General features: G+C 36.5%; 1 long non-coding RNA gene and 1 pseudogene across 27 annotated transcripts; one reads left to right on the forward strand and one right to left on the reverse strand.

Moving 5' to 3' along the window:
* Positions 1 to 7,082: 7,082 nt before the first annotated feature.
* LOC145588801 (trans-resveratrol di-O-methyltransferase pseudogene) lies at positions 7,083 to 28,226 on the reverse strand (annotated as a pseudogene).
* On the forward strand, positions 9,516 to 22,892 carry LOC145589559 (uncharacterized). 27 transcript variants are annotated; one of them, XR_014101750.1, is made up of 13 exons: positions 9,517 to 9,770; positions 9,961 to 10,156; positions 10,353 to 10,717; positions 11,653 to 11,750; positions 11,895 to 11,942; positions 14,061 to 14,193; positions 14,617 to 14,746; positions 16,571 to 16,693; positions 16,766 to 16,867; positions 17,116 to 17,307; positions 21,207 to 21,478; positions 21,593 to 21,694; positions 22,491 to 22,892. It is a non-coding gene; the product is annotated as an uncharacterized LOC145589559 (long non-coding RNA). The 27 variants fall into 27 exon arrangements; XR_014101751.1 differs by having other exon boundaries at positions 22,553 to 22,892; XR_014101739.1 differs by having other exon boundaries at positions 10,353 to 10,468; positions 10,579 to 10,717; positions 21,207 to 21,694; positions 22,481 to 22,892.
* Positions 28,227 to 72,089: the final 43,863 nt, after the last annotated feature.

Here is a 72,089-nt window from a genome sequence, read left to right on the forward strand (position 1 = left end):
ATCCCTTGGTCTCCCAGCCAAGTCTTGAGTTGAGGCGTCTCAAATTGAGGACCATTGTCAAAAACCATAGACATGGGCACCCCGAAATGAGTGATTATGTTTCTCCAGATGAAGGAAATAACATCTTTTGTCTTAATGTTTTTGATTGCCTCCGCCTCTACCCACTTAGTAAAGTAATCCACAGCCACCAATATGTAGCGCTTGCCGCCTGGTGTGGCTGTATATGGCCCTAGAATGTCCATGCCCCATTTGGCAAAGGGTATTGGGCTGTGGATGGCCGACAGGTCTGTAGCCGGACGATGAATGAGCTTGCCAAATTTTTGACATTTGTCACATTTTTTCACCAACTCCATTGCATCCGACTCCAGTGTAGGCCAGAAGTAAAGCCGCCTGGCTTTGGCAGCAAGGGATCTGCCCCCTATATGGGAGGCGCAGAATCCCGCATGCAACTCTTCGAGGACTTCCTTACCCTTCTCAGGGGTAACACATTTCAACAGAGGCTTCAGAAAACCAGCCCTGAAGAGTTCTCCTTGTCGCAACTCGAAGTTAGCCGCTCGTTTTTTCAAAACAGCCGCCTCCTGTGGTGAGTCAGGGAGCTTGCCGTCTGTAAGGTAAGTCCGGATGCTGTCCATCCAGGTTGAGCTTCGGTCAAGAACTCCAATGGGGTTTTCTTCAGAGATACTCCTTTTTTCCATGACCTCCCAGAAGACTGACCGAGGCGTTTCACAAGAGGCGGATGATGCTAGCTTGGACAGGGCATCCGCTTGATGGTTAGAAGACCTGGGCACTTGACTTAGTGTAAATTCTTCAAGTGTCCCAACTTCAGCCTTGACCGCCTGCAGATATTTTATCATGGCCGGATGAGTGGCCTCGTACGTTCCATTGACTTGGAGTATGACCAATTGAGAGTCTGAGCAGGCGTCAATTTTCTTTGCCCCTGCTGCCTTACAGTACCGAATGCCAGCAAGCAGGGCTTCATATTCGGCCTCATTATTAGAGACCTGGAACTTGAACCGTAGTGCATATTCAAATTTGTCCCCCTCAGGAGACTGACAGATAATCCCTGCACCATAGCCGTTCGCAGTGGAGCTCCCGTCCACATACACTTTCCAAACCTGACTAGTATCATCCGGAGCAGCCGGCCTTGTCATTTCCACAATAAAATCGGCGAATGCTTGCCCCTTTATTGCTTTCCTAGGTTCGTAAGTGATTTCCAATCCTTGCATTTCAATCGCCCATTGAGCATTCGTCCAGAAGACTCCAAGGTTGTCAGTGGCCGCTTGATCGGCTGGTCAGTATAGACCACTACCGCATGTGCCAAGAAGTAAGGTTTCAATTTCTTGATGGCCATGTAGAGAGCGAGACCAAACTTTTCAACCAGGGGGTACCGAAGCTCAGCGTTCCTGAGAACATGGCTGATGAAATAGACTGGGAGCTGAGTGCCGTCTCTTTCAGCTAAGAGAACAGCGCTGAGGGCATGATCGGAGACGGCCAGGTACATGAAGAGCGTCTCTTTGGGCAAGGGGCTAACAAGCCTCGGCAAAGAGTGCAAATGAGCTTTTAACTTTTGAAAAGCCGCCTCTGCATCACCACCCCATTCAAAATTAGTCTTCTTCCTGATTGCTTGGAAAAAGTAAAGACACTTATCGCCTGACCGACTGAGGAATCTCCCCAGGGCCGCCAGACAACCTGTAAGCTTTTGAACCTCTTTCACAGTACGGGGCGACTGCATGTCGATGACCGCCTGTATTTTCTCAAGATTGGCCTCTATTCCCCTTTGATCAATCAGGAATCCGAGAAACTTCCCAGACTCAACACCAAAGACACACTTTTTTGGATTTAGCATGACCTTGTGCCGCCTGAGTGTGGCGAATGTTTCTCGGAGATCAGCAAGGTGATCCGCTTGTAGTTTGGATTTGACTATCATGTCATCAATGTATGCTTCTACATTCCTCCCAATCTGATTAATGAAGACCGTATTAATCATTCTTTGGAAAATTGCAGGCGCATTCTTCAAACCAAACGGCATCACAGTATAACAGAACAACCCCTGATCAGTGACGAATGCCGTCTTTTCTTGATCTTTTTTCCACAGGGAAATCTGGTGGAAGCCTGAATAGGCGTCCATAAAACTCATCAAGGCATGTCCGGCTGTTGAATCGACCAGACTGTCGATCTTTGGCAATGGATAACTATCCTTCGGACATGCCTTGTTCAGGTCGGTGTAGTCAACACACATCCGCCAAGTACCATTCGGCTTTTTCACTAACACAACGTTAGCTACCCAATCAGGGAAGTTGCATGGCCGAATGAACTTGACGTCCAGTAGCTTTTTAACTTCAGCTGCTGCCGCCTGACTTCTTTCTTTGCCGTGATTTCTTTTCTTTTGCCGAATGGGCTTCTTTTTAGGATCTACGGCTAGTTTGTGGACAGCGAGATCCGGGCTTATGCCAGACATCTCTTCTACTTCAAAGGCAAAGGTGTCTTTGAATCCTTTCAGAAGCTGGTGCAAACTGTCACCTAGCTTAGCAAATGCAACCGTCCCTACCTTAATAGTCCGCTCTGGCCGAGCGTCATCCAGAGGGATATCAATGTGTTCACCAGTCGGCTGGGGACGGAGATCATCCGACCGTTCCCCGGTCAGTGATTGCTATTTTTTCTCTTTTTTGACCGCTACCAGTTGATCAATTTTTCTCTTTTTCTCAGCTGGTGGGGCCGCTTGGTCTTTGTAATCATCAAGGTCGACTGTTTGTTTGCCTCGGACTGCTGCTGCGGCAGCGGGCTTGACATCCGAGAGATAGCACTCCCGAGCTGTCTTCTGGTCCCCATTAAGGGAGCCGACTGTGCCATCATCCCTTTCATACTTAACGAGCATGAGGGCAGGAATGATGACAGCCTTGCACTCGTTAAGAGTGGGTCGACCAAAGATGAGGTTGTAGGCAGTAAGCTCTTCAACCACGAGGAAACGGATGGTCATATGCCGGTCGTTTCCCTTTTGCCCCAGCCGGATGGGCAAATCTATCCGTCCGACTAGGTGCACGAGTCCTCCCCCAAACCCTACAAGGGTGTGAGAAACCTCCATCATGCTGTTTGGCTTGTACTTGAGATTGGACAAGCATTTGAGGCTGATGAGGTCAGAGGAACTGCCTGTGTCGATCAAGATTCGACCAACCAGTTGGTTGGCCACTTTACATTCAATGACCACAGGGTCATCATGCGGCCGACGGACTTTGCCTCTGTCCTGTTCGGTGATGATGACCTCGAGGAAGGCGGATGTGCCTGCCGCCTCTCCCTCTTCAACAGAATGGATCATCCTTTTTAGATGATCCTCGGTGCCTCGAATGGTCGGGCCACCCCCGGCGAATCCGCCTGCTATGGTATATACCGGATCTTCATCGGTGTCGGTACTAACAGTTGGCTGGGGAGCCTTCTTTTTGGACTGCCCCTGATTCGCCTTTGAAGTCACTTTAGACTTCACATAGGACTTTAGCTGTCCTTTGTCGGCCAGACGGTCAAGCTCTCGCTTGAGGCTGAAACAGTTATATATCCCTCTATTTTGTAATAATTGTCACATTTTCCTTTTAGATCCGTCTTATACAATTTTAACATGTCCTTATCTATATCTATACTTATATATTAAAAAGCGTTCCTAAAACAGAATATGTTCCACGTGTCACCTTTTTCAAGTTCGACATTTCAGTAATATGCACCACATGTCATTATAAATATGGCATGTCACTTTCACATGTATTAGGTTTGCATCTAAAAAATGCTTATAACAAGACTTGAACTCAAGACCAACAAGTCTTAAGTTAAGAGTCTCGCCATCTTAGCCACTTATTAATTGTAATTTTTTATCCAACAAAATTATAGTTAACTTAGATAAGTTAATTTGTATCTTATTATACTATTTGTTTCCATTATGTAATGATTGAGTTTGACAACTAAAAAATGTTTATAGCAAGACTTAAACTCGAAACCAAGTCGTCTTATTATCTAAACAATCGAATTTGATTAGCAAATTAAACAAATACAAACTAGCAATCCGGGGCATCGCCTGGGCCACACACTAGTTATTTTATTATTTCTCTCTTCCACTAACCTCACAACCCTACCTACACAAGTAATTTTAGTATCTTTCACTATTACCAACCCTATTTACACATAATGACTTTCATTTGATTCAATAGCTTTGTTGAATGTGTTTGACTTTCATTTGATTCAATTAAATTTGCATGAATGTGTTTGATTTTCATTTGATTCAGTAAGCTTTCTTGTATACATTTGACTTTCATTTGACTCAATTTGCTCTATTGAATGCATTATTTGACTTTCATTTGACTAAATAAGCTTTGTCTTGATGTGTTTGATCGATTTCCATTTGATTCAATAAGCTTTGTTCAATGCATTTGCATTCATTAATTGATTCATTTACCTTTGTTTGATCATGTTTGATTTTCATTTAATATTTAAAAAGCAATGTTGAATGCATCTTAACTTTCAATTGATTGAATTTGTTTGTTTGAATGTGTTTGACTTTCATTTGATTCAACAAACTTTGTTGAATGCGTTTGACTTTCATTTGATTTAATTAACTTTGTTAATTTGCTGACCCCGGTCTCACTCACTTATTAGAAAGTGGTAGCTACAACAACTATTCCTTTCTTTAAGTATATAATCTTGAGGATATAAGCTGATGCTTGATTTGCTTCTTTAGCTTGAATAAGTTTCCTCGGTTTTAGGTTGGATTAGTTTTAGAAAACAGCATTACCCCTCCGACCGAAGGTTCTTACAGTTTACTTGGTCTCTAAAGTGATGCTACAACTAACAAAATTCCGGTCTCATACTTCATTTTCTAGTACGGGGATGAAGGCTTTCATTTGATTCAATTATAGCTTTGTTTAAATGTGTTTGACTTTCATTTAATTCAATAAATTTTTTTAAATACATTTGACTTCAATTGATTGAATTAGCTTTATATGAATGTGTTTGACTTTAATTTGATTTATTCAACTTTGTTAAATGCGACTTTCATTTAAAACAATTTGTTTTGTTTGAATGTGTTTGACTTCATTTGATTTAATAAGCTAGATTTGTTGAATGCATTAGACTTTAATTAATTCAATTAGCATTTTCTTTAATGTATTTGACTTTAATTTGATTCAATTAGTTTTGTTTGAATGTATTTGACTTTCATTTAAGTCAATAACTTGAACGATGATTTTGTTGAATGCATTTGACTTTTTTTTTCAATAAGCTTTGATAGAATGTGTTTGAATTTTATTTGATTCAATAAGATTTGTTGAATGCATTTGACTTTAATTTGATTCAATTAGATTTGTTTGAATGTGTTTGACTTTTATTTGATTTAATTATCTTTGTTTGAATGCATTTGACTTTCATTTCATTTAATTGTCTTTGTTTGAATTTGTTTGACTTTTATTTGATTCAATTAGTTTTGTTGAATGTATCAGACTTTCATTTGATATAATAAGCTTTAATTGTTTAAAGTATTTGATTTTCATTTGATTCATTTGTTTGAATGTGTTTGACTTTTATTTGATTTAATAAGTTTTGTCGAATGCATTTTGTTTCGGGGTTTTTTGAGTCCCTTGGGAGAGTTACAACACTAAGACTGGATGCTCGCTTGGATGCCTGTACCTGCAAAACAACGGAGCACCGAATGGTCGGTGGTCCGCCTCCGAAGCTTAAGTTAGTCTAAGTCCGAAGAATAAGGTGCGGAATGTAAAGGGTTATCTGCTCGGATTCCGAGCTTGGGTGTACTGTTCTCTTGAGAGTGACAGTTCTAACAATAATTAGTAATCACTGAGTATATCTCGTAAAGAGTGTCAAAAGAAACGTATCTCGTATTGAATGTCAAGATGTCTCACGTAGCCGCAAATGAGGAGGTCATCTCCTATTTATAGGCTTCTCGAAAAACGTGCACCCCCTAGGGTTTCGTGCCCTAGGGAATACTCACGCAGCTTTTGCAGACCTCGGGATTTGGGCCTGAAAGCCGCCAATCCCAGGTCCTTTTATCCGTCTGCCACGTGTCGTTCCCTGAGAGGTCCAAGGTGGCGCCCCTTTCAGTGACACGTGGCGGACTCTGATTGGGCCAACTGGCCTAGGGTATTTTTACCCAAATCACATTTGACTTTCATCAGCAAACTATTGCAAAACTGAAATTATTTTTACACTGATATTATTTTTCCAGAACTGAAATTATATTATCTGAATGAAATTAAATTACTGAACTTAAATTAATTTTACAAATCTTCTATCATCTTTCTTCTTTAAATTTAGGCCTTTAAAAATAAAACCAATTTAGTAAAAATAATTTCAATTGAGTAAAAATAATTTCAATTCAATAAAAATCAGTAACTTTAATGATGAATTTTAATAAAGAATTTGTATAAATAATTTCTTTTTAGCCAATACAATTTCAAGTTAGTAAAATTAATTTGATCAGTTCATGTGGGATGTTATTTTTGTCTCGACGTATAGTTTTAAATACTAACCTTAGCTTCTGTAAATTTCTACAACGATGCAACAAAGAGTCAAATATAACCATCAAATAAAAATAGATGGAAGGAGTATACAATTTTATGTGGCTTTTTTTTGCCAATTATAATTATATGTGGCTTTAACGTATTCGTCTCAATGTATAAATTCCAAATATTAATTAAAAAAATATTTTGCTTTATTAAATGCTTAAAAGATAACTAGCTAAGTAACTTTCAGTACAAAGCAAACTATTGAAAGCTGTAAGAAAAGAATACATCTACAATTTCCGTTTCTTATTACTTGTAACAAAAAAATATTTTTATATTTCACATATAGTAGCTGTTTATTATTATAAATAAGAAAAATAGAGGTAGTATTTAAAATCATAGAATAAGACAATCTTATGTCGTATTATGACATACATACACTCAAATAAGACAATCTTATGTCCTTTTATTAGAGTTTCATTTCTCTTTATTATGTAAGTAATAAATATTAAAAATAAGAGTCTAATAAAAGGACGAAGAGAGTATACATTTCCCATGAGTCCGTGCTAGACAGGATTCATCACCAACAACTCATATAGGATAAAGAACAATAACGGACCTCAAACCAAGTATAGGAAGGATCTTATAAACACTAAAACCAGCTTTAACAAATAGTTTTTTCCATTCTTCTTCAGTTCGTTCTTTTCCCTCTCCAAAAAGTGACATAATATGAACGTTAAATAATATTTTGGCATTTGAATGCTCTGAATTCTTAATTTGGGCTCCACCACAATATCAATGATAATCACCTTGACTTTTGCTAGGAATTGCCTCTTTGCATTGTTTTAGTATCTTAATGCAATTATTGTCACTCCAATTATGTAAAATCCACTGCATATAGTTGGTTAGTACAAACATTAGGCTCACGTTATTCGTGTTATTGATAATTTATTATATACTTCTATATATGGACAACAAAAGTGGATGTAATACGATCTACAAATGGCAAGGGGAAAGTGGGTTCTAATTTAAGGAACCTTAAAATATCTATATCTATCTATACTTTATCATATATTAAAAAGCGTTTTTAAAACGGAATATGTGCTACGTAACACCCTTCACACATTAGATATATGCTACATCACCTTTTACAAGATTATATGCCATATCAATAAAAATGCTTATTACAAGATTTGAACACACACTACTACAAAAAGGGGAATACACATTGCCTAAAATAGGGTATAGAGGCGCTCCTCTGAGGAGGTGCCCTATGTAAAGTCTACAGAACGCCTGTTTGAGGCAATCTACATCTAATAGAATATAGAGCGCCTATCTAAGATAACAACTCTCTATTCTAAGATAATAGCTCTGTATTCTATGTATAAAATAAAAAATAAATAAGATAACAGCTCTCTATTCTATGTAAAAAAAAAAAAAAAAAAAACTTTTATCAATAAACATAAATACTCCGTAACTTTTATTCATATTAGGGTAACTTTTTCTAATTTTAGGGGTAACTTTATAACGGATGTACAATATTTATTGTACATCCGATATATTTAAAAGTTTGTCGACTAAACAAATCCGTAAAAGAAAAATGAGTTGTTTGAGTTTCAATAATAAAATATAATGCTTTGTATACCGTGACAATATCTTTGGTCACAAATCGTTACCTTTATCATCATCTAACAATGTATTTTCACATAAGTTAAATTAAGTTCTTTTTAAAATGGTCATATAAATTTAATTAAGTTTAGATAAGATAATTTTAAACAAAATTAGAAGAACCAAACCATGTAATAAAAAATTGAAAGATTTGAATGATGCACAATATTTTAGAAAACCTACACCTAAAATGAAATTAACATAATCTACTATTATAAGACGGGGGAATATAAGAATGCAATTTTCAATTGAAAGGAATAGCAAATAAATAATAGGAAAAATTAGAAAAAATAATTCCAACTTTCATCAATTTTGGTAGAATAATCCCAACTTTCAATTATTTTGGAATAATCCGAACTTTAGGGGGGGTCTTCTTTTTCTTCAATCCCAAATACCGGTTACCAGTTGAATGGTTTTTTTTTTCTTTTTTATAATAAAAGTGACACGTGTCACGCGTTAATTGCTAAAAAAATACAAAAACAAAAAAAATTAAAAAAAACAAACAAAATTAAAAAAAAAACAGACAAACCCCAAATTCGGCCACCCACAGCCTTATCTCCAGCGGCTGCTGCTACACCCCCTCCCCTACACCGGTTTCCCCCCTCCCCCAACGCCGGTGATGCGACCCACCTTCCTTCTCTCCTTTTCAGCTGCCACCATTCGAAACTCCTTTTCCAGCCACCACCACCACTCGAAACACCCTTTAAAACTCTTCCTAACTCCCGAAAACCCCTAAACACCCTTCCCCCACCATCGAAAACCCAAGCCGCTAGGGTTTTCGACGATGAGGAAGTGGTTGTTGGGGGTTTTCGGGAGTGAGGGAAGGGTTTCGAATGGAAAATGAGGGGATTGGGGTGGAAGTGGGTCGAAACACCGGCACAGAGGGTTTGGGGGGAAACCGGCGCGCTGTTTGGGCAGGGGAAGGGAGGGGTTGGCGCGGCTGGCAGTGGAAGGTGGTGGGGGTTACGGTGGTCAGATAGGGGAATAAGGGTTTTCTGGGTTTTTTTAATTATTTTTTTTCTTTTTTTTTGGACCAATTGCAGCTTGACACGTGGCATATAACCTATTACAATAGGTCATTGACTTTTGTTGACCGGTTTGGGATTGAAAAAAAAGACGACCCCCCCCCCCCCCCCAAAGTTCGGATTATTCAAAAATAATCCAAAGTTAGGTTATTCTACCAAAATTGACGAAAGTTGGGATTATTTATTCTAATTTTCCTACTAATAATTATGTTATATTGAATCTACACTCTTTAAAAAGAGAGAAGTTTGGCGGAACTGTTCCTTATGAATAGTAGGCCAGTGCACGGACAAAATTACCCTCAGTTTGGGGTTTATTCTACGTTTGTGCCATTTTTGCTTTACCCTCATTTCCTTTCCACCTCAACTTCATTTTCTCTCTCCTCTAATGTAGCGTGTACTCAATACTCTATCATCTCTCACTTTCATTGAAGCGCTTTCACTTTCTCTCTACTCGTGTACTCTGAGATTTCTCACTTCCATTGAAGCGTGCTGTGAGTTTTTTCAGTTTATTGAAGCTAAGGTTTGATTCCATCTTTTGATACTGCAATTAGAGTGGGATTATTTTTCAATTGGAGCTTAATCGAAGGTATTCTCTCTTACCCTTCAATTTTTTCAAAAAACTTCATATATTTTGTAGAGATTATAGATAAGGTGTTACCTATTCTGATTAGGGTTCCACGATTTCAGAGCTTTGTTTGTGGGGTGGTTGGTAGATCTAGGGTTTTTACTAACAGATTTCATTTTTCATATTCATTTTCAATTGTGTTTGATTTTAGGGGTTTTAGGATATAGGGGTTTCCAATACGTTTTGTTAGTTGTCGGTCTGCAGCAAGAAGATGAGGAGTTGTGAAGATTGAGGCTGTAGCTCTGGTAATTTGATCAATCTCGATATTGAGGGTTTGATCAATCTCAATTACATACCGCAACGTGATTTTGGTAATGGCGGTTAGGTGGTCGATTTTCAGAGAAAAGGTACGTTGTAGCGATTTCAGTTGATGAATTAGGTTAGGTTTACAATTTTGTTAACGAAGTGGTGTGTCATTTGATTACCTCATTTGGTTAGTGATATTAGTATTTAAATTAATTAATTTATGAGAGTTTGGTTACTGCATTTTTTGGGTTTATATATGTAGATTAATGGTTTTGTGTCGTTTGACTATGTTTACAGGTGTTTCTATTTTCGGCATGCGGCAGTTAGCGGGCATTCAAGTTTCCAGTCGCAATTGCTAATTGTGCTTTTCTGGTTGTTTTGATTTTTTTTTTTTTTTTTTTTTAGGAATAACAGTAAGTGGGTTTTAAGTGCTTCATTTGGTTAATTGCTTTTTAGCCTTTTGAACTTATGCTAAACTATTATTTTAGAGCTTGATGACTGCACCATTTGATTATGTTTACAGGTTGTACTTAAGTTTTGACATTGACTGTGCACCATTTGACATTGAAGTTTATAGCTTTTCTTTTGTATGGACCACGTAGAATAGGAAAATCATACTAAGCCAAGGTTGTTGAAATTGAAGCTGACTCAACATTTTATAGGTATATATTGTGCTTGCACTTATGTGATTTATCTCATTAAGATCTATGTTTTAGTTGTTTTATGTTCTTTGGAGAACTTGACTACTTTTTGGTAGAGTCTAGCATTTTTAGCTTTTTGTTTACTTAGTATGACTTTCACATTTGTCAATGTGCAACTTTAGACAATTAATATCATTGTATCAATAAGTAAAAATTATGATAAGTTGATATTTTCCTAATTCAAATCACAAATGATGGCCAATGGGTGTGTCTTGTTAATATGGTCAAAATGAAGAGGTTATAATGAATTAAGTCATAGTTCATCAAGTGTTGACTGGTTTCTGAATTAATGTACTAGCTCCTATATGGTAAACATGCACATAAGAAATAACCCTCTTAAATAGTCTTTAACTACTAGGATAAGTTCTTTCCTCAACCTTGCTATTTGGGATTAATAATGGGTGATTTTTATTATTATTGTTCTAACTCCTTCTATTGAAAACAAATATAGTGTTTTTTTTTTAAAAAAAAAAAAAAAATTTTACAAGTAATGGTTCTCCCTCTATAATTAAAATGGCATATATATAGTCTCTCCAGGTGCAATTTAAGAGCTAATGAACCTTGCATCTTGTATCTTCGGCTCACTAGAATACAAAGTAAAAGACAGGAAGGATCTTAGTTTTTTCTGCTCATTTATTGCATATGATCTATTTCCTATTTTCTTGTTCTCGTCGTTAATGTTTACCTCTGGCTTAATGTTCGTCTTTGTGCCACTATTTAATTTTAATTGCTTTCCGTTTGCTTTTTGGCTACAACTGCATCATCCAACATGTGTTGAGTTATGCGGTATCAACTAGAATCTAGCAACACGTTAGTTCTACTCAAGTGTGTATTTGATTTTAGGGATTTTAGGATAAAGGGGAATCTAATGTGTTTTGTTAGCTGTTGGTATGCAGCAAGAAGACAAAGAGACGGGAAGATGGAGGCTGTAGCTTTGGTGGTTTGATCAATTTCAATATTGAGGGTTTTGGTTGGGATGGACTTATTAAATAAGGTATGGAGCAAATTAAAGGTTAGAGTTTCAATTATGAATGACATTTACCCTCATTTCCTTTGTTCATCATCAGCCGTACTCTTCAATCTAACTCTTTCCTGTTTTTGCTTTCTTGTTTTTTCTTCAATTTTGCGCGATTTTTAGTCAGAGATTAGAGAAACGGATAGATAATTTTATCTCTTCTTCTCTAAGGTATGATCATCTTTAATTTTAATTTTGAATATTAATGTTTTAGCTTGATTTAGGGTTTTTTTTATGTTTTTTTTATTATTATTTTTTTTTTTATGAATTATATATGTTGGATCTTTAAGATCTGAGTTAATCTGATAAATTGTTTAGGTTTTTTTAGATTTTAAGGGAATGGCGTTGAAGAGGGGTTTTTTTTTTTAACAAACTCAAGGATCTACAAAAAGATCCTCTGACTTACTGCAGTGCCGTTGTGTCGGTATATATATATATATTGTAATGCACTGGCTTTTTTGGGATTATAATCTGATTTAATAATGTAAGTAATTGAAGATTAAAGCTTGGATTTGATTGATAATATGGTTGAAAGGTTACAAAAGATAGGATAATAGCTTAAGGCTATCAATCTTCAAAAGTGAGTTTAGCTCACAACTCTCCAAAAGTGACTTGAGGTCACAACTCTCAACAAGTTTCATCCAATTTTTTGCCTGCCTACCTTCTTACCCTTACCTCTCTATTTATACTAAAGACTACTAACCCTAATAAGCTAAAATTACTAAAATTCCCATACTATCCCTCTAGGTTAGTCTATTACATATATATATATATTTTTTTTTTTTTTTTTTTTGTGCTTCAATTTTTAAACATAAACATGCTTTTCATCCTCTTAATAATGGAGTCACTTTAGTATACTCTAAATTACAATCAAAATTCTGGATTGGTCGATTAACTGACCACCCCTCCATTAGACACAAATCATGTTTTTTTGATTTCATAAATTCTATTAATTTAGCGAACATTTATGAAATCAGAAATGGCCCTTCTGATTGATTTATGAGATTCTGATTTTATAAATGGGAATTCTGATTTGATAAACTCTATTAAATTTTGTTATTTGCTCTTATTTTTGGTTGAGCTAATATGATCGTTTAGTAATTATGATTTTTTTGTTTTCGTTCTTACTTTTGGTTGAGCTACTCTTTACTAATTACAAATTTGCTGAGTTATCCTTCGATCATTTACTTTTAGGGTTTTATTAAAGAAATTTATAATTCAGAAATTGGGTTGATTGTTGTATAGTTGTACCTTGTGCAGTGTTGCGTCTTGCCCGTGTTGATGCTGATTAATCCAATTTAGATTATTAAAATCCATGACGTTGAAAACATACTCAATTAAAGTTAGTTTATTATGAATGAGACTATGGCAGAATTATGAACTGTACTTTAATTCAATTTCGTATTCAAATTGAATGACAGAATAAGGAAAACTTCATCACACACACACATTAAAATCTAAATTAAATATATTAGATCCCATGTCTTTGTTAGAGTTTGATTGAACACTTTCATTTAAATTTTTTTTGAGGTTTGGAGCTCAATTGATTTGAACAAATAAATTCCAGGTTGGCCTTTCTTTCGTTTCACTTGTCGTATCTATTTAAATTTGTGTAAGGTCAGTGTGCTGCCGGTTTTACCCTCGGCTTGAGATGTTGTTTGCGATTCTGCCATTGAACAGTTTTTCCCATTTTCTTTCACCCTCATCTTCGTCTGTCCTTGCATTCCCGAAACCCCTCTCCATCACTCATCCATTTCCGTTCTCTCTTCCTACTCTCTTTCTCTTTCCTCTTCTATTTTCCTTCCACTTTCAGTCTTCCATTGAAGCTTACTCCGAGTTTTCCATTGAAGCGTGCTTTGAGCTTTCTATCCTCCATTGAAGCCAAGGTAAGATTGATTAAGTGTGAATTTTTATAGTAACGGAAATTCTGATTTTTTTATGAATTCGGTAAAGGGGGTTTTAATTTTTGTTAAAAATTTGGGAAATGGGGTTTTGAATGTTGTTGAATTTGGGTGTTATTTTTTGTTGTTTTCTTTGATTCTTTGATGATACGAGCTTTGTCGGTGCTAAATTATGGTTTTAAATGTGATTTCTAGGTTGGATTTTTGTGTTGAGTTTGGGATATGTGCTTTTCATTTTGTTGAATTTGGGAATTAGGGTTTTGATTTTAGTTCGCAATGAGAATTGGGGATTTGTGGGTGTTAGTTTTGGGTGATTGTTTGAGCTTTGTCGGTGCTAGATTATGATTCTTGATATGATTTCTGGGATGGGATTTTGGTTTATGTGCAGATTTTTGGATGTGAGTATTTAACACGGCCGTTAGGTTGGGTCTTTGTGAGCTTTGTTGTTCTCTCTGTATCAAACCCAGTGAAGAGCAGTTTTTTTCACAATGATATTTATTTTCTGGGATTTATGCGAACAGGTAGTAAGCTTAAAGCTTTTTACTTTGTTTTGTTTGATGGGGCTGCTTTAATTTTTGTTAAGTAATCTGTATTCGTCAATCTCACTACTTTCATGTTTTTTCAAGCTCAGACAAGTAAAATTAACCATACCTGCCAAGAAAATTCATTTAATTTTCCATAGGAATATATGTTAGGTTATGGCTCTTTCATATCTTTCTAAATATTTCACATGTGAATCCGTGAGAAAAATCACTCCCATCTGTGCTCAATTTATCTTGTGTTTTTTCTTTTATCAAAGGTGCTTCTTGGGGTCTCTTTGATTTTGATATGAAAGTTAGGAAGTCAAAAAATGAATTAACAAATATGTTGATTTCTACTACCCTTGATTTGGTAATTTCAGTGTTTCATCACAACGCTCTAATTATGTTGGTTATTTTGCTTAGTTATCTAAATCTGTTAGTAGGTGAAAACAAATCAATTTATGCTCAGGAGTCCTTAGATGTCTGCAAATATTTTTGCCAGCTTCCAATACTCAAACAAAGTCAGTGACAACATTTGCCCCCATTAACCCTGGTTCGTATTCTCTTCTTGTATTCCTTTCTCTCCATATCTCTCTTTCATTCTCTGTCTTTCTCTTACACAGAGGCACACACATTTGGACTCAATCTTTCAGTAATCGAATACTAAACAAAAGTATTCTGTGTTGAAACTGTTTCAAGTTGGATTTGGACCTGTTATTCTGTGAAAGTATAATTCCCTCTGTCCAATTAGCACCTATGTGAAAGTTAAAAGTCAACTGTTGTTCCTTGCATTATTATATTTGACTACTTTTGCTGTAGTACATTTGTATGTGAAGGTCACAATTTTTGTGAGAAAATGAGAGGTTCCTGGTATCTTAACTTTTGAATTAGTTACCTCAAAGCTAGATTATCGAATTATTGGTTTTAATAACTAAGGTTTCCCCAATAATCTTGTTAAATTAATTGTCAGTTTAGTTTATTTAGGGTTCTTCTAAGCTGGCTTATCGAACTGTTGGTTTTAATGGTTGAAGCTATGAAAAATTATAATGAGCAATTTGATGGTAAGATTTTATAATGTTATTATAGCAAGAATAATAACATTATAAAATCTTACCATCAAATTGCTACGACTTTCTTGAAACAATAAAAATATAGGTTTGAAATCTTTAATACTTTTTTCTATAATAATATTTTTTATCCGGGGAAAAGCTATATCTTACATAGGTACAAAATAGTATTTTTTATCCAAGAATTTAACATTTTGGCATATCTTATAATAGTTTTTTTCCCCTCTGCTTGTACGAAGTATTTTTATCCAATGTAAAATATCTTGTTATAAGATATTAGTATAGTAGCTTTTGCATTATACTACATTATAATTTGTAAGATATTGGTATTGCTTATCCAAAAATTGATATTGCTGAGAAAAATCTACACTATCTTCCATCTTTATCCAAGCAAAAGCTTTCTATATGGAAAATTCTTGTAACAAATGCTAGCTTGAAGTGAGTAAAATGCCTTATAAGTCTTAATTGTATTTGAATGGACGGATGGAGTACTAAAGAGAGTTGAGCTTTTATGGTCTTTGTCTTCTTTCCTATATTGAGTTGGGCTGAAAATTGTGATCAGGATGCTACTTCTTTCCAATACAGAATGTTAAGATGTAGCCTGTGACATGGGGGTTTACAAAGGTGGAGTTAGTAATTCATTACAAAATTTCTTAATTTGAATCTTTATGCTGAGTGAGGCAATCTAAATCATTGTGCATATATTTTAAGTCCAATACGAATGGAAATATAGTTAGATTATACTACGTACATAGGAATAACACACAACTCAGACAATCAAACACTTTACTGTCTTTTGAAGTACTTGAACATGAGATTGTAGTTGCATCTATAATCCTTATATTTTTGGATTTGTGCTGTTATAATTGTAAGTTGTGTTTGACGTTGATGTTAGAGCACTTGGAGGTATGTATTATTGGCAAAAATTCTATTAATTAGTAAACTTTCTTAGCTTTGTCCTCCTTGAGCAATAGTGATGTAATCACCCACAAGCTTATCACTATGAAAGATGTCACTAAATTGATACGACTTTATGTGATTAGTCTGAGTTTCTTGTGGGGAAATGGTAGTTATAAGAAGTATTTTAAGATGATTTAGTACTCTCTGCAATAATTTTTTTCGTTAATTCCAGTGTGGGTACATGTGGGCTTCAAACAATATCCATGGATTATGAGCTGCTGCTTTCTGTGTTTATGCTTTTCTAATTTTTGTAGAGTTTTTGCTACTTTGTATTTTGATTGAACACAATCAATGCTCACGGGGCATTAAAATAAGTATTCTGTTCTGAATATGTGTTTTTTCCTTTTTAGAATTATGTACGGAATTGGAAGGATGAGTTTGGCTACATATTTGCTGACATTTTGAAGCAAAGCAAAGTATAAAAATTAAGGCATGAGATTTGATCTCAAGGCTTGGACAGCTGATTCTGATAGGTATAGCTGATTATGTATGAGAATGATCATACTTTGTATTTTTGGTCTGCTGACTTCTTTGTTAAATTTCAGAGCAAAAGAGGAGATCGAGTAGAAGGAACGAGTTCAGGCTATTCACCCTCTTATGGAGTGTGCTGCAGAATGTTAACCTCAGAATCCTCACCGTTCAAATAGGTAAGTTTTATCTTTAAGAGTTCATCTTTTGAAGATAATCCTGAAATTAAGGTTTCATCTACTCTACAGAAGGAGCCTTTTGAAAACTCCAGGATTTATGTCCTGATTGTGTCATTATAGCTCATTTTAGGTATTCTGTAATATATTGGAGCACACCTCATGTTTATAGCTCTTTAAATCTCTTTACGCTCTTCTAGGCTTCTACTTTATTCACACTTATGACCATAGGATCGCCATCAACTTGACAGTTGGAATCCTACCTCATGTTGGCAATTTTACCCACATTGGAGGCTTTATATCAGGATTTCTATTTGGGTTCATGTTACTTTCACGCCCTCGATTTGGGTGGTTGGAGCATCACAAAATGTCGGAACATCCAAACATGCACGTGTGAAATTCAAATACTTGTCATATGTATTGGTGTTACTACTTCCTGCTGGGTAAGTCTTTTCACTTTGATAAAAGTCATGATGAATTATTTTTTCAAAAACTTTTAATGATGGGTGTAGATTCTTTCTTAGAGATCATACATCATGTAGTTATATACATATGCCTTGTTTATGTCTTCTGTAAACTTTTAATGTTAGTTACATGTACTTTATGCTTTCTTCCTGATGACACTTAATAATAAATGACCTTTTAGGTGCATCCTTTTAATTGGCATTAGCAAAGGAGTTAAATTTGCTATTAGATTACTGATCGTACGCTTTAAAACATTGTATCACAAAGCTTTAAAATAAATACTCAGTACAGCCAACTTGATTACCTACTATGAAATTTTCAATGTTCCATAAAGCAGTGCCTTTTATGAGATGTTGTGACGTCTCTTATTAGTATGAAATTTACTTATTATATATTGCCTTTTTGCTTTACCATTCTAATTAATATCCGTTGTTTTATTAATCCAGTCTGTGTAGTGTACCACCCTTTCTTTAATTATATTATCATATTTTTGTTTGGTTAAAATATCTAGAATATTTATTTCTGCCCATAAAAATTATGGTGGTGGACAGACAGAAAGATTTAGAAGTATTGTAGGAGCTCATGTGATGAAGGTGAAGAGAGAAAAGAAAAATTTTACTTGAAATAGAAACATGTTATGAAGTGTACATACCGGGTTATGTAAAGGAGCTGATAATATTTGAATGGATGAAAAGAGGGGTGAAATGAACAAAGGTCATGGAACATATAATATTGAGTTAATCAACTCAATTTTTTGATTATATTGATTATAATATTGTATTTGATTATACAAAGGTCACTTGTATAATATTGTTTTAGCCCTAAAATGAACAAAGGTCACTCATCATATAATCCCAAAATAAATTTGAGACCCAGATTAACCTAATATTTGAGGGATGAAAAGAGGGGTGAAATTAAGAATGGAGTTGGTAATTTGTTGTTTCTTTTTGTCAAAACTGCAAGTGTTTGGGAATCACTCAAGGATTGATATGGGTGTTCTAAAGTGTCAATGATCTATGATTTTCGTTTGATCTTAAAAGAATATTATGCCCAGAAGGAAACTGGTATCCGAGAGCTTAATATTCTGCTATATTTGTTGGTTTATCCAGGCAAATTTTTGGGTATTTTGCTGCTATATAATTCTCAGCAGATAAAGTGTAATACATACCTTCAGCTGTTGTGTAATACTTTCTCTATAGTTAGAATCTAATACATGCCTTCTGTTGTGTAATGCTTTATCTGCAGTTAGAATGTAATACATACCATCTTATGTTGTGTAATGCTTCCTTTAAATCATGTACGAGAACTATACTTTGTTCAAGTTATGATGACTTACATTTGATTTTTGGTTTTCAGAATAATATGAGCACATGTTTAGTATTCTTCGATTTTTAAAGGTGGAGCCATGGGGAAATTGGGCATGATACTCTTCTGCTCCTTTTCTTTTCCATATTTGGAAGATTGTTATATGAAAAATAGAAACTATTTGTTGATTAGTTTAGTAAAGTTGTTTAATGGAAGATTAAAACTTGTGCCTTCTAACAAATTTCTTTTTATTTTATTTTTATTATTTTAAGGTTGGATTATGAACTTTTGGAACTAAGTGAGCTAGGTATATATATATGCACTAGGAATTGACTATAAACTTTGCAAATTTATAAAAGAATGGAGAAAGAAAGAGTAAGTTCATTTTTAAGAGGCCATTTCTAGAGTGAAATTGAGGAGGATTATAAAATACATTAAATATAATTACTAAAGAAGGTAAAATGGGGTAGGAGGTAATTAGGATTAAACTAACTAAAGTGTTCAAACTGTAAAATAGGAGCTAGATGGAAGAAAACGTATCAAAAAGCTTCGAGGAAGAATGATAGGAAGGAGAAAAAAGATAGTAAAGATGGAGAAATATGCAAGAGAAGATACCAAACAATGAAAAGGAGGGAAAAATTAAAGAGAACTATAAGACGAGTGATAAAAAGAGAAGATGGGAGTAGGATCAAGTAGGAATTGACTTTATAAGCCAAACCTAAAATAGAGAGACATAGCAATAAATAGAAAAGCATTGTTAAAGCCATTTTTAAAGTATATTCGAGGAATAGATATTAAGCATTTTTACTTTGTATTTTTATTTTCTTTTCTTTAAATTTCATTGTCATTTGGTAATTATTTTGTTGTTTTTGCTTCTTTTGTTGCAAGGCTTACTAAAATGATGGCCACATAATTTTTTTTTTTTTTTTTTTTTTTTTTTTTTAAAAAGGATCAAAATGGCTACATAAGCTAATTACATTTTCTTAAGCTAATTTCTTAAGAAAAATCACTAGAGAGATAGATAGATTGATTGATAGAGAGAGAGAGAGAGAGAGAGAGAGAGAGAGAGAGAGAGATCATTTAACAAAAATAGTGATATCACTTAAGAAATTAAGTGAAATTAGCTTAGAAAAAAGTTACTAAATTCCATATATATATATATATATAGAGAGAGAGAGAGAGAGAGAGAGAGAGAGAGAGAGAGAACTTAATAAAGATCACTTAAGAAGAAAGACCATGCACTCAGGAAGAAAGAAAGATCATTCAAGAAGAAAGATCACCTAAAAAAGAACAATTAAGAAGAAAGATCAATTTAGAAGAAAGGTAACTTAAAAAAAGAAAGATCCCCTAAGAAAATAAAGAGACCACTTAAGAAAGATCATTTGATAAAATCAAGGCAATCATAGCAATTAGCTTAGAATAGTGAGAGAGTGAGAAAGTGACCACTTAAGAAAAATCACTTAAGAAAAAAGATCATTTAAGAAAATTGAGGAAATTATCTTAGGAAGAAGAGAGAGAGAGAGAGAGAGAGAGAGAGAGAGAGAGAGAGAGAGAGAGACCATTTACCAAATATCACTTAAGAAAAATCAGTGCAATCAAATTAGGAGAGTGAGAGAGATCACTTAAGAAGACTCACCAAAAAAATCTAGGCGATTAGCTTTGGAGAGAGATAGGAGACCACATGAAATATCACTAAAGAAAGTCAGTGCAATTAGCTAAGGAAAAAGGCTTGCTAATACGCGTGCGAGAGATAGAGATCACTTAAAAAATCATGGAAATAGCTTGAGAGAGAGAGAGAGAGACCTCTTAAGAAGGATCATTTAAGAAAATCAAGTCAATTAGTTAGAGAGAGAGAGAGAAACACAATTAAGAAGGTAGTTGGTAACCATGGGGAATTTTTCTAGATTTCATAGAAGGCATTGAATAAGAAGAAATTTTTTAGGATTGTTAGATGCTAAATTTATTGAATAGAATATGTTATATGAATTTCAGTTATTGAGTAAATAAATTGTGAAACTTTGTCACATATAAAAAATTGAAATTCTCTTAGACTAATCTTTAGTTTTATTCTAACTGTTTTAAATGATTGCTATAATTTTCTTAAGCGGTTGAATATGGGATTGGTTTCTAACTTTGATTTGAAAAAAGATACTTAATAATGGTGTTTTAGAGTTCATACTCTGTCTTATAATTTAGATAGGAGTTCATGATAGATTTCAAGTTTAATTGTATTTTAGAGTATTGTTATGTATGAGATCATTTCTGTTTTACGAGATTTGGTTTAATGGTTTTAGGTTTAATCTACAGTTGTACCAATTTGACACTAGTTACGAACAAAACACAGGTTATTGTCATGTCAGTACAGTTGGATTTAGGTTAGAAAAGTTACATTGAACTGCTTAACATAATTAAAGCAGTCACCAAGAAAATGCCAGAAGTTAAGAAGCAAGAGCATCAGAGGAGTACTTCTATTTTGATTGGAAATTATAATAAACATAATGAATAATAAAATCTCAAATCTTAAACAATAGCTGATATTGTTAACTTATGCTTTTGTTTTGTGTTGTGACAGATTTGTGATAGAATATGTATCCACATGATGAAAATGGAAATGGTAATTGATCAGCGGAAGCTTTGCCTCCGTCTCCACCTCCAACAGATTCCTCCAGATGTAGTACCAATTAAGGCTGAACCAGATCCGCACAAAGAAGAAACGTGTCCCTATGGCTAGATGCGGCAGTGGGATCAAAGGTCAAAAGATTCAGCTGCTTCGTTATTGCTTCAAACTGAATATTACTATTGTGGAGGGCCATTGCTTTCACTACCCTTGAAAATTTTCCACAGGTTACAATAGAACATTTAATCATATAACAAGATTAATCACTTTATACTATTTTGTTTGCATAATCAATTTTGTGATTATATGTAATTGCATGGTTTGCATTTGCTATTTTAAAGAGGACACTGGACCTAAGTTAGCTTAAGGGAGGGAACTCAAAACCAAATCCAAAAAGCACGGAAAGATCAACCCTACAGAAGATTATGGTTCTCTTATCAAGGGTAAGCCCCTTTCAGAATTCAGAATTAATCTATCATTTTTTTTTAAAAAAAAATTTATTTTTGGGTAATCAAGGAAAACTAAGTTATTTGCATCGGTTTCAGTTTGTATTACTATTATATGTTTTATTACATTTGCCGATGCTTCCTTGTCATGTAAGCCTACATGTTAGGGATTAGGTAAAAGTAATCATATGAGATTATGAGGTATTTTGTTAATTATCTACAGACTAAAGTAGTATAAATTTGCTGCTTTTGCTGAAATAATGATGCTTTTTGTAAGAAAAGAAGTAAGAAGAAACCATTTTTCCATCTGAAAAAATGGAAAGTATTTTGAAAAGTTGATAGTAATTTCCCCATAAGAAGCTCCTCAAGGAAACAAGTCCAAAACCTAAGGTCGGTTAATAATTTGATGTGTACAATTTAATTGGATATAATATGTTGTTTGCAAACACACATTGTTATTATATCAGACAAATATAAAGTAATGTATTTGGTTCAAATATAGGTAGATTTTTATCTCCTTATATTTTCACTTCAAGATATTTGTGAAGAATTTAGTCCAGAAACAATAACATTAGATGTAAAACTGTAAAAGAAATTAATTAATGCATGTCTCAGTAGAGCACTTACTTTACATTGGCATTGGGGCCATTCTCAGGTTTCCTGTTCTAAACATAGTTTTATCGTCTGTATTATCTGTGAATTATGGTATATTTTCTCCAATTTACCCCCTGTAATTTGCATAGTTTCTAAATCTTGTTATAAATAAATAATTTGTGCTGTTAGGTAAATCTAGGGAAATTTATGTTTGTCTGGTGAAAAGGCTAATGGCTTGAGCTGAAAAACCTTTGAGTTCAGAGAAGTAGAAAGAAGATTCTGAAGCAATGAGTTTCTTGCTTTGCAACCGCGTCAGAGTTTACTCCTATATTCCAATATTCCAGAAATAGCTAATCTTCTCAAGGGGGTTACTTTGCTGCAAGTTTGTGAGAACAAATGGGTTGCTGTGAGCCTAGATTTCCCAAATTGAGAAAGGAAACTAATGAAGTAATGATTAATTTATACTGTGTAACTTATATTTTTATCTGGAAATCAGTTAGATTCTTGGATAAATTTTCTGTAGCAGACATCTGATTGAAAAAAGACATTAAGACTTGTTTGTAACTTATAATGAAGGACTAGGTGTGAACCTTATTTTCTATGATGCAGTTTTCTACTGTTTCATATCATTATTTTCAATCGTCTGTGATTAGTCGTCTCTAATTGTCATCTTAATTTGAGGTGATGGAAGTATAATTTTAACCAAGAAAATATGAATAGTATGTTTGTTACTCCGTAGTTAACAAGATGGTGCTCCAAGCCCACCTCGTGCAATATTCTAGGTAATCATGTATACACCAGCATTGTACTGGTTTAAGGACAGTTAAATTTTATTCATCAATTTCTAATTGTTACAAATATGAAAAATGCTCTATTGCAGGTTACCTTATATTTGCCAATTTTCAAGTTAGGGTGATGGATTGATGAATTGAGAGTTCGATGGGTGTGCTTTCAACGTATTTTAGTTTGACGAATCAATGATTCATAAATTTACATATTTATACATAAACTATGTGAAGGTATTGTTTATATAGTTTAGTTTTTTTTTATATCGAGTAACCTATTATGATGCTAATATTATAATTTGTATACATCGCCTCTTTTGAGGTGATGTTGTAAAGACAAGATTTGAAATGGATGGATTTGTTTGATGTGAAATTATTTATTTTAGGATTATAATTTGAAAATTTTTTAAATTACCACCCAAAAATGTAACCATTTTTAAACTAGCCACCCGTTTAATTTTTTATTTTAAATTATCACCTCTTAAATTAAATAAATGCTCAGATTACCACCCATTTAAAAAATCCGGTGGATTTTCCGTCTGTGGGCCCCACCTAATGCTTATTTTGACCCTTTTGACTGATTTTTTTCCCCGATTTTTCTTTTTAAAAGTGCTCTCCTAACTTCAATTCAACATTTTTCTCTTTGAAATTTGGTAGAATTTGGTGAAGGAAATGTGAATTAAAGTTTAGAAAGCGTTTTTAAAGAGAAAAATAGGCGAAAAATCAGTCAAACGAGTCAAAATAAGTGTTAGGTGGGGCCAATAGATGGAAAATCCACCGGATTTTTGAAATGGGTGGTAATCTGAGCATTTATTTAATTTAAGGGGTGGTAATTTAAAATAAAAAATTAAACGGGTGGTTAGTTCGAAAATGGTTACATTTTTGGGTGGTAATTTAAAAATTAACCTTATAATTTAGATTTTGGCAATCAAAATTTATACTACTCTATTGCATACCTATTTATTTTGTAGGTTGGTTTCTAATACGGAGTGCATAATAGTCTATATAAATCTTTAATTTCTTCATATTGTTTTGCTCAATTTATGGAGCTGATTTCTTATTATTAAACAACTATAATTATTACACCATCCTGTTAATATCATCTCAACGAAATACATTGAATATTTTTGCAAATCATGCATTTGCAATATTTTAAGGAACTAAAGATAGGAAGAGAGAGATCATTAAAGAAAAACAAAGACAATTATCTTAGGGGAAAGAGAGATGACTTAAGACAAGAAAAAAAACTTAAGAAAATTAGGACAATTGGTTTAGGAAATAGACTTACTAAAATGCACGCGAGAGAGCGATAAAGACTACTTATGAAATATCACTTAAGAAAATAAAGACAATTAGTTTAAGAGAAAGAGATCACTTAAGAAAATAAAGACAATTAGCTTAAGAGAAAGAGATCACTTAAGAAAGATCTCTTAACAAAATCAGGTCAATTAATATAGGGGAGATAGAAGGGGGAAAGAGAGAGACCAATTAAGAAAAATCACTTAAGAAAATTAGGACAATTAGCTTTGGAGAAAAAAACACTTAAGAAGAAAAAAAAAGGGGGCAATAAGCTTAGAAAAGCACAATTATTAGCTTAGGAAAAGGTTTACTAAAATGCTTAAGAAAACACAATTAAATTAAGAAAACACAATTACCTTCGCTAAGAATAAGGGGCAAGCTAACATGTATTGCCTTTATAATATCAACAAAACCATAAAAACAATTTGGATATAATTATAATATCAACAAAACCAAAATTAATACTTTTAATACTATTTTTTAAAGTAACATAGAAAAGGAAATATTGAGTCGTTTAAGAGAAAGGAACCACTAAGAAAGATCACTTAATAAAATAAAAGAAATTAGCATAAGAAAAAGACTTGCTAAATGCTTGAGAGAGATCACTTAAGAAAGATCACTGAAGAAGAAAAATCATTTTTTTTGTGAGGAAAAATCGATGTAGAAGTTGGCCAGGATCACTTTTAAAAAAATAAAGAACACATAAGAAAATTAAGAGACCATTTTAAAAAGATCACTTAAGAAAATCAGGGTAATCAAGGAAATTAGCTTAGGGGAGAGAGAGAGAGACCACATAAGAGATATTACGTATCACTTAAGTAAGTTAGGACAATTAGCTTAAGAACACTCTTTTTATCAAGGAAAAAGGCTTATTAAAATGCCAGAGAGAGAGAGAGAGAGAGAGAGAGAGAGAGAGAGAGAGAGAGAGAAGACCACACAACAAATATCACTTAAGAATAACATGGCAATTAGCTTAAGAGAGAAAAAAAGAGCCCACTTTAAAAACTCAAGTCAATTAGCAATGGAAAAGACTTACTATGATGCTGGACCATTTTGGCTAATTACGTTTTCTTAAGCTAATTTCTGAAGAAAAAACACTTTAGAGAGAGTGAGTGTAAGAGAGAGAGAGAGAGAGAGAGAGAGAGAGAGAGAGAGAGAGAGATCACATAAAAAAGATCTCGGAGAGAAATTAGGGCAATTAGCTTAGAAAAGGGAGGGAAAGGAAGAGTGAGTGAGAGAGACCTCTTAAAAAAGATCACCTTAGAAAATAAAATAAAATAAAATAAAGGCAATTAACTTAAAATAGAAAGAGAAGGATCACTTAAGAAAATTAGGACAATTATCTTAGAAAAATACAATTAGCTTAGGAAAAGGCCAGGCTTACTAAAATGTGTGTGTGTGTGTGAGAGAGAGAGGGAGACACCATTTAAGAAAGATGACTCAAGAAAATTAGGGCAATTAGCAATAGAGAGAGAAAGACCACTTAAGGAAAATAGCGCAATTGGCTTCGGAAAATAGAGGGTACACAACAACAATGAGGAAGAAGATATATGAATTTACTTAAGACAAGTGATAAAAGGATAATAAAATGAATTGACTCTATTATTAACATTAGTTAATTTAATAAAAGAGTGAATTATTGTTAAGGAAAATCTTATTTTGTATTAGTAAAAAATCAAACTTAGCATGCTTTAGTTTACTTCTTTCTAATATGATGATATAAGTTACTTGTTTTTGTTTTTCATATGATGATTTTTATGAAATTAGTGAGTGTTATCAGACTTAAATTTTTTTGAAAAATTGTTATTTTGGACAACACATCAAATTATTGAAAATCTAGCAAAAATTGTAAATTTAAATTACTTTTAATCATAATAATTTTAATGCATACATAGTTTAAACACTTTCCAAACAATAATTGAAGCATAGCTTGGAGAAGGCCATTTGCTTTTCTAGGTTTCAATGTTTCTTTATTACATTGGCAGTAATAATTTAAATACATACAAATTTAGACACTTCAAAAACATAATAAACATGTAACAATACCACCGTATACATAATTTACGGACAATTATCACCACCATTGGGGGACTGTGCGCGAAGCGCACGGGGCCACAACTAGTTTTCAAAAAAAAAAATAATAACAACAAAGGTGTAAGTGTAGCCATTATAATGTGGGCAGGGATAAAAGAATTACACGTCAATTATTACTCTCATCGTTAAAGATAATAATAAGTGTCCATTGGTACATTAAAATTTCACATTGGTTAAGTATTATACCAATATGAGATCTGAAAGAAACAATTGTCTTGTTGATACTCTTTTTAGATCGTATACTATACAATTATTCTACCAATTTGAGGTTAAAAAATATTAATAGTGGATATTTTTTAGGAAAATTTGTTGAAAACCATCTTATAAAAATCAATTTTTGTTGAAAACCATCTTATAAATTTTTTTTTGTCAAAGCACACGTGTTTTAAATTTTTTTTTTGTTGAATCCCACCACTTTTCGAATTTTGACTATTGATTGACATTTTCAGCGTTGATTAGCATATGTACCTCACGTGACTTACTTAACCTCACTTTTCTATTATTTTCCCCCCTTTTTTCCTTCATTCATTCCCCCTTTGTCACTTACATTTCCGTGCAATTTTACAAAAGGTTATAAAAACCAAATTATGATGAAGAGGAGTGACGAAGAGGGGAATGAATGGAGGGAAAGGGGGGAAAATAAAAGAAAAGTAGAGTTAAGTGGGTCACGTGAGGTGCACATGTTAGTCAACGCTGGAAATGTAAGTAATTAGTCGAAACCCGGGGAAATGGTGGGACTTAACAAAAAAAAATTTAAAACAGGTGTACCTAGACAAAAATTTTTTTAATACAGGTGTGTTTTGACAAAAAAAAAAAAATTTTAAAAGATGGTTTTCAACAAAATTTGGTTTTTATAAGATGGTTTTCAACAAATTATAATATTTTTTATTTGGACAAACTCTTGATCATATAGACTTTAGTTTCATCTAGTCCAAACTCCAAACAAATTAAAAGAAAGATGTAATAAGACAACTAGCACCTCACCTTAAAGTAAGACAACATCAGCAAAAGGGACGTTCATAAACATATCACCAGCCACATACACCACGTTACTATTATCATTCCCTTGTAATCCCTCAACCACATGCGGCTGGTCAAGTACAGTACATACCAACGATGGATAGGCCTCGGATATGGCCTTAGCAGTCATCCCATTGCCGCCGCCAACGTCAACCAATAATCCCTTGAATTGTTTGTTTACCACCAATAAGCTCGTAACGAATCGAGAGTCACATTCCATAGCATGATTAAACAACTCGTTGAACTTTGGCTCATGTAAAGCTTTTTCCCAAAACGTCTTTCCTTGAGAAATTTGGAAAGGAGATTCAGATTTAACGTCATTTTGAAACCAACTAGTTAGATGACTAGATGGTTCAGTTAGTAAGGATAGTACTGTAAGAGCAAAGGGAGTTTGCGAAAGAGGGTGATCTTTCAACAAAAGTTGGGAGCTCAATGTAAGAACAAATCCTTCTTCCCCGTGGGCTATAGTTTTCATAGAGAAGAATTTGGAGGATACAAGAAGGCGCATTAAGAGCGAAAGAGAGGTAACTTTGTTAGGGAGGATAGGAAGTGAATTGGCTAGCTCTTTAAGAGTCTATTGGTTTGGCATTTTTATGAATGGTGTCTGGAATGCCTAGTTCAATTGCACATTTTAAGGCCATGAATTTAAGAAAGTAGAAGACATGACTCCATATATGAGCTTGTGCTTCTAGTAGTTGCTCTTTTGCTTCTTCTTCGGCGTATATGGTTGGATCCATTAGTTCTATAATTTTTTTTAAAATTTTTTTTTTTGGAAGGTTTGATGGTTAAATGGTGGTGTAGCTTTAACAGCTTTATGATGGTTTAGTTATCGGGATATAAAAAAAAAAATTAACATGCCTTTTATTAATAATAGCAATGTTGGTAGTTCCAAGTTTATGAGTGTACGTCTTGTGTTATTAATATATCTTTAATTACAAACATTTTTTTAAAAAAAAATCGGGTACATAATAGTTATTGATTTTTTTTTTTTTGGACGGTAGTTATTGTATGTACTCTTAAAATAAATGAAAGTTACATCAATATGTTCAAAAGTTACCTAATATAAATAAAAAAGGGGTTTTCTACATGGTACCCCCAAACTATTGCATTTTCTATGTTGTGCTCTTCTAAATCCAAACTTCTACACGGTGCCCACAAGTTTTATGTATTGTTTTATATATGTCTTTCATAAGCTGTTTTGTTAACGGTAATTAACTTGTCGTTAAGATAACCACCAACCTTAGTTAATTACTACTTAAAAATTAAAGGACATAAACTACAAAGTTAAAACCCCATTTTGATCAAACCTCTCACATTCCATCTCTCGTGCGCCCATATTTTATTGAGAATGATTATCTCATTGAATTCCTAATTGTTACAAATCCTAAGATTTTTGCTCAGAAATTTGAAGCTAATAAGGATCGATTAATATCTACAATAACGAGGAAGTACTAATATAGTGTTGTTATGAATTTGCAAATGCATAACAAATACTAAGATATTAAAGGTCACATGGAAAAGAGAGAAAGGAAGAAAGAGAAAGATGTGTGGGACCACTTCTAATTATACCACTAAAAGTTTATATAATACCATTAGTTATTTAGTGATACTATATATCCACGTTGTTAGTACCACTGAATGCATACATAGTACCACTGAATGCATACGTAGTATCACTGAAATATTCAATGGTACTATTTGATCACTCAAAGATACTATTGATCACTCAATGGTACTATTCTAAAATCAAGTACTAAATTACGTGCAATTACACTCTCACCCCTCGTTATGCAATTGTTCTTGCATAAGGGGGTTCCCTTTAAACAACTCTACAATAACATATCCAAAATTATTCTTTGCTTTTTTTCGATCAAAATTTTGGTGTTCTTCATTCAGGCTAAGGTATGATTGAATAACTTCATCCTGAATTGATAATTAATTTCTTGTTATTTTCTATGTACAATAATTAAAAATGATTACATTAACTAAAAGAGTTGGTAAATTTCATACAAGTAATTCCCTTTTTTTTTTTTTTTTTTTTTTTTTGGTAGAAAGAGAACTAGATTAAATAACCATAACAGTCATACAGTTCACAAGCCTCAGATAACACCACCATCTTCAGCTAAGGCGGGTTCAAAAGTGGTGTGTTACCACCCAAATTACATACTTGGTTACCACTAGAGATAAGTTTGCTGCCAAATAAAATAGTATTGCTATTACAATAATCACTACACGAAGCAGGAGGCAAAATTAGCACACAAATGTTCAAAATGTTATCAAATTTCCAATCATTCCTAGAGGAGGGTGTTAGATGCCGCATAGCTTGCTTGGCTACCACATTTGCTTCCTTTGACTTGGTCTCTAGGCCCCTTGAACAACTTTTCCCTTGGTATCTTGCTTAACACGTCCCTGCAAAACAGATAATGGTTCCCCATTTCATTAAAGGCCTTGTTTTGCTGATTAACTCCATTTACTGCCCTCTGACAATCAAATATTATGTGAACTCCCTCCGTCCAAGCCTTTTTTTGATGGCCCAGGCAAAACCAGTAGAGATTGCCATTGTTTCCGCCATTAAGGCTGAGTTTGCCTAAGTGTCTAATGCAATGCCTTTAACCCAATTTTGATGCTGGTCCTTGCAAATACAAGCAATGCTAGTGGCAAAACTCTGTTCCTTAAAAGAAGCATCAACTATTATGTACAGGCTAGGCCCAAGCTAACATAAATGTTTTGGCTGGTGATGGTGGTATTGTTGGATGTTGCAGAACCAGGGCCACGCAAGGATAGCTTAGCAGCCTAAGCTTTTCCAGCAATCACATGGTTAAGGATAGGGGTAGATTTTCTATTAAAGACCCATTCGTTCCTTCTTAACCAGAGTCTCCAAGTTAGCAAAGCAAAGGTTTGGTTCCAAGGTAAATTCAGGAAGGTGTGGTCAATGGTCAACTTAAGTTTAGTGCACAACCAATCAACAGTATCTATGGCCTAGGTGGTGTCAGGAGGTTGGACTAGATACCAGAGCTCCTTAGCTCTGTTACAATCCCTATGAACATGACATATGGTTTCAGGGGTACCAGGAAAAAAACTGCAAGATCCAGAGGTTATGATATGCCTAGAATGGAGGTGGTCTGTAGTAGGTAACCTATTCTATAAGCCTAACCAAAGGAAAAATTTGACTGAAGGGGGAATGTGAAGTTGCCAAAGCTTGTCAAATATGGGCATGGATGTGTGGTCATTTTGATTCTGCCACATCCTCAGATAGGCTATTTTGGCATTTAAAAAACTCATCTTTGCCTAAGGCAGAGAAAATCTGGTCATCCCTAAAGTAAGGAGGACCAAACTATAGATGTGATTTGAAATATTAGGAGGGAGGCCATGGAGACTTGACAAATTAAAATTCCCATCGGTGATGATGGAATTAATATTTATAGAGTCATCTCCCTCCTTAAGAGGCCCCTGAATGAGAGATCTGAGACTCCCTAGGCCTGATAGTTGTCCCACCAGAGTGAGCATTGGTTGACTTCTCCAATGGCCCATTGAGAGAAAGAAGTTATAAAGTCCTAACCTTTTCCTATGTCCTGCAATATATGGGATCCATTCTTGAAAGCTGTAGTGGTTTGTCTGGCACAATACTTCTCTCCAAGCAGAGTGGCTGAGAGATTGGTGGAGTTTTGCATTTTCCAGCCAAGCTTTGCCATGGACACAAGATTTTGCAAATGATTAAGTCTAAACCCCATATCCCCCCATATCTTTGGGATAACATATTTTATTCTAAGCAAGCAGGGGATTTTTTTTTTTTTTTTTCAGGGGGGAACCCTAGAAAAAATCTGTTACAGATTTGATCAATGATAACAGATAATTTTTTTGGGAGCATGGTAGTCTGCATGGTGTAAGTTGGAATGGCAGCAAGAGTGGAATTGATGAGCGCTGATATATTAGCTTTGGATAGATTTTTAGCTTTCCAAGAGTTTAACTTAGAGTTGAGTTTTCTTGGTGATATATATGACTGAGTTGAGAGAATGAGGGTCTTTTATAAGTGAGAGGAAACCCTACGTAAGTACCTAAGTTAGGGCTCTCATTAATGCTAAGAGAAGAGCTGAAGAGGTCTTTGATGAAAGGGGAAGCATTTTTGGAGAAGAATAGCTTGCTCTTGATAGGGTTCATGCATTGACCAAACATATCCCAGAATTTGGACAGAGTAGTTTGGACACTAGCAAGGGTAGAGGGGATGCCTCTTCAAATAGGAGGAGGTCATCAACAAACATGAGATGGGATATGGGAGTGTTGTTATTCCTGATTCTAAAAGGTTTCCAAGACCCTCTTAACAGGTGGATTCAATGAGGAAAGATAGATAATTCATGCAGATGATGAAAATTTAAGAAGAGAGAGGGTGTCCTTTCCTTATGCCTCTAGAGGCATTAAAGTTATTGGAGTTCACACCAATTACTTTGACATGAAACATAGGGTTAGTGATGCAATGCATGATGAGCTGAATAGAGTCAGAATCAAACCCAGTTCTAGTAAGGCAAAATTGGATGAAATCCCATTCTAACCAATCTTAGGCCTTTTCTAGATCAATTTTAAGAGTGAACCAAGCTTTTTGGTTACTTTTTTTCTTCATAGAGTGCAGGATTTCAGAGGTAGCTATGTAGTTATTCTCACACCCTCTGCCAGGTAAGAAACTACTCTTATTTAGGAAAATAATGGAATGGTGAACTAAGCTTTTTGGCCACTCTTTTTAGGTACCTATAATTAGGCTCATTATCATCAGTCCTGGATATGATTAAAGGAGTTATAGCACCTAGGTTGTCAATGAGGGTACCAGGGAGGTTGTTCCGATTTAGGTCCATAAAGTTTTTAAACCCATGGTGAAAGTACCACAAGGATTCCATCTTGAATTGTTTGGGTATAGGTGAGGGTGTGGTAATTGGGTCAGTGGAGAGAAGGATAGGGCAGTGATAAGAACTTTCTCTAGGAAGGTGCAGGACATTAGTTTGGGGGAAAGCTTAGATCCACTCATTGTTGATCCAAGCTCTGTCTAGCCTTTGCATAATAGGTCTGATTCTTCTTTTATTAGACTAGGTGAACTTATTGTAGAACTTTAGATACTCTAAGCGGAATTTCATGTAAGCATCTAAAAACCAAGGTCATTGCATAACACATAAAGAACATATATTTGTACCTTTGAAGCGTGATTCCACGTGCAATCGAGCAAGAACAATGGGAGATAAAGAACCCCAAGCGTGATTCCTCTACTTGGTCCACGGACACAGATTAAACCTCCACTAATGCTAGTTAGTCGTGATTAAAGAACCCCAAGCGTGATTCCTCTACTTGGTCCACGGACACAGATTAAACCTCCACTAATGGTAGTTAGTCGTGATTGAACGCTTTAATCAACCTTCAACGGAGAAGAGAGGAATGAATGAGCCACGAACCACCATACCACCACCGGCCACCACCTTGTGGCGTCCGTACCGTACGGGCAATGAGGGAGGATGAGAGAGAGGAAAGGCGTGTGAGAGAGAGATTAGGGTTAGGGAGTTTCGGTTGCGTTTCTTCACAACTCACTGTCTGTTAATTGTGACTTGTCACAAAACCCAGGCAAGCACTCTATTTATATATCACATATATAACTAGAGTCCATGTGAAGCCCAAACTCCTAATCCAATCTAATCTACACTAGCCTTCCATTTCATATGGCTTGTCATTATCTCATGAGGCCCATTAATGGGCCTCTTACTTGTTTAACCCAATACCCTTGTTGTGTGACCTCATAGAATCCATTCTATTGGGCTTTGGACTATTTGACTAGCCCAAAGATCATTTATCATATCTAGCATCAAACAATGACGACCCAAAAGAACGAACTTATTATCTCCATAATATTGATCCTTGATATATCTAGTAATTGCACTTATCGAAGACATAATTCCTTCAATCTCCCACTTGTCTAAGACAAGTGCGCAATATTCAAATTTCTTAAGACAATGTGCGTCAATTTGATAATATGATTGCATCTCATGTCGAGATCATATTAATCTACAAATATTTTCTTGAAATCCAAGTTAGACTTTCAAAACAAATGATTACTATGTAATCCATTTGAGCACGACCATGCATTTTCTGAATTCTCCCTCTTTAAGGGGCAAAGACATATTCCTAATTAAATAGGTAGACTCAATCCAATCTTGTGGAAACTAAAGCTCCCAGTCAACTCTTAAAGCAACCGAGAAACATCCTTTATAATCTCTAGTTACGGGCAGATGTTTGAATGTACCACAGTTAAATCAATCATTGTATGGAATCAGTGTTCCACTCATGTCAAAGGAATCCACTAATGTATCCAGAAGCTCTATACTTGAACTTCAATATAGGTCTATAGTTCGATCATGCATCATTCATGCATATCCATGTGATTGACCGAGCATCACTACGCTTCTATAGCCCATGAAACTGCGCTATTCAATCAATCTTACATGATAGTCCATTTATTGAAATCATTTATGTCCACTTTAATGACTTCAAACTAGGAACTTAACTAATGTATGATTTAAGTTCACATGTGGGGTTTCATTCACCAAGTCATCAACCTGATGAGCCCATCAATTCATAATTATTTTGGACATTTCATTTAATATCAAAACCAGGCCATGATTAAATAAGATTGAAACTTTGTTTCAATTGATAAACATAATTCTGCAAGTTAATGTATTACTTATGTAATATGTTTTCTCAAAACATATACAATTTAAATTACATAACTTGCCTCAATCTAATAACCTTTGTATGACTCTCATACCTTGATCATGGAAGGGGTTTAGTAAGTACGATTCATGAGACATTCTCATAAATATGAATTTTGCAATTTCTAAATTTTATAATAATATTCCAACGTTACATTGGATTTCGATTGAAATCTATCATCACTAGTTCTTCAAACACGTGAATCAAATAAACGAGTATAGTCCATGACATGTATGATGCATCCTTTGCAACCTGCATAATGAGCATCACTCAAAACCTTAATTTCATCAACCTTTCTCAAAGCATTGAATCTTGTTAAGCTTTGTGCCATGTTATATGGGATTGAAACTCTTTTCAATATAATGTAGAACCTTATAAGAATATTATCAATATAAGTTTCTCAATAAAGGTTAAACATCCTTCGAGACCTATCTTTATTGATCTTGAATCCCAAATGTACTCATCATCCTCTTCAAGGTTTTTCATATAAAATGCATTGGTCATTACTGGACTTTTCAAGCAATGAATAATTGCTCTTTATACTAGACCAAGAAGACTTTATAGCTCCCACTAAACATATAGTCATACTATGAATTAGTTGAATCCTTTAACAAGTCTTTGCTTTGTTTAGAAAACACTTTTCTTTCTTGTCTGTTTTACTTACAATTGGTCTCACCCAATTAGGCAAATTAATCAAGTGTCATACACTTGCTTATAGACTTAGAATCTATTTCAGATTTCATGGTTTTTAAATCACTTGGAGTTGTAACTTGTCAAAACATCTTTTTTACTTGCATAATCATCATGTTCCAAAATAAATATTTTAGAACTCTTAGTCAAAATGAAATCACTACACATTTCTTTGGCTAAGTTTTACATATGCTAGTCATCATTGTGGGTTTTTATGCAACAATTGAAACTTATACAACAACTTTGTTTAGTTTTCAATGAGAAACGACAGTAGAGGATGTGTACTTGGAATGTACTACCTTCAACACATAGTTATTATTCCCATTACACTTAATGAGACCATGCATTGTCATTTAAAACATGAGGTGAATCATGCTTATATTGGTGCTTTTATTCGATAACTTCTCAAATTTCTTTAAGATTTTCAAATTAACTTTTCTTGAACTCTTTCAAGGCTTTTTTCGAGATTCTTATACTCCCACTTGCCTTTTGAAGAGATATATTTAGCATAGGGTGAACCAACCATGGTTTGAATCATGTTTGTTTGTTTCTTTTCTCGAAATCTTTCGAGATTTACACTACTCCCACTTGACCTTTTGGAATGACATCTTTTCCATAAGGGGATTTACTTGAGCAACAAAAATTTTATGCTAAGTGTGACTTTTGTAGTAGTACCCCATGCTCTATATAGGAATCGAACGTGTATCAAACGATTTAATAAACTTTTTATTCCTTGCAATGTAGAAAGACTTTATAAGAACTTTTCTTATCCATATCACATATTTCTACATTTGATTTGACGTATATATCTTTGTTTAGTTTCGTAGTTTTTCTTAAAAGTATATCCCTTGAATAATGGTTGGAAGGTAGGTAATTTTCATCCATTATCAAAATATATCTCATATAGATTGATAGCTCCATTCATAGACACCTCATAACGTTATTCGCAGTTTGTTGTAAAACGATTTCACAACTCTTGGATGTTTATCAAAGTCTTGGCTTAAATTCTCATTATTATGATCATATCGCAATATTTTGAATATATATTGCCAAGTAAATGTCTTGACTCAAACTTTCACCATTACAATCATATTATAGTGTATATATTTCTTGGCAAGTTGATTTTGAGCTTCATACTAGACTTTTGAACTTTCAAAATTTTCACACTTTAGCTTCAACTAAGCACAAGTGATCATATCACAAATGAAGTTTCATTATTCGTCTCTAGCCTTTAAACCTTAGGTTTTCTTACATCGATATGTATTAGACCTTGAGTTCATATCATCATTTCTCTAAACGATGACTTTGTCAAAATTTTCAAATTAGAATGATATTTACATATATCAATAGATTCACAATATAATGATATTGAAAGTCCATCCCTTTGGATCTTCCGCATGCAATGACATTTTAGAGACAATTTATATATATAGAACTGGTTTATCTTTATCTATAATATAGAACTTTTAAACTTATGTAGCTTTTCAAAACACATCGTTACTCAATAAAGCATAGAATAACATTTACTCCATGTTTTTGAATCTTCAATGCTTAGTTATTACTAACATTGAATGGTTATGCTTTGATAATGACAAAAATAAATAACATTTATTTAATTCTAGTTAGTTACTAGGTAAGGTGAAATATAGGTTCTACTTGTAAAGCTGCAACTTTTGCTTCCAGACTTATAGATTCTACTTGTGAAGTAGCAACATTTGCTTCTAAACTTGTAGATTTATTTCTCCCTTAGCCAAACTTCTACATTTAGTTCAACCACATTCTCAATGAGAGAGAACTAAACATGACATCGCATGTCCAAAAAGTAGTAATATGGTAAATTAATTTCTATAATATACTTCTTAAATTGGAACATTTTCATTCTTTTACCTTCCAACTGTATGAGGTAGTTTCTAATTAAATGGAATTGGTCCATTTAATTGGAAACATTTGTTGTTTATAACAACATTTAGCATATAAGTAGTTTTAGGTTTTAGAAGTAGCAACTTGCTTGCATTTCTTAGCCTATAACTTCTTAATGCAATCCTCTTATATTCTTAAACCTTTCCCTTTGAGCCACTTAGAACATTTCTCTTAGGTTCAAAATGATGCTTTGCTTAACTACTTTAAGCACATTTCATGATTTTGCCAAGTCTATTCAATCATTATTCATATTAGAGTTTAATCAACTATTTAGCTCTATATGAAATGGATGAACAATAATGTCTTTTAATCAACTTTTGATCATAGACACTTCCAATCACTTTCTTGTTTTCAATCATATTGAAGATAAGAGATTTTATTGTTCTTCTATACTTTGTGTTTTGCAGGGTTCATACTTGTCATCTCATTATATCCCTTGAAACACTTTTCAAAATGAAGATGTGTTGGCATTTTACTCAAACATTTTGAATAAAACCAACCTTAGACATGTGACATGGGTTTCTAAAACTTGCGTTTTAGAACCATCTTAACAAAATTGGAATATAGGTTTATGGATTATCTTTTAACCCTTTGAGAACGCTTCTCAACTTTATTTTCAATCGAGGAGATTATATATTAAAATAAAATTAGAACGAAATATTATTTATAAATAAACGCAAAATTCAATTATGTTTAATAAAATTTAAAGTACCATAAACGAATGGTAATTTTGTCAACAACTACATTTAAATGTTTACTTTTGAGAACAACTACCATTTAAATTATTTTTTTGAAAAAACTACCACAAAACCCAAAAAATTTGAGTAGCACTACCTCATTTAATATTCTGGCAAGAATCTCCAGTTGATGAGGGAGCTTAATTTATAAGATTTCAACCAATTGTGGTAGAGAAAACAAGGGTATTCAGAAGCCAAACATTATTACATGTAAATTTCCTTTAATTTTGCATTGTAATTGTTTTAATTTCTCAATTAAATATTAAAATTAGGGTTTATAGGCAAAAACGTTATATTTAGGGTTTTGCAAAATTGGAGAATTCGGGGCAATTGATGTACTACCTTCGATTTTTTTAGTTGCAACTTTGGGGTATTATTTAATAGATATAAAAATATTCCAAAATTGCAACTAAAAAAAATCGGAGGTAGTATAATACCTGATTTAGAGTTAATTTAGACCAATTGTCACTTAATTTGGGTTTTTTGGATGGAAATTTTATAAAATACGCCCCTAAAACGGAGATTCTTGCAGAAAAAACAACATATAGTAGTGCTACTCAAACTTTTTGTGAAAGTTTTTTCAAAAAAAAAAAAAAAAAATTAAATGGTAGTTGTTTCCAAAAGTTGTCATTTAAGTGGTAGGTTTTAACAAAATTACCTAAACGAATTAAATTTGGTAACTTTAAAACACTTTATTCAATTTAAGTGATCCCAATTTGAATTAAGTGATTCCAAGACCCTTTATTTGTGCAATAATTGACCGGACTTTGGCCCTACCATCAACCATTACATTTTCAAGGTGAGTAAACTCTTTATTGATTACAACTCTTGTAACTCTTGGTTGAATAATTAATCATAACATGTTTAATTATTACCCTTTGCTTCAAGGTTCTAAACTCTTAAGGTAACCTTGTTGAGTATAACCAATTAAAATTGTAAAACTTGATTTACCCCAACTCTCCCAAGATATGAAATGACACCCAGTTTTGGCATGACCTATCATAAATATCAAAGGTTTATTGGGATTTTAATTGGAAAAGCAACCTCAATATTACTGAGACCTAGATTCATTATGTTTGTGATTATTTAGTGAACTGTAGCGCATCATCTCAATCATCAATAAAATCTAACATGCACAATCTACTAATGCATAAATAAAATGACATAGTATGGCCCCTTAATGCTAAGAAAACTAATAAAGAAAAACTCCCACTTGAACCTTCATGGATCTCATCCATCTAGCTCCTTTGGGCCTTCACTCCATTGGCTTATTAGATTAACTGCAACCTGTAATACTAATCTATTGTACCTACTACTTAAATAAAAAAATAAATTACAAAAATATTCAACGGTACGCAAACCGTATTTAGATTACAAAGATACAAAATGATGCGCAGATCGTATTTAAAATCTATGGGTCATACTAGTCTATATATAGCAATAAATAACATCATATATTATAAAGTGCCATATAATAAATCACTCATCATGCTTTCCTAAACTACAACATCGAATGTTCATATTTAAGGAAACATGGCATTTTAATATCTCATATTTAATTAAATTACTGCAATTAGATAATATCTTATATTATTCATCACCAATCATAAAATATCATATATTATATTTTAGGTATGAGATAGAATCAAATCATATTTTAACTATGGAAAATGTAGACACCTGATTGTGCCTCTCCAAAAACCAAACCCAGTGAAGAATATCTTTCACGTCATTGATTATCAAACGAGGTGAAATGTGAAAGAGTCTCGTGATGCATCTGTTTTTAATAAAAATACTTCTTTCTGTTTTCGAAAATATTTTATTTCGTACCCTATTTATGGAAAATATCCAGTCCAATTTAGTGTGGTCCATGATAAGGTTCTAATAATTGTGTAGTTGGATGGGGATTGAAAAGAGCTTTCCAACGATATATTATAAGCCCAATTCCGATGAATAATGAGGAAGTTATGGCCAAAATACTAAATTGGGCCCAAAATTGTTTTATATATGGCCAATGGAGGGCCCATTAATCATTATTCCTAAAGTTATTATAATTGACTTTTATTTTCTAAAATAATCTAGAGGGTTATTTTAAGTTCTAATCACTAGTAGAAAATTACAATTCCCCACCGGTTCAAAACCCCCCTATGCCACCAGTTTTGAACCGTTGGGCATTTGGGGGGGGGGGTGACAATACTCCCTTGAAAAGCCACCGGTTCAAAACCAGTGGCAAAAACAAGTATTGGAACCGGTTAACCGGTGGCAATAAACATTGTTGCTTTATTTTTTTGGGTATTAAATATAAATGCCACCGGTGAACCAGTGACAATGTACATGTAATAATTTTTTTTTGTTTTTGTTTTGTCTTTTTCACTTGAAATATAATCAACCAAATAACCTAAAAAAAAAAATTGCAACATCAACATATAAATCGAACAATATAAATCAATATAATCGAACAATTACAACGTAAAAATAAAAATAAAAAAATTACAATATAAATAAAAAAAAAAATTACAACATCAAAATGAAAAAAACCCCATACAACATCTAAATCAATATTCCTGCATCTTGATTCTTCGATTTAATATCTAAATCAATATACCTGCATCAATTAAAACAAAAAAATTAATAAAACTCACGAACTCAAAATAAAAAAAACGCATGCATGTACCCAGAAAACTCAAAATAATAATAAAAAAATTGATCCAAATACACCCAGAAATCCCCGAAAAAATCAAAAAAAAAAAAAAACCAGAAAACTCAAAAAAAAAAACCCAAAAAACGCATGCATGTACCCAGAAAAATCGATTAATTAAACCAAAAATTAAACCCAGAAAAATCGAGAAAAATCGAATTAAAATCCAAAATCAATTAAAATTGATTAATTAAACCCAGAAAAATCAATTAAAATCCAAAATCGAATTAAACCCAGAAATTAAACCCTAACCTCGAATAATTTTGGATTAAAATCGAATTAAACCCTACCTCGATTAAAGTCGGTGTTGTTGATGTCGGTCTTCGTGGTGTTATTGTGGCGGTGGTGGTCTTGGTGGTGGTGGAAACAAAAGAGAAGGAGAAGGAGACGAGAATGAGTAGAACGAAAAAGAAAGAGAGAGAGAAGGAGATGAGATCGAAGGAGAAGAGAGAGAATGAGTAGAACGAAGGAGAAGAACAGGAGAGAGAAGGAGATGAGATCGAAGAGAGAGAAGGAGACGAGCTGAGAACAGAGAAGATAGAGAAGGAGAAAGAAAGAGAAGGAGGAAAGGGGAGAGAGGAGAGCGGCCGAGGAGAGGGAGAGTAAGGGTTAGGGGTTTATAAAGGGGGGCGGTTTTTTTTTTTAATAACAAAGCCATCGGTTTTGAACCGGCGGGATTAATATTTTACCCACCGGTTCTGTTTGAACCGATGGCAATTCCCTTTCCTCATTTTTTTCCCCGCCGGTTTTTAAAAACCAGTGGGCATTACTCGGTGCCAATCTTCTTTTTTCACCTAGTGAATGGAATTAGGATTAATAATTATATTTTTACATTTATCTTATTTAGAAAAGATAATGAATTTACTTTGGGATAAAACAAATATTTTTAATGATAAACTGATCTTAAATTAATGATAAACACGGAGTCTAATCGTCTAATTATATTAGGGAAAGGACTCCGTACAGCTGTTTTATCATAACTGCACCATCGTGCTGCGAGGAGACTATCACGGCGCGATAGGCTTATCGCATCGCGATAGGGGATGTTTTACTTCGAGTCAAATTCTGACTCTTTTCTAAGCGTTTCGGATATTTTCTCTATAATTAGGGGCGTTATTCCCCCGTTTTCAATCACCAACAATCATCTTTCTATTCTAATTCTCTTCTCCCTCAAAGCTAGAAGCTTGTTTTTTCTCCCTCTTTCTAAGCCTTCCCTTTTTAAAATACGATACCGCATTCACGAGTCTTAGACGCACCTAACCAAGCTCAAAGTTGCCTTCGCCCTAGACATGAAAGGTTGATTATTTCTAGGGTTTGGTCCCAAATCCCTATTTTAATTATTTAAATTAATTGTTTGATTTAATATTTTCATTGAAGTTACTAACGTGTGTATTGTTTTGATAGAAAGAGATACGAGGCAACAAAGTGAGTAATTTTATTGCTCTATATCTTTAGAAAGCATGCTTAGATTTTTTTTAATTCATAGTATCATGATTAGGATGTTTTTATTTGTGGATTAATATCCAACCAACATAGATTAAACAGGTTTAGGGTTAACCTAATGATTGTATGTTGATCGAAAAGCGCACATGAATATGAGAAGAATAAAGTAGAGGCCTATTTAGGGTAGGTTCAATCTCTTTTAAGTTGGATTTATACCTTCATCCCCGAATATCCAGTCATGGTTTAGGACCAATATGGAGTTAGAGATCTCATGGATCATGAAGGGGTGTAACCTTCACCCTGTGAACGGTTTACAAGTTGCTAAAAGTTGTTGGCGACTCTTTTGCTCTAGCTTCCTTCCCTTTGGACGTCACCATGCTTAAGTGTATGATCACAGTGGGGTTCAAGTGTGGGATGCTTGAAATATTCCCTACAGAAGATAAATCATATTTATTTTCCATGATTATCTTAACTAATTTAGGAGATTCTATCCTAATTGCCTAGCCAATCACAATATTTAAAATCAATTATATCCCAAATCCCTATTTTAATTATTTAAATTAATTGTTTGATTTTATATTTTCATTGAAGTTACTAACGTGTGTATTGTTTTGATAGAAAGGGATACGAGGCAACAAAGTGAGTAATTTTATTGCTCTATATCTTTAGAAAGAATGCTTAGATTTTTTTAATTCATAGTATCATGATTAGGATGTTTTTATTGCTTTCTAGTATCATGTTGCTTCCTATTTCTTCTATCATGTTAGTGTCATGTTAGGTTTAAAGCTTTGTTTTTTAATGTTTAGTGGCATGCTAGGATTTGTTGTTAATCTTGTTAGTATCTTGCCTAGGATCTTGCTAATATTATTATGCTTTATTGTTATTGTTATGATGATTTATTGTGTCAATAATTATTATGTTGCTTGATATTATTGTTATTTCTTGATCACGACCTCTCTTGCAGGATTAAAGGGAATTTGTACTTGAAATCACGCTTAATGAGATAATTAATTATTTTATTTAGGCTAATATGATTTTAATTCAAGTGATCGCCAATAATAGATTTGTTTGTGCATTAATATTCAACCAACATAGATTAAACAGGTTTAGGGTTAACCTAATGATTGTATGTTGATCGGAAAGCGCACATAAATATGAGAAGAATAAAGTAGAGGCGTATTTAGAGCAGGTTCAATCTCTTTTAGGTTGGATTTGTACCTTCATCCTCGAATATCCAGTCATGGTTTAGGACCACTATGGAGTTAGCGATCTCATGGATCGTGAAGGGGTGTAACCTTCATCCTGTGAACGGTTTACAATTTCCTAAAACTTGTTGGCTACTCTTTTGCTCTAGCCTCCTTCTCTTTGGACGCCACCATGCTTAATTGTATGATCACAGTAGGGCTCAAGTGTGGGATGCTTGAAATATTCCCTACAAGTTTTGGCGGCTCCACTAGGGAGGATTTCTATTTTAATTCCTAATATTTATTTTGGCAATAATTTAAAATGAGTGAATGAGACTCGAAAAATTCTAAGTATTCATGTTCGTAATTTTGATTGACATTATTGGCATAAGCATAAAAAGGTCCGCATTGGATAGACCATCCGTAATGCATAAAAAAATAGGCTTTTTACATGTAGGAAATTTGGAAAATATCTTTCACAACTAGAATCAAAAAAACGCTGCGAAAATTGGAAGATTCTGAGAATACAGGAAGCTGCTGAGGCATGTAGGAATGGGCGCTGAGAAAACAGTGCCCATCGCAGTGCGATGGCGCTGTCGCGGTGCGATAGGAATATCGCGGTGCGACAGGGCTATCGTCTCGCGATGGTCCCCGTTGTCTCGTGCCAAGTTCTTCCAATACCAAGCCAGAACTCTGCTTTCTTGCTTTGACCGGTTCTTGTACTATTTGCTCAATTTTACATCCTGATTGAGTTTTCCCTCTTTTCTGAACCCATATGTTTTCTACATATGGCCATAACCCTCTGGGAATTCACGCTCCATCTACCCAATCGATCGCTCATTGCAACGAAGGGTATATCCGAGTTTGTGAATTCACCAAACCATGGAAACAAGTTTAACTTGTGGGGTCCCATCCATACGCGCCAACCCTTACAAAGGTAAGGCTTTCATGCGATGCATCCGGACTTATAACCATGGACCTTCTTTGACTAACCCTTATCCTCGAACTTTAGAGAACTAGAGCCATGGTTAGGTTGCAAACTCATTGCATCATATTGTGCTTACTTGACTATTTGTGTATTCTTGCTTGTACATAATTTGTATGGGTTTACACTAACCGTTTGTTTGACTTGTGTATAAGTCTAAATAAACTAATTAATGACTATAAAGGACTTTACTTAATTAATTAATTAATATGGTTAATTAAAAACTAATAAATTGACTAAACCTGACTTAATACGACTATAGGCTTGTCCTTTTAAGGTAGAACAGTAGAAACAGGCCTAGACTGACGTTTTAGTAATGACGCGAAGGTTTGACCTGTTGCGCGACACGAAAGTGTCCATCGCAACGCGATAACATTATCGCACCAAGATGGCCCTGGCGTATCGCGACAGTTCCGTTGCTGCAGCGATGGTTCAGTTTTCTGTTTGAGTCCTCATTCTGAGTCTAATTAATCAGTTTGTTAACAGCTAAAGTTTTATTTAGTCCTTAATTTTGTCTAGGCACATAGTCCCATGGTCTTACACAAGTGTCAAAGCATGCCACTTTCACTCACTTTTTTTTAAGCACACACTTTGTATATGTCTAGAGAGTCGTGTGTGCGCGTGTTTTCCGCCATTTTTTAGGGGGGTAAGTCGGATATTAATCCTCCCAACATAACCTTGTTGTTTGAACCCATACTCGATTCCCAAAAATATGCACCCTATTTTTGCTTTTGTTCTTTTAAACCTAATAAAGTCAAAGTTAATTTGATTCAAGTCATCAAGTCAAAATGGTTTAATATTTACAACGCTTGGTCAAGAAAGGAAGGGCGATTAATCAAAGAAAACACCTTCGTCCAAGTCTTACTTTTTGATAAACTATTTCGATAAAAAAGAAAAGCTAAGAAGAAAATGGCAACCCAGGAAGAAGTTAATGAACTAAGACAAAACATGGCTAGTTTGACCGAGATGTTCAAAACTCTCGCTCTTCAAGTTAATGACCCTGCAAAACAACAACAGCTTGAGCGAATGGAAGAGAGCTTGAGAAAAATCTCCAATGACTACAAGTTCCAAGGGATTAGGTCACAAGGGGTCTCTTTGGACAAGGAACTTCTTTCGCAGAAGTTCAATGCCAATAACATCCCTAAGTTCAAGCCAACTGATAACCCTTACTTTCATTTAATAACTTTTGGAACAATAACGAAAATTAAGGGAATTGATAAGAAATCTTTCCATTCGTTGTTCTCATTATCTTTAGAAACCGTTTGTCAACAATGGTTTTTCTCCCTTGATAAGGAGAAAATCTCCTCTTGGGATTTTTTAACAAACGCTTTCATTGATAGATACAAATGCAATATTCAAGTTGAAATGGACCATAGGGAACTTGAGATGTTGAAACAAAAAGAGAACGAAGGATTCACTTCCTTCTTCAACAAGTGGAGGGAAACTTCCGCTAAAATGGTTGAGGTTCCTACGGAAAAGGAATCTGTGAGGTTGTTCATCAAGAACCTCCAAGAAAAGTACTCAAAGCATCTAAAATACCAAAGCAATTTGAGTACTTTCAAGGCCGTCTATGATATAGGAATTGATATTGAAGACGACCTTGTGAAACAAAAAGCTGCTAGCAACTCTAACAGTGGCTGAAAAGGAAAGAAGAACGACAATCCTTCTTTTTCCAAAACCACCCACTCAAACAATGTTAGCATCGTTAACTTAAACGAGGTCTTGGCCATGAAGAATCAAGGAAAAAAATAAGCCATTTAGGAGAAACTTCACACCTATTGGCATGATTTATGACACATCATTTAATCGTCTTCATGCTAAAGGTCTCATAATTCCTATTAGACCATTTGGAGATCCACCAGTCGAAAAGAGGACGGCTAGTTGTAACCCCAACGCAAATTGCAAGTACCATCAAGGCAGGGTCCAGCTCACTAAGAACTGTTGGAAGTTGAAAGAAGCTATTCAAGATCTAATTGATAGCAATAAACTCCTATTGCCTCCTAGAAGCAAAAGGCCAAGTATTAGTAGTGCTCCACTTTCAGATTCCTTTGCGATTTCTGATGAGGAAGGCCACGCTGACCCATCACTCCTCATTAAACCAATTGAAGAAACTCATGCTATCGAAGAAAAGGAGGAAACCTTTTTCGATGCCATGAGAGATTTCCCCACAGGAGAAAAACCTGCCACTAAAGGGGAGGTATGGCTTCTCATAAACACAATGAGGGATGCAATAGACCTATGTCGCGAGACCCTCGACCATGCAAAGTTGGTTCAAAACAAGTGTGTCATTAAAGAAGTAATGCCTACAAAGACTACTAAAAGAAAGACATTTTCTTTCAATGTAGTCGAATCACCTCAAAAGAATGATAAGGCATACGCACCTATAAGGACTTCTTATGCGAACATGTTCCAAATGCTCTTTGAGAATGGGAAGATCAAACCTCTTGAGCCAAGACCATTTAAATCGCTGAAAAGGACAGATAGGTTATATTCTCCATACCATCAATCAGGAAGACATACTATAGAACGCTGTTTCAAATTCAAGGACTTAGTCCAAGGATTAATTCACAGTAAAAGGTTAGTTCAAATTCGACCAGAAAAGGAAGTTAGCATAAATGGAGTGTGGGAAAGTGATGATGAGGATGTCTACCTTAAGGATGTAGAAGAAACTCCACTCTCCTCAATTTATCCAATAGATGATATTTGGGATGAAGAGGATTCCCCTATCGATGTCCTCACAAGATCAGGGAGAATGCAACCTCCCATCACAACGCAACCCATTCCTACCACTTAACAAGTTCCCATACCAATCATAGAAGACAACGATGTTATCAAATAATTAAAAATGACTAAGGTCGAGATGAATGTATGGAAACTCTTAGCTACATCCTACGAGCATAGACTCGTAGTAATGGATGCTTTGGCTACAGTAGGAATAGAGTCAGAAACCACTCTTGAGGGGTTGCTAAATTCCTCACAAGTGATCTTTCTAGCCCTATCAATCTAATCACCTTTTCTGACAAAGACTTACCTTTAGAAGGTAATAAACATAACAAGGCCTTAAACCTCACAGTAATATGAAACAGGATGAATGTCCTAATGACCTTTGTGGATAATGGGTCGGCAATTAATGTTTGCCCACTTAGAACTGCGAGGATGCTAGGAATAAGGGATGAAGACTTTGAAAGGATGGTGTCCTTCGAACAAGTGTATTATTCCGATAGGGGGTTCGGAATTATTAGAAAGCTAACTTTTCAGTGAGGTCAAGTGATCGGAATGCCTGGGTGGAGGCCGCTTTCGATCAATAATATTAATGCATGATTAATATTATAGCTTAATCTTGACTGATCCCTTCGGGTCACACCCAAGCAACTAACGAGCCAAAGCGACGAATTAATTAGGAATTAATTAATGAGTCGACCGAGTAATTAATATTTAGATGTCGGAAATTCGAGCTTGGAGCGTCGAAAGTCAAGTCGAAAATAGTAAAAGACGAGACGAGAAAATAATAATAAATAAACAAAGACCGAAATACCCCTAGCATCGGAATGCCCCAAGAAAACCAAGTGCTAGGGGCATATGGCCTAGCATGGTGGCTAGCATGCGCACGAAGCCGAGCCTAGGCTGGCTGGTACGTGCTAGCGCACCAATGCTAGCATCGCATTGCCGGGCGCTGCTTTGTGCGTGCATTGGCTAGCAGCCATGCCGCAGTAGCAAGCCGCAGCAGCTAGCATGCTAGGCGCGCCAGCCCGCAGCAGCTAGTAGCAGCATGGCTGGGCCATTGCATGTTGCCTAGCAAGCTGAGTTTCGGCCTAGTAGCCCGCACCAATGTGCGAGGCATGCTGGCTGGCAGCAGCTAGCAGCCCGCACATTGTGCATGGCGTGCTGGCAGCTAGCCTCGGCTAAGCAGCCCGCACTTGGTGCGTGACCTGCTGAGCCGTAGCACATGGCAACCCACCTTGGGTGCCTTGGTGCCCAAGTGTGGGTGCCACATGGCTTAAAATAAATGGGAGTTGGGGCATTGAGGTGGCCGGTTTTGGGAGAAGGAGTGGGGAGCAAGTTTGGTCCCCCCTCTTCCAAATGGTCCTCACCTAATCTCTCAAATGAGCTTGCCACTTGTTGATTTATTACTAGTTTGATTATTAATTTTATTTTAGCTTTAAAATAAAATGGGAAAATCAAATTCTCCCACATTGATGGGAGAGCTTTTCACACTCGTGATTTTCTCTATAAATACCCAAGTTGGGGTATTGGAAAAATCACTTTAGTAAGACTTGAAAAAGGCATCATTAGTAGTGAAAACCTTTGAACTCAAGAGTTGAAAAAGGCATCACCTTTGTGAAAAACTTTGAACTCAATTACTCCGGTTTTGGTCGGGCCTTGCTAACTCCAAGGCATTGGACCTAGTCGGTGTTCGAGTTATGGGTGGACTTCCGTTGGAGGTCGTCGTATTTTCGAGGCTAGCTTTCGAAGTAAGAGCCCCTTGAGGTCGGGCGAAGCACACGTCAAAGGTATAATTATTATCTTAATCTTGTCATTAAGTTAATTATGTTTATGGTTTTATTTATTGCGAGTGCGGTCTTGGTTTTGGGTTTGTTTCCGCGGTGAGTCGGACTCACCAAACCCCAACAGCGGTATCGGAGCCTCGCTCGTTTATTTTAAAATCATATTATTTTTCAAGGTGTTTTATGGCTTAATTTTTCTGGTTTTAAGTTGCTAATTAGATTAGTAGCTCGTTTTATTAATTTTAACCTCGTATTAGAGCTGACTTCAGCTCCCGAACCTAGATTTCGACCCAAAAATAGTGAATTTTGGGTGGAAAAGGAGTTCTGGAAATGGTTTTACCCTTTCAGGACTCTGTTTTTAGCCAAAAAACGACCAGAAGTGCACTTTTCGAGGGTTTTTTCGTTTTGACGAAAAATTTTAAGTCTTTCTAACCTTGAAAATTAATTGCATATTTATGGTGGTTATGTAATTGGTTCAATACATATTTTATGTTCAATTTTAAACCTCTTTAGGCATGATGACTTGGTAGTAATTTGTGTTTGAAAGCTTGGTTTTATTTTTCACATAATTGCAAATTAATTGCATTAAGTGTGAAATTGTTGTTCTTTGAGGCTTCTAAGTACTAAAGATTCAATCTTTAATTATGTTAAGTGATTGAAACTTTAAAGTTACTAAATTCCATGAATTTTTGTTGAACTTTGTTGATTTAATCATTTTTTAAGTTGATTGGAATCATAAAGTTTGAATCTTGTGATAAAAATTTGTTTATCTTCATATTGGAAGATATAATTTTTCAAGGATTCACAAGTATTAAAGTTAGAATCTTTATTGAACTTATGTTCATTTTTTCCAAACTCCCTTTTTTTTGGTCAAAATCTCAAGATTAATTTAAATTGATTAAATTAATAGTGAGAAATTGCCTTATTTTGTTGCACCAAGTTAAACTAATTTTATTAAAGAATGGTTCTTGGAAATAATTTTAGTTGTATGCACTTGGATGAATTTATTTAAGTTGGACTTGTTATATTTTCATTTTTCCTCAAAATTAATTGATTCTAAAATTAATTTAGAATTGATTAAGAATGTCACACAAAATCGAGAATTTTTCCCGAGGCATGAGCATACAAATCGAGGCCTAAGACCCCTAAGCAAGCTCTCGGCCAGCTGGGCTGCTCACGCAACCCACATGAGCTGTCGAGGCTGCTGGGCGCCTCGAGTGGTGTATGCGTGCGAGGTGTTCGCATGGGCAATAGGCTGTGCGTGCGTGTGTGCGAGGGAGGTATGCGGCTGCTGCTCGCTGCCAGCTGCATGGTGCGCCAGCCAGCAACAAACAGCAGCACGATGTAGTAGCAGCATAGTGCTGTGCGCACTGTACGTGCTGCTATGCTTGGCTGGCCATGGCTGGTGCGAGCAGGAGCTCGTGCGTGGCTTGGTGCGGCAGTGGTGTGCGGGGGAGGTGCTGCGAGCTTGCGGCATGGTGCGCATAGCTAGTAAGCTTGTGCGGCCTCGTGGCTTGTGTTCTTGCACGCCCCGTGGATGAGTCGACGCATATACGGTATTCTAAGCTATGGGTGTGACGCTTAGCATGGGTCACGGCTATGCGCACCTCCCCTTAATTAGCACATATACCCTGGTTTTAAGGCAATGTTATTTTGCATTTTAGCCGTTTATTTATTTTAATTAATCTTGTGTATTTTAATTAAAATTTTGGAGGCTAGGCCTCGGTTTTGAGCGGCGTTGGCAAAATTTAATTTTGGCAAATTTTGGGCTTAATTAATTGGATTAATTAAGTTGGATGCGGAATTTAGTGGGAGCTTCAAATGTTAATTGCGCTTATTTACATAATCGGTTAAAATAACTTTGACTAGTTTTAGTTAGGCGTGTTAATTGGATTAACCACCTAGATTAGTTACTAGTTATCGCGTGTTTATGCATTGTTACTTGTTTTATCGTTGTAAAATGCATGGGCCATTCACAAATAGTGAATGGATGAATGGAATATATGTTCTCTTACAGGTTTAATAAAATGGCAACTAGTGGGGCCCGATTAGGATAGAAAATACGGACTGCGATCCGGGATGTATTTTTGTAAATCTAAATACGGTCTGCGTACCGTTGATTATTTTTGTACCTTAATATTTAGATTAGTCCTAATCATAGATACTAGTAGTTGCATAATTTTGGTCAAGTCTTGAAGATGGAGGTTCTTGGAAGACAAAGCCATGAAGTTGCAAAAGAAGACCTTTTGAAGACTTGAAGAATTCAAGGGGTCATGCTAGTTGCCAAATATGCATCAAATGCTTATGCTTTACATATTTATGATCATTTATATGAATTATATGTTAGATGTGTGTTTAGGATTTCGAATGTTGTGATGATTAATTAAGTTCACTTAAATCAACCAACATAGAAACCCTAGGTCCCTAAAATATTGAGTAAAATTGCCATTCCAAAACACCACTTATTGACCTATTGAGAGTAGTGATGGGCTACGCCAAAGCGAGGCATCACTACTACTCCTTAGACTCATAAGGCATACCGGGTATGCAAGTTGGTTTTGGTTATACTCAACGATATGAGTGATGGAGTCCTAACATGTCGTGGCAAAGTGAATAAATTGTTGAGAGAGCATTAGATGCGACGATTTATTCAACCAAGAGTGGCTTGGAGCCATTAGCAAACCGTTGCTTACCTTGGGAGATTGAGTGCTAAGACAAGCCAAAGCATGCTTAGTCACTCTCTATTTCCTTGGATCTTGGAATCGACTTATTTTCACAAAATAGGGACAATTTTATGTGTAAATAAGACGTTAAATAAGTTTGAAGTATGCATGAATTAAATTCAATCTTATTTAAGAATTATGAATGGTTTTTCATAAAAATTCTTTCAATTGTAGAATCATGTCTTCAACTATCGACAACAATCTAATAATCCCAGATCTTCCCGAGAAGTTACCATTTAGCTTGAATTTGGTGAACTTCAAGGAATGGGAGGAAGAACTCCGTATGACCCTCCGCAATTGCTACCTAGAGCATATCTTGGACACACCAATCCCGAGTTTCTACTCAAAAGGGGTTATGAGCGATGAGGCTCATGAGGAGTGGAGTTATGATTGTAAGAGAGTCTCGCGACTCATGGAAAACTCTATCCCGGAACAGTGGAAGAAGAAATTCTCCAACTATCTTCCGGATGTACTCCTCAAAGCTCTAGAAGATGTGGTCAATCTGAGGGTCACAAAGAGCGACAGGGGCAACTATGATGGACTTGTGCAAGAAGTGACTAGGTCACTATCTAACATGAGGATCAAGCCATCGCAAGATGGTTGTCTCAGCAAAGAGAGGCAAGAAGTATGGGCTAGGGTCTATAGTGCAAGACTTAGACCCGGGATGTCGCTTCAAGCCCATGTGCAAAAGATGACAAGGTTATTTAACCATCTGGAACTGATTGGTAGGCCGGTGGAGGATGAGCAAGAGGCTCATATGCTTTTAAGCTCACTCCACTCGGGGTACATTGCAATTAAGATGCAACTTACCAACAATCGGGATAAACTATCCTATAAGGAAGTTGTCCAAGAGCTCCAGAAAACCTATTCTTGCAAAGTGGCTAAGGTTACTCTAAAGCCCAAGAAGAAGGAGTTCAAGAAAAAGGCTAAGATGTGCTGCTTCTATTGTAGTAAGCAAGGTCACTACAAAAGAGAATGTAGCGAGTATCTGGAAGATGAGGCAAGAGGAAAAGCAGCCTCAATCTCAGGTATCATCTTAACACTTGAATACAAGAAATTTATAAGGTATTAGATATCGAAAAATTGACTCACTTTATGCTCCTGTTTCAGGAACAAAGTGAGCAGTGCTTTTTCAAGTGGACATGAGTACACAAGTGGAAGATGAAGATAATCTATCCAAAGAAAGCTTGTAAACTCATGTGTTTTGTCTAAATTCTAAAACTTGTTGAGTTTTATCTACCATACTTTGATCTCATGACGTTGGACGTCATTTTAACCTTGATCACAAGACTTTTGTTTCATGTCTTGTTCATATTTATGGAAATGACACTTTTTGTGTGTTTAGACAAAATCATTTATTATGATACCAAAAGAGCTAAGACCATGGAGTCAAATCAAACTTACTTGTGGCATTGTCATCTTGGCCACATTAACATCAAACACATTAAGAAGCTTCTACAAGAAGGCGTTCTTGACTCTTTCGATTTAGAATCTTTTGAGAATTGCGAAGGATGTTTATTAGGCAAGATGATTAAGCAGCCATTCTCCAAGTTGGGAGAAAGGGCCGGTGACTTATTGGGCCTAATACATACTGATGTATGTGGACCAATGAGCTCCGCCACAAGAAATGGACATCAATATTTCATCACCTTCACAGACGATTATAGTAGATATGGCTATGTCTACCTCATGTCGCATAAATCTGAATCGTTTGACAAGTTCAAAGAATTTTAGAGTGAAGTGGAAAATCAGCTTGGCAAGAAAATCAAACCCCTTCAATCGGATCGAGGTGGTGAATACTTGAGCCAAGAATTCGATGACCATCTGAAAGATCATGGCATACTTTCAGACTGACGCCTCTAGGAACTCCACAATGGAACGGAGTATCCGAACGGAGAAATCGAACCCTGTTAGACATAGTACGATCAACCATGGGTCTTAGTGATCTTCCTATCTCTTTCTGGGGACACGCACTTTTAACTGCGGCACTAACACTGAACCGTGCTCCATCGAAATTTGTTGAAAAGACTCCATACGAGTTATGGATAATGAAACCTCCTAGGTTGTCTTTTCTAAAGATACGGGGATGCGAAGCATATGCCAAGAAATTGATTTCTAACAAACTTCATCCCAAATCTGATAAGGTTTACTTTGTGGGCTACCCAAAAGAAACCAAAGGGTATTACTTCTACAACAAATCGGAGAACAAAGTGTTTGTTGCTCGCGATGGTGTCTTTTTGGAGAAGGAACACCTTTCTAAAATGACAAGTGGGAGGAAAATCGAACTTAACGAAGTTTGTGAGGATGAGCAACAAAATCAGAATGACAGTCAAAGTGCTCAAACAGCATCTGTTGACAAAAGTCAAAGTGATCAAAATATGCAAAGTCGTACCGACAATGCAAATGCTCAGTCCATTACCCTACGTAGGTCTCAAAGGCCGAGATCTCAACCTGATAGATATCTTGGTTTAGTATTAACCGAGAATCAGAACATCTTGATCATGGATGGAGATGAACCGGCAACCTACAAGCTGAATGGAAAGAGGCCATGAGATCTGAAATGGATTCCATGTTTGAAAACCAAGTCTGGGACTTGGTTGACTTACCCGAAGGTTACACACCTATCGGATGTAAGTGGAATTTCAAGTTGAAAACCGACAAAGATGGAACTGTATTCATTTACAAAGCTAGATTGGTAGCAAAAGGTTATAAACAAGTTCATGGTATTGATTACGATGAAACCTTTTCTCCAGTCGCAATGCTTAAATCCGTTCGGATCCTCCTAGCGATTGCTGCATATTACAACTATGAAATATGGCAGATGGACGTCAAAACCGCCTTCCTAAATGGTATTTTGGAAGAAACTGTGTATATGACACAGCCTGAAGGTTTTGTCGACCAAAACAACGTTGGAAAGGTATGCAAGCTTAAGAAGTCCATTTATGGAGTAAAGCAAGCAAGCAGAAGTTGGAATCTGCGATTCGATGAAGCCATCAGTAAGTTTGGTTTTATCAAGAATATAGATGAATCTTGTGTTTACATGAAGGTCAGTGGGAGTGACATCACCTTACTAGTCTTATATGTCGATGACATATTGCTCAATGGCTCGGAAAATGTTTTTCAATGAAAGACTTGGGAGAGGCTCAGTACATACTAGGCATCAAGATCTATAGGGATAGATCGAAAAGGATGATAGGATTGAGTCAAAGTACTTATATTGATAAGGTACTAACTCGATTCGTCATGGAAGGAGCCAAGAGAGGCCACCTACCCATGTCGCATGGCATAACCCTAAGCAAGAATCAATGTCCAAAGACACCTGATGAGTGAAAAAGGATGAATCAGATTCCATATGCTTCGCTTATTGGATCAATCATGTTGCCATGATATGTACTAGGCCAGATGTATCGTTTGCCTTGAGCGCTACGAGCCAATACCAATCAGACCCAGGAGAGGCGCATTGGACTGCGGCCAAGAATATCCTAAAGTACCTGAAAAGGAACAAGGATAAATTCCTGGTCTATGGTGGCATAGATGAATTAGTTGTTGAGGGATATACCGATGCAAGCTTCTAGACAGACAGAGACGACTTCAAGTCACAGTCTGGGTACGTATCCTGTCTCAATGGAGGAGCGTTTAGTTGGAAGAGTGCTAAGCAAAGCACAACTGCAGATTCTACAATTGAAGCCGAATACTTGGCAGTAGCTGAGGCAGCTAAGGAGGCAGTTTGGATTCACAAGTTCATTGGTGAACTTGGTGTTGTACCCTCCATCGAGGGACCAATAGACCTCTATTGTGACAACAATGGAGCTATTGCTCATGCCAGAGAGCCAAGAGAACATCAGAAGGTCAAACATGTCAAGCGGCGGTTTCACATGATTCGGGAATGGAAATCAGAAGGTGAAATCAGAATTTGTAAAGTTGGAACGGATGACAATGTAGCCGATCCACTGACTAAACCTTTGCCTCAAGTGAAGCACAACAAGCACGTTGAGGCAATGGGAATCAGGCACATCGGAGATTGGCTTTGATTTCCTTATTTTAGTGTTTTAATTAATTTTGGATAATTTTAATGTAAAGAACTCCATTAGCTATTTAATTGTGGTTTAGAATTAAATGATGAGTCCATTCGATTCTTGGAATATTCAAAATAGGGTATCAAGACCAGTCTTGGTAAGGAAACACCTATTAAGTGAACATTGAATATTATAATCGAAAATTATCCCTAATTGAGGTCATTTAAACAATGGACGATTAATGACCATTTGAGATTAGTGTGTAGTTTGATTTATAGCACCGTTTCTTGTGCTACAAGGACATGATCGTCATGAATCATTTGCACAAGTATTGGTTTAGAACCATACTGGATCGACCTATGAGAATACTTTAAGAGATTAAAAACGTCGTAAGTATACTTCTCATTATTGCTATCGGAACCTTTTTCCTCGACCATGAGTATTGTGAGCTTTTCTTGTTTGAGTACTAGTCCGCTTTGATGATTGTCAAACGTCTGCCGTAACAGGGGATTATAACGGCATCACTCGGGCGGCTAGGTCCTCTCAATAAGAGAAGCTATATTACAAGACTGGAAATGTCCTCCTATTAAATATAGGAAAGATGTCTTTGTTGTTTACAAGGCCTTTCATAGAACGAGACTGTAAAAATGCATGGCCGTGCTAGGATGGATTTTAGAAATCATCTGTTTATTGACAGTCGGACTCGGAATCGAGAAACACTTCTAGACGTAATAAGGATGACAAATTAATCTTACCTTATTGTTCATGAAGAGGCATTAAGTGACATAGGAAAAGGGCTATACACTAAAAGCACACTTGTCCAGAAGGACAAGTGGGAGATTGAAAGGAATGGTGTCCTTCGAACAAGTGTATTATTCCGATAGGGGGTTCGAAATTATTAGAAAGCTAATTTTTCAGTTAGGTCAAGTGATCGGAATGCCTGGATGGAGGCCGCTTCCGATCAGTAATATTAATGCAGGATTAATATTACAGCTTAATCTTAACTGAACCCTTCGGGTCACACCCAAGCAACTAACGAGCCGAAGTGACGAATTAATTAGGAATTAATTAATGAGTCGACCGAGTAATTAATATTTAGACGTCGAAAATTCGAGCTTGGAGCGTCGAAACCGAGCGTCGGAAGTCGAGTTGAAAATAGTAAAAGACGAGACGTGAAAATAATAATAAATCAACAAAGACCGAAATACCCCTAGCATCGGAATGCCCCAAGCAAACCGAGTGCTAGGGGCATATGGCCTAGCATGGTGGCTAGCATGCGCACGAAGCCGAGCCTAGGCTGGCTGGTGCGTACTAGCGCACCAATGGTATCGCATTGCTGGGCGCTGCTTTGTGCGTGCATTGGCTAGCAGCCATGCCGCAGCAGCTAGCAGCAGCATGGCTGGGCCATTGCGTGCTGCCTAGCAAGCTGGGCTTCGGCCTAGCAGCCCGCAAGCAATGCGAGGCTTGCTAGGCCGTGGCAGCTGGTAGCCCGCACCAATGTGCGAGGCATGCTGGCTGGCAGCAGCTAGCAGCCCGCACATTGTGTGTGGCGTGCTGGCAGCTAGCCTCGATCAAGCAGCCCACACTTGGTGCGTGGCCTACTGAGCCGTAGCACATGGCAGCCCACCTTGGGTGCCTTGGTGCCCAAGTGTGGGTGCCACATGGCTTAAAATAAATGGGAGTTGGGGCATTGAGGTGGCCGGTTTTGGGAGAGGGAGTGGGGAGCAAGTTTGGTCCCCCCTCTTTTAAATGGTCCCCACCTAATCTCTCAAATGAGCTTGCCACTTGTTGATTTATTACTAGTTTGATTATTAATTTTATTTTAGCTTTAAAATAAAATGGGAAAGTCAAATTCTCCCACATTGATGGGAGAGCTTTTTACACTCATTATTTTCCCTATAAATACCCAAGTTGGGGTATTGGAAAAATCACTTGAGTAAGAGTTGAAAAAGGCATCACTAGTAGTGAAAACCTTTGAACTCAAGAGTTGAAAAAGGCATCACCTTTGTGAAAACCTTTGAACTCAATTACTCCGGTTTCGGTCGGGCCTTGCTAACTCCAAGGCATTGGACCTAGTCGGTGTTCGAGTTATGGGTGGACTTCCGTTGGAGGTCGTCGTATTTTCGAGGCTAGCTTTCGATGTAAGAGCCCCTCGAGGTCGGGCGAAGCACGCTTCAAAGGTATAATTATTATCTTAATCTTTTCATTAAGTTAATTATGTTTATGGTTTTATTTATTGTGAGTGCAGTCTTGGTTTTGGGTTTGTTACAACAGGGGTTCTTGAGCATGCTACCACTTTTCAAGTGGTAGATATCAAAGCCTCCTTCAACCTATTACCGGGACGCCCTTGGCTTCACAACCTTAAGGCCGTCCCTTTATCCCTTCATCAACAAGTCAAGGCAATAGTTGGAGGACTTCCTCTCACGATCGATGCTTCTCCTATGAGGATCAAGGCAATTGATAAACCTCTCATAAATGTAGAGCATGACGAGAATGATGAATACTTATGGGGCTTCAATGCCGAAAAGGTCTCTTTTATCGAGGAAGATGAGAAGACCCCTCTTCGGTACGACCTCCATTCAAACATGATAGTCAATAGCATTCTTAGAAAACAAGGACACTTTCTTGGAATGACTCTAGGAAAGAAGAAGGGAGTAGTGACGCAAATGAGATTACCCGGCCATCCTAAATTAGATACTATTGGACTTGGTTTCGAACCAACTCCGAAAGACTATAAGCAAGCCCAGGAAAAGATCAATGCGGGGAGAAATGCTCGAACTCAAAAGAGAGCAATCCCAATGGTTCATTACCCTCTCACTTTAAATGGACAATTCATAAAAGAGGGGGAAGATTATCCATGCTACGAATTTCCTGAACCCTTTGTCAAAGATGGGGTGAGACAACCAGGATTTGAAATCTTTTTGGATTGCAACTTCCTAGATGAGATCCCAACTCCCATCCACAAGGAAAAAGCAGCCCCATGCTTTGACTTTAATGTCATGGGACTACTCATTGGCTACGAGAAGAATGAGCCTAAGCGTATCAACGATAACTTTGCGCTTATCCAAACAGTCTTGCAAAGTGAAAACTTTGATCCCACAAATCTCATTACTCCGGCAGAAGGATTAGTTCGAGGATGGCGAAAGACTGTGAAGGTGACTACACCAAGTGGAATAAAGATCTCCATAACAACAGGATAAGGACCAATGTTCGATGAGTCTGAATAGTCTGGATCTGAGTCTGAGTCTGAATTCAAGTCTTCTGTAGTCGAGTCTTCTAAACCTTCTATAGTTGCATCTCCTTCTGTCCCTTCTAGTTCAAAATCTACTCAATGTAATGGTTTCCGAGTTTAATAATATGTCTTCATTTGCTTACTCCTCGTGTCATTCTCTCACTCAAGATGACGAGCATTGCTTAACTAATAACGAAAATGACAAAGAAATAATTAAAGCAGTGGAAACGCTTGAAAACAAAATACCAGTAATTGAAGACACCGAAACGGTTGATATCTCAAAAGCTCCCACCATTAAAAGAGAAGTTAAAATTGGTTTAACTCTTAACAAAGAAGAAAGAACCGATTTAATTAATCTACTAAAAGAATTCATTGATGTGTTTGCTTGGTCATACGACGATATTCCAGGAATAAATAGGGAAATAGCTCAACACACAATACCACTAATTCCAAGAATGAAACCTGTAAAACAAAAGTTACATTGAATGAAACCCGACGTAACTCTTAAGATAAAAGAAGAAGTCCAAAAATAAATAACTGCAGGTTTTATTAGGGTATCCAAATACCCCGAATGGGTCGCGAATGTGGTACCAGTTCCTAAGAAAGATGGAAGGGTAAGAATGTGTGTTGACTACAGATATCTAAATAAGGCAAGTCCAAAGGACGACTTCCCTTTACCACACATCGACATCTTAGTAGATAACACAGCAAATCACGCACTCCTCCCGTCCATGGATGGGTACGCAGGGTACAACCAGATTCTCATGACTGAAGAAGACATGGAAAAGACTACATTCATAACACCTTGGGGCACTTACTGTTGCGCGGTGATGCCATTCGGGTTGAAAAACGTGGGTGCCACTTACCAAAGAGCAGCGACTGCCTTACTCCACGACATGATGCATAAAGAGGTTGAAGTGTATGTGGACGATATGATTGTAAAATCAAAGGATCGTCCAGGACATCAAATAGCCTTAAGAAAATTCTTCGAAAGGCTAAGGAAATACAACATGAGGTTAAATCCATCCAAGTGTGCTTTTGAAGTCATCTCAGGAAAACCCTTAGGCTATGTCATTAGCTCTAGAGGAATAGAGATAGATCCAACCAAGATCAAAGCAATCATGTCAATGCCACCGCCCAAGACCGAGAAAAAGATTCGAGGATTTATTGGCCGGTTGCAATACATAATTAGGTTCATATCTAAGCTAACTACAATATGTGAACCAATATTTAAGAAACTCAAGAAGAATATGCAAGTGATATGGGACGATGAGTGTCAAAAGGCCTTTGATAAGATCAAAGCCGATCCCGCTAATCCTCCTATATTAGCACCAGTGCTTCTAGGATTCCCTCTTCGATTGTACTAAACAGTCACTAAAGAAACAATGGGAGCTATGCTTGCACAAGAAGTCAAAGTTAAAGAAAACACCATCTACTACTTAAGTAAGAAGAAGCTCGAGTATGAAGTATGTTACACACCGCTTGAGAAATTGTGCCTCGCATTAGTGTGGGCCACAACCAAGATAAGACACTACATGCTCGTCCATACGGTCTACGTAGTATCTCGAATGGACCCACTTAAATATCTATTCGAGAAATCTACACTCAATGGGTGAATATCTAGATGGATAGTCAATTTAGCCCAATTCGATGTAAGGTTTATGCCTCAAAAGGCCATTAAAGGATCAGTGGTCTCAAACTTCTTAGCAGATTTACCAATAGAAGATTCGACACCAATACATGAGAATGATTTTCCAGACGAAGATTTGATGGTTACAGAAGATGATACTTGGACATTATACTTTGACAGAGCCTCCAACCAAAAAGGATGTGGTGTAGGAGTATTATTAGTATCACCTAAAGAAGAACACGTCCCAATCTCAATAAAGTTAGATTTCGACGTTACCAACAACGCTGCTTAATATGAAGCATGCGTGGTAGGCCTCGAAACAGCTTTGGCAATGGGAGTAAAAAAACTTCGAATATTCGGGGATTCTTCCTTAATCATCAACCAGATTTCCAAAAGATTGAATGTAAGGAGTGAAAGCTTTGCTCCTTATCAAACATATCTGGAAACTCTTATCGATCAACTTGAAAAGGTAGAATACACATATCTACCAAGAGAAGAAAATCAATTTGTTGATGCCTTGGCAAGACTAGCCTCGATGGTTAGAATTCCTAAGGAAATTGAACAAATTCCTCTAACAATAGAAAAAAAGGCATAAACCGACTTACATCCAAGCCATAGAAGATGATGAGGAAATTCAAGAAGAAGAAGAAGAAGAAGAAGAAGAGGAAGAACCTTGGTACACTGACATCCTCAAATATGTCACCAAAGGAGAATATCCACTTCACGCTGACAAAAGAGCAAAACGAGCTCTAAGACTTTTGGCTTCCTAATATGTACTCATAAATGACGAGCTACATAAAAGGGTACCTAAAGGTAGGGCTCTCCTATGTGTAGGCAAAAAGGAAGCTCAAAGGGCAATGAGGATAATCCACAAAGGAGTATGTGGAACTCACATGAATGGCAAAATGCTAGTCCAAAAGATAATGCGCCAAGGATATTATTGGACTACCATGAATAGGGATTGCCATCAATATGTAAAAAGATTCCCTAAATGCCAAATATGCGCTAACATACAACACGTTCCTCCATCGCTTCTCTATACTTATACATCACATTGGCCTTTCTTAACATGGGGAATAGACATTATTGGAAAAATCACCCCTCTTGGAACAAGAGGCCATGAGTTATTGCACGGAAAACTCCATTTCGCTCTTTGGGGTTATTGCACGGCAATTCGTTTATCCACAGGAAATACGCCATTTTCCTTAGTCTATGGAATGGAAGCCGTACAACCTGTTTTTAGAAATACCTTCATTATGCATTGCGTTGGAAAGTAAACTCGATGAAGTTGAATGGACTAGAGCGAGATATGAAGTGTTAATTCTACTTGATGAAAAACGACTAGAAGCTCTACATCATACTCAATGTTACCAAACTCGCATGGCTAGACACTTTAACAAGAAGGTCAAGATAAGAAACATCAAAGTAGGAGACTTGGTGTTAAAAGCATTAAGAAAAAATATTCTAGAACCAAGATGCTAATTTAGGCTTAATTGGTCTGGACCATACATCGTCAAAACTATCCTATCAGGAGGTGCCGCAAAACTAACTGATATGGATGGTAATGAGTTCTCAAACATGATAAATATTGACCAACTTAAGAAATTCCACCCATGAAAATTTGAGAAGTACACTCAAAAGAGCTTTGCTTGGCCTGATTCATAAGGAAAGGATACGTAGGCAACCCTTAACAAGGTGCGGCCACTTTAATTTTTACACATCTCGCGCTCTTTCATCAGCCCACCAAAGCAGAAAGAGCATCGCACAAAAATCTAGACCAACGCGCCACGACAAGGCCTGTCGCACTAGTACATTTTCGTCGATCTGGGCAAATTTTCGGTGTATTTCGGGAATTTTCGACTTCCGTACTCGAACTATTTTCGAAATTTATTCAAGTCGTTTTCATTACTTTAATAAAATAAATTTTTATTTTCAATATAAAAGAGTTAATTTAATTTGAAAAGCTGAAAAATTGCATTAATGATTAATAAAATAAAATTACATTATTTATGGGATTAAAAGAAAAGCTTAAAATAAAATTGACTTGAAAATAAAATAAATGTCTAATAAATTGGAATTAAAGCAATGCTCTAATCGGTCTTCTCTATTCTAGCCCTCTTTCAATTTTTGTCTACTTCCTCTTCATCATCCATCTCTTTCACCAATAAGGATCCCTTAGATGATCTGCATACAACTTTTGTAGAGATAGTTTCTCCCTTGGCCATTACACCAATCTTCTTTTCAACCCATGCTTTCTTTTCCCTAGAGTCAGCTTTCCTTTTCTCTTTGCCTTTTGTAACACTCTTTTTCTTAGGCATAATAGAAGTCTTGAATTCAACTCTTGCACCTAGGCGATCTTTAGGTAGAATTTTCTTATCTCCTAGGCGATCTTTAACACTAGTTTTATACATGTTTCGGACTTTGTTCTTATCCTTTTGAGATCTACCAAATAGCCACTGCTTCACATCTCTAGACAAAGGAGGAGGAACTTTATGCGTAATAACTTCCCACAAAGGCCTAGCACACCAATAGTCATCAAATCTTTCTAGATCTTGTGAAATAGGAAATTCATAAGGACGACGAAGATCCCCAAAAGGAATGGTTTGAGCAAGGCCATATTGTCTCCATACTCTAGAAGGATAATAAAAAGTCAACTTGGACAAGCTTGGAAGACAGCAAGAGGGTTGAGTATTGACACTGATCAATTTCTCGATTTTTCACCAAGGAAAAACCCATTTAATAGAGAAGTCGCGAGTTTCAAAGATTCTATTCCACTCCCGACGGCCCATGTTTATGGAAAAATGTTTCTTCCTTCTTACGAGACAATTTGGTGTATACTTTTCAATGTTGTCAGGAGGGCTAATTAATTCAAGGCTTTCCATTAGCCAAATCTGCAAAAATTTAATGGAAATAATTAGCATTACTATACAAAATTAAATATTTTTTATTTCTGTAATTAAAAGTATAGATTTTCTACCTGTAATAAAATTGAAGAACCTTGAAGAGATGCTTTTGGATCCTTCTTTAATTCATCCAAACTAAGCATAGTTTCTCCAACAATTAATGGCATTGGGTTTCTCCTTGAGTCAACTTGCTCCATGACAGATACCAAAATTTCTTGACCTTCATGAATATTTCTACTAGTGAGGAGATATTGGCTAAACATGCAACAGAGGAAAGCCCTCCTCTTATAAACATGACAAGACTCAGATCGTGGTCTATCAAAATAAAAACGTGCAAATTCTTTGAAATTGACCACATTACCATGCACTATATCCTTCAAGTCCTTATCCCTAAGGTTAAGGAAATGCTCAAAATCCTTACAATAATATTCGCTCACCTTAGGAATTACCGCAAGATTTAAAGAAGGAAAGCCAAGAATGACACCAAATTCTTCTGGTAAAGGGTAAATTTCATCATAACCTAGCCTAAAGCAATGGGTATTAGAATCCCAATATTCTAAGGCGGTATGAATAAAGTCTATATCAAGATCTACCCCCTTAATACCATATAAACCCCCCAAGTGGAAAAAGTCAAGCTCTTTCCTCTCCTTAGCAGTCAAAGACCGGCACCACTCATGAGTAAAATCACTAAAAGTCTTAGCCATGACTACTTGATTGAAAATTAATAAGCTAAGTATTTTAATCTGCTTGAATTATGCTGAAATTGGCAGATTTGGGAGCTATTTATAAGCAGGGATTGACGCAAACCGAATCCTGAACGAAATCGAGAAATTGAAATTATCACGCCGCGATAGCCTGCTCTTGCCTGCGACAGTGTCACACGTTATGCTGGCCGCATTTTTCAAACTTTGACTCAGATTTGTACTGTGACTTTACGGTTTTTGATCCTTTCAAAGCCTTATTTAATTCTATTTTTGGCAACTTTCCTTCAAACACATACCCCATATTGATTATTTTAAGTTAATTAATTAAGTTTATCTTTAATTCAGTTTCATTTAATTTTTTCATTTTTTTGGGGGAGAATGTCGGATACCCTCCACTAGTAATAAAAATGACGGAATTTTTTGCACAAAAATTTGTCACAATTTTTCACACACTCACATGCACATAAAATAAAAAATAAAATGCAAGAAATAGAACAGACATAATAAAAGTATGTATATACAATATGTCTAAACATAAGTATCAATAATACAACGCGAAAAACAAAGTCCTATATAGTCAAACAATTAATAAACACAGGTACATCTATGATCCCGAAGGACGAATCCCGAAGGTATCGTAAAGTCGCAAAGTCCAGGGAGTCACCTCTTACCTGACATCAGTCTCTCCAGTCGAAGGAAAAGAAAGAATAGGGCCAATCCAACCGGGCTCACCCTGTTGTGGCTCTTGATAAGGCAGTTACTGCGACGAAGAGCCAACCTCTTATGTCCCACCAGCCGTGAAAGGGATCGGCACCGATGCATCCTGACTAGGGGGCTGCCTTACCTCCTCCTCAGTAGAGGAACCAGAACCCTCGTTGACGACAGTGTGGTCCGACCCCTCTCGTCCGCTCTCAATCGAAGTACAGCGACGTCTCGATCCAAATCCAGACCTCTCTCTCCTACCCTCAGGTCTCGTGCGAGTACGCGTTAGAGGGACAGGCTGAAATAGAAAAGTAAGCCAAGTTAAATATAGAGAAAAAACACTAAAGTAATCAAATGCAAGCAAAGAGACATACCTCCGCCACATCACCATCATGATGACACAACACCTGGTGGCTCAACCACACGAGCCGGTAATGGAAGACGTCCGTAGCTCTCGCCATCCTCGTCATCACCTCGCGAGAAAATAAACTGCAAAAGTAAAAGAGGTTAAAAATAGTTGAAAAATGCATATAGAAGAGAATCAGAGATAGATTACCGAAGTCTGACGACATGGAATCGATCTCTCCACCAGACGCCACTCCTCGAGGGATGGAGGTATCATCTCCTATATGGGCCCAAAGGACCCCTAATAGGTGATGGACATAGGCGGAGGTACAAACTCCGCAGCAGCCGCCTCCTGCAAAATTAAACTCGGCTCTCCTATGTGTAGGCAAAAAGGAAGCTCAAAGGGCAATGAGGATAATCCACAAAGGAGTATGTGGAACTCACATGAATGGCAAAATGCTAGTCCAAAAGATAATGCGCCAAGGATATTATTGGACTACCATGAATAGGGATTGCCATCAATATGTAAAAAGATTCCCTAAATGCCAAATATGCGCTAACATACAACACGTTCCTCCATCGCTTCTCTATACTTATACATCACATTGGCCTTTCTTAACATGGGGAATAGACATTATTGGAAAAATCACCCCTCTTGGAACAAGAGGCCATGAGTTATTGCACGGAAAACTCCATTTCGCTCTTTGGGGTTATTGCACGGCAATTCGTTTATCCACAGGAAATACGCCATTTTCCTTAGTCTATGGAATGGAAGCCGTACAACCTGTTTTTAGAAATACCTTCATTATGCATTGCGTTGGAAAGTAAACTCGATGAAGTTGAATGGACTAGAGCGAGATATGAAGTGTTAATTCTACTTGATGAAAAACGACTAGAAGCTCTACATCATACTCAATGTTACCAAACTCGCATGGCTAGACACTTTAACAAGAAGGTCAAGATAAGAAACATCAAAGTAGGAGACTTGGTGTTAAAAGCATTAAGAAAAAATATTCTAGAACCAAGATGCTAATTTAGGCTTAATTGGTCTGGACCATACATCGTCAAAACTATCCTATCAGGAGGTGCCGCAAAACTAACTGATATGGATGGTAATGAGTTCTCAAACATGATAAATATTGACCAACTTAAGAAATTCCACCCATGAAAATTTGAGAAGTACACTCAAAAGAGCTTTGCTTGGCCTGATTCATAAGGAAAGGATACGTAGGCAACCCTTAACAAGGTGCGGCCACTTTAATTTTTACACATCTCGCGCTCTTTCATCAGCCCACCAAAGCAGAAAGAGCATCGCACAAAAATCTAGACCAACGCGCCACGACAAGGCCTGTCGCACTAGTACATTTTCGTCGATCTGGGCAAATTTTCGGTGTATTTCGGGAATTTTCGACTTCCGTACTCGAACTATTTTCGAAATTTATTCAAGTCGTTTTCATTACTTTAATAAAATAAATTTTTATTTTCAATATAAAAGAGTTAATTTAATTTGAAAAGCTGAAAAATTGCATTAATGATTAATAAAATAAAATTACATTATTTATGGGATTAAAAGAAAAGCTTAAAATAAAATTGACTTGAAAATAAAATAAATGTCTAATAAATTGGAATTAAAGCAATGCTCTAATCGGTCTTCTCTATTCTAGCCCTCTTTCAATTTTTGTCTACTTCCTCTTCATCATCCATCTCTTTCACCAATAAGGATCCCTTAGATGATCTGCATACAACTTTTGTAGAGATAGTTTCTCCCTTGGCCATTACACCAATCTTCTTTTCAACCCATGCTTTCTTTTCCCTAGAGTCAGCTTTCCTTTTCTCTTTGCCTTTTGTAACACTCTTTTTCTTAGGCATAATAGAAGTCTTGAATTCAACTCTTGCACCTAGGCGATCTTTAGGTAGAATTTTCTTATCTCCTAGGCGATCTTTAACACTAGTTTTATACATGTTTCGGACTTTGTTCTTATCCTTTTGAGATCTACCAAATAGCCACTGCTTCACATCTCTAGACAAAGGAGGAGGAACTTTATGCGTAATAACTTCCCACAAAGGCCTAGCACACCAATAGTCATCAAATCTTTCTAGATCTTGTGAAATAGGAAATTCATAAGGACGACGAAGATCCCCAAAAGGAATGGTTTGAGCAAGGCCATATTGTCTCCATACTCTAGAAGGATAATAAAAAGTCAACTTGGACAAGCTTGGAAGACAGCAAGAGGGTTGAGTATTGACACTGATCAATTTCTCGATTTTTCACCAAGGAAAAACCCATTTAATAGAGAAGTCGCGAGTTTCAAAGATTCTATTCCACTCCCGACGGCCCATGTTTATGGAAAAATGTTTCTTCCTTCTTACGAGACAATTTGGTGTATACTTTTCAATGTTGTCAGGAGGGCTAATTAATTCAAGGCTTTCCATTAGCCAAATCTGCAAAAATTTAATGGAAATAATTAGCATTACTATACAAAATTAAATATTTTTTATTTCTGTAATTAAAAGTATAGATTTTCTACCTGTAATAAAATTGAAGAACCTTGAAGAGATGCTTTTGGATCCTTCTTTAATTCATCCAAACTAAGCATAGTTTCTCCAACAATTAATGGCATTGGGTTTCTCCTTGAGTCAACTTGCTCCATGACAGATACCAAAATTTCTTGACCTTCATGAATATTTCTACTAGTGAGGAGATATTGGCTAAACATGCAACAGAGGAAAGCCCTCCTCTTATAAACATGACAAGACTCAGATCGTGGTCTATCAAAATAAAAACGTGCAAATTCTTTGAAATTGACCACATTACCATGCACTATATCCTTCAAGTCCTTATCCCTAAGGTTAAGGAAATGCTCAAAATCCTTACAATAATATTCGCTCACCTTAGGAATTACCGCAAGATTTAAAGAAGGAAAGCCAAGAATGACACCAAATTCTTCTGGTAAAGGGTAAATTTCATCATAACCTAGCCTAAAGCAATGGGTATTAGAATCCCAATATTCTAAGGCGGTATGAATAAAGTCTATATCAAGATCTACCCCCTTAATACCATATAAACCCCCCAAGTGGAAAAAGTCAAGCTCTTTCCTCTCCTTAGCAGTCAAAGACCGGCACCACTCATGAGTAAAATCACTAAAAGTCTTAGCCATGACTACTTGATTGAAAATTAATAAGCTAAGTATTTTAATCTGCTTGAATTATGCTGAAATTGGCAGATTTGGGAGCTATTTATAAGCAGGGATTGACGCAAACCGAATCCTGAACGAAATCGAGAAATTGAAATTATCACGCCGCGATAGCCTGCTCTTGCCTGCGACAGTGTCACACGTTATGCTGGCCGCATTTTTCAAACTTTGACTCAGATTTGTACTGTGACTTTACGGTTTTTGATCCTTTCAAAGCCTTATTTAATTCTATTTTTGGCAACTTTCCTTCAAACACATACCCCATATTGATTATTTTAAGTTAATTAATTAAGTTTATCTTTAATTCAGTTTCATTTATTTTTTTCATTTTTTTGGGGGAGAATGTCGGATACCCTCCACTAGTAATAAAAATGACGGAATTTTTTGCACAAAAATTTGTCACAATTTTTCACACACTCACATGCACATAAAATAAAAAATAAAATGCAAGAAATAGAACAGACATAATAAAAGTATGTATATACAATATGTCTAAACATAAGTATCAATAATACAACGCGAAAAACAAAGTCCTATATAGTCAAACAATTAATAAACACAGGTACATCTATGATCCCGAAGGACGAATCCCGAAGGTATCGTAAAGTCGCAAAGTCCAGGGAGTCACCTCTTACCTGACATCAGTCTCTCCAGTCGAAGGAAAAGAAAGAATAGGGCCAATCCAACCGGGCTCACCCTGTTGTGGCTCTTGATAAGGCAGTTACTGCGACGAAGAGCCAACCTCTTATGTCCCACCAGCCGTGAAAGGGATCGGCACCGATGCATCCTGACTAGGGGGCTGCCTTACCTCCTCCTCAGTAGAGGAACCAGAACCCTCGTTGACGACAGTGTGGTCCGACCCCTCTCGTCCGCTCTCAATCGAAGTACAGCGACGTCTCGATCCAAATCCAGACCTCTCTCTCCTACCCTCAGGTCTCGTGCGAGTACGCGTTAGAGGGACAGGCTGAAATAGAAAAGTAAGCCAAGTTAAATATAGAGAAAAAACACTAAAGTAATCAAATGCAAGCAAAGAGACATACCTCCGCCACATCACCATCATGATGACACAACACCTGGTGGCTCAACCACACGAGCCGGTAATGGAAGACGTCCGTAGCTCTCGCCATCCTCGTCATCACCTCGCGAGAAAATAAACTGCAAAAGTAAAAGAGGTTAAAAATAGTTGAAAAATGCATATAGAAGAGAATCAGAGATAGATTACCGAAGTCTGACGACATGGAATCGATCTCTCCACCAGACGCCACTCCTCGAGGGATGGAGGTATCATCTCCTATATGGGCCCAAAGGACCCCTAATAGGTGATGGACATAGGCGGAGGTACAAACTCCGCAGCAGCCGCCTCCTGCAAAATTAAACTCTAACGGTTAAGGTCATCAACGGCTACCAAAAGATAAACAAACCAAAGAAATAAAGCATACCTCCTCTTCCTCCAATATACAAGGCGGTGGAGCCAATCGCGGCAAGAGTTTCCTGGCATAGTAATAGGACGGATAGCTATGTCTCTGCCAACCTTCACCAGCTGCTAATCTCTGAATGTGAGTCCGAAGAGCCTCCTGATCCGTCATATGTGGTGGAGGACGTCGCGGAACTACAAAAAACTCCGTAGAGTGCTGAATCGCAACTCTCTCACCCAAGTACACCATGGCGTCGTACGTCCCCTAGAAATAATGACACTGAGCCACATACGGGGCTGTTTGCACGGGAACGTCCAACTGAGCCCATGGACGGAAAAGAGGCTCAAGCCCTTGTGAAAAAGATATCCATGAGTCAGAATCCTGTTGAACAAGACAAAATTGAAATGACAAACAACGATGAATATCGAGAGAAGCTCCTCTCGAACAAGTGCGGTAGTATCCAAGCAAGGATAACAGTCTCCCCAACTAGCAGCTACGGGGAGCCCTCGTGGCGAAGGCCTGACTGGCGCCAAAGATGGAAGATACTCGTAGAACCACACCTGTAACAACAGGAAAGGGTCAGCAAAAGCCAACGTGCATCAAAAGTAAACTTCTGAAAGTAGAATATACCTCTACAATCCTCCAGAAGCTAGAAAGTGTGACCTCCTCCTTGTAGTTGCGATGGCGACAAGCGAGTCGCAATCCAAGCCAGAAATCAGCATAGGCTAAGCTGGCCCAGTCAAAATTCCCGACCGCTCGTAGGTCGCGAAGAGCAGGTAAATAGTAGAGTAGCGCTCGGCTACCCTTGTCAGGATAAAAGGTCCCTGACAGCAGAATCAGAACAAAGATGTGCACCCACTGCTCAGGGGTGGTCATATCATCTCCAAAGGCCTCTGCAAGCAGAGCTCGACGAATGGATCGGCCGCTCATCTGTACTGATCGCGACACAGCACGGGCCCGAACAACAATATAACCCAGTAGCTCGTCCACCTCTGGTGACATAAGGGTAATATCCCTAGCCAAAGGAACTATAGTCGACTGGACCTCTAGTCTAGAGATCACAGAGAAGCCGAGGGGAGTGACGGTCATCTCATCCCATGGAAAATGGAACGTGTTGCTGGTGTCCCTAAAGAACTGCACCAAAACTCGTATGATGAAACGGCTCGATCGTAGAGAATAGAGAGCCCTAGTGACCTGCAGCAAAGGAGTCAAGCCGCATGACTCCCACAGCGCGCGCAGCTCCGCTTGTTGATGAAGTAGTTGTCGTACAAATGACCAATGGTATCGTTGCCCGAACCATGGCAACGAACCCGCTCATCGGTTATACCGCGCCGAACGCGCTCTGAAATGTGGAACGCGTCGAGGGGCTCGTCCTCCCAGTGAGCCCCACGAGAACGAGAGCCAGAACCTCGACGTCAAGTCATGCTAATCATGATCAAGAACATAAAAAACATTAAATTTATGGTTTTATAGTTCGCTTAGCCGCATGATACTGTGTTCATAAAAAATAGAGTACATAGTACTAACACAGAGCATGTTCTTTATTCGACAATAACAAGCATTTTTGAGAAATCAAACAATTTCTTGCAATATTATGACAAATATTGTGACAAATTAAGCATGAAAAGCAAGCAAAAACATGAAGAACAAACCACATTATGTTCACGAACTCAAGGTGTTCAACAATGGCAATTTGCTCGTTTCTTCACAAAATTGAGCCAAAAAAATTTCTAAATACTCCTTAGACAATATACAAACATAAACAAGTGGTTTAATGGCAAGAAATTTAACAAACAAAGCAAAACAAGCAAAAATGATTTCGAAAATCCGCGAGCAAAAATGCACCAAATTCGCCAAAAATAGAGTGAGTTTGAGGAAAACTTACATAAATCGGAAAACTAGAGATGATTAGCTTCGATTTGCAAAAACCTTGAGTGAATTTCATTAAGAAACGAAGGAGAACGAGCCAAGAGAAATTTCAAGAGGAAATAAGCGAAAATGAATTGCAGTGACGAAATGGAGAAAAAAAGGGGTTTTATTCTGAAATCCTGATTCCATCACGACGCGATAAACTTATCGCGCCGCGATAAGGCTATCGCATCGTGATAAGCCCTGGCACGTCGCGATTGCACGTGGCAGTAGATGATAGTCTCCTTTCCTCGGCGATGCAGCTCCCTAGGCCCCATATTGGTTTATGTGGACCTTATAAAGAAAAATTGGGTTCCTTAGTACGCCAGTTAGCCCCTATAAGCAAGTTGACATGATTAGTAGTCGGCTCAATTACAATCGCAGTAAGTGATCGACCTGATGATGATTGTCTCATTTATCGCAAGCACCAAGATATTGGTTCATCGCAAGCACCAAAGTTATTGGTTCGTAGCAAAATACGGCAAAGCAACAGCATAGCAGATATTCAAGCAAAGCATAGACAAACTAAGGATCATTACAAGCAGAATGATCTTCGACGATGTTCCTTAAAATGTAGAGGGTTGTCACAAATAACTGAAGATGATTACAAGTAGAGTCACCTTCGACAAAGTTCCCTAGCTTGTGGAGAATTGTCAAGAAAACATCATTGATTATCAAACGAGGTGAAATGTGAAAAAGTCTCGTGATGCATCTATTTTTAATAAAAATACTTCTTTCTGTTTTCAAAAATATTTCTTTTTGTACCCTATTTATGGAAAATGTCCAGTCCAATTTAGTGTGGTCCATGATATGGGGCTAATAATTATGTAGTTGGGTGGGCCTTGAAAAGAGCTTTCCAACGATATATTATAAGCCCAATTCCGATGAATAATGAGGAAATTATGGCCAAAATACTAAATTGGGC

Source organism: Chenopodium album, chromosome 17 (genome assembly GCF_948465745.1).
Source record: "Chenopodium album chromosome 17, dcCheAlbu1.1, whole genome shotgun sequence".
Lineage (NCBI taxonomy): Eukaryota > Viridiplantae > Streptophyta > Magnoliopsida > Caryophyllales > Amaranthaceae > Chenopodium > Chenopodium album.